The 60,948-nt window shown below is 40.4% G+C and overlaps 1 protein-coding gene across 1 annotated transcript; it reads right to left on the minus strand.

Moving 5' to 3' along the window:
* Positions 1-14,904: 14,904 nt before the first annotated feature.
* selenof (selenoprotein F) lies at positions 14,905-60,646 on the minus strand. Its single transcript, XM_043698718.2, has 5 exons — positions 60,495-60,646; positions 45,550-45,717; positions 28,604-28,667; positions 22,964-23,013; positions 14,905-15,181 (listed from the first exon to the last, which is right to left on the minus strand). Exons 1-5 carry the CDS (start codon positions 60,540-60,542, stop codon positions 15,050-15,052), a joined length of 462 nt encoding a protein of 153 aa, XP_043554653.1. The 5' UTR covers positions 60,543-60,646; the 3' UTR covers positions 14,905-15,049.
* Positions 60,647-60,948: the final 302 nt, after the last annotated feature.

Genomic DNA, 60,948 nt, shown 5'->3' on the forward strand with positions numbered 1-60,948 from the left:
TTAAATGCCCATAAAGAGGGAGAGTCCACCACTGCTACTGGCAGGGCATTCCATGAACTTACGACTCGCTGAGTGAAGTACCTACCCCTAACTTCAGTCCTATATCTACCCCCCCTTAAACCTTTGTCCTTAACTTAAAAAAGGGTGATTACAGAGGTGTGAAAAAAAAAGAGTTGCCAATAGTGGGCTGGGGAAATAGATTGAAGAGAAAGGTGGTGGATGATCAGGGAGAATTTAGGCAGATATTTCGTAATGTTTAGCAAACATTTATTCCAGTCAGAAAAAAGGACTGAATGAGAAGGATGGTCAAGGAGAGAATCCAATCAAAAATGACAGTATGCACATTAGTGAAAACTTATGGTAGGCTAGAGGATTGGGAACATTTTCGGCAAGTAGTGGATGATTAAAAAGGTAAGAAAGAAGGAGAAAATGGATTAGCAAGAGATATTTGAACTTCTATGGGTAAATAATAATGGAGTAGCTAAAGTGTTTGTGGGATCATGGTGGGAATTAATAATGGGGATCAGGAAAGTGGCACAAAATTCGAGTAATTTGTCTCCACAATGGAGGACATGCTAAAACCCCCAAAGATAACAGATAAGTAAGGTGCTGAGGGAGGGAAGAAAAATATTGTAACAGTCCCTACCACATGGGACAAAGTATTTGACAAACTGATAGGACTAAAGCAGAGAAGTCACCAGGACCTCATAGCCCATGTCCATTGTTTTTAAAGGAAGAGGCTGTAGAGATAGTGGTGACATTGGTCAAAATATTCCAAAAATTCATCCCAGGAGAGTTCCAGTGGGTTAGAAATCCATTAACATGATACTCCTGTTCATGAAGAGAGGGAAACAGAAAGCAGGAAACTAGAGACCAATTAGCCAAACATTGATCATTGGGCAACACAGTGGCTCAGTGGTTCGCATTGCTGCCTCACAGTGGCAGGAACCCAGGTTCAATTCCAACCTCAGGCGACTGTCTGTATGGAGTTTGCACATTCTCCCCGTGTCTGCGTGGGTTTGCTCCGGTTTCCTCTCACAATCCAAAGATGGGCAGATTGGGTGAACTGGCCATGCTAAATTGCCCATAGTATTCAGGGATGTATAGGTTAGGGGCATTAGTAAGGGGTAAATGTAGAGGAATGGGTCTAAGTGGGTTACTCTTCGGAGGGTCAGTGTGGATTTGTTGGGCCAAAGGGCCTGTTTCCACACTGTAGGGAATCTAATCTAATCAAAATGCTGGAGTCCCTTATTAAGGATGAAACAGCAGGATATTTAAATAAAAACATTTAAACAGAATCAACACAGTTTTTTTTGTTTGTCAAATTTGCTAGAGTTCTTTGAGGTTATGGCAAACAGGGTTTATAAAAGAAAACTGCTGGATTAGTGTATTTGGGTTTTTAGGTGGCACTTGATAAGATGCCACATAAAAGTCATGGCAGAGGGAATTGAGGGTCACATATTAACATGAATTGAGGATCGATTGATTAACACTCAGAAGACAGAGTTGGGATTAATGAGTTTTTTCAGGTTGGAAAAATATAACTAGTGGAGTGCCACAAGGATCAAGCTTAGGGTCTCAATTATTTACTATCTATATTAATGACTTGGAGGAGGGGGAAGAGTATAATGTATTCTAATTTGATGACAGTACAACAATAGGTGGGAGGCCATATTGTGATGAGGATATAAGGAATCTGTAAGGGGATATAGCTGGGTTTGAGTGAAGAGGCAAAAGCCTGGCAGATGGAGTTTAGAGTAGGAAAATATACAGACTCATAAACAAAGAGAGAGAGACTCCAAAGCATGCAGCATGGAAGAAATTAGTGCATGAAGTGTATAATTAATAAAGCAAATGGAATCTTGGCCTTTATTGCTGAGAGAAAGTGAGGACTGCAGATGCTGGGGATCAGAGCTTAAAATGTGTTGCTGGAAAAGCTCAGCAGGTCAGGCAGCATCAAAGGAGAAGGAGAATCATTTTATGCCCGAAACGTCAATTCTCCTTCTCCTTTGATGCTGCCTGACCTGCTGCACTTTTCCAGCAACACATTTTTAAGCTTTATTGCTGAGAGTTGGAAGTTTAAAAATCAGGAAGTCTTGTTACAACTCTGTGGAGTGTTGGTGAGGTCAAACCTGGAGTACTGTGTATCATTTTGGTCCCTGTATTTTGCATAAGGAGATGTAGGAATTGGAGATTCTCAAAAAAAAGATTCACTCAGTTGATTCTTGAGATCTCGGTGTTGGCTGACCAAATAGAACTGAAGGTTAGGCGTTTATTCAATGAGAATTTTGAAGAATTCTCTATCCCAGAGGGTTGTGGAGGTTAGATTACTGTAAGTATTGGAGACCATTGAGGGTCATGAGGAGCTGGCTTGAAAGAGGAGTTAAGACCAAGAGCAGATCAGACATTGTCTTATTAAGTGGCCTAAATTTGCACCAATTTCTTTTTAATTCATTTTTGCGATTTGGGTGTCACTGGCTGGCTGAGCATTTATTGCCTTTTCCGAGTTGCCCTTGAGAAGGTGATGGTGAGCTGTAGTCCACCTGCTGTGGGTTGTTGTGGCCATCAGGGAGGGAATTCCAGAATTTTGACCCAGTGACAGCGAATATATTTCAAAGTCAGGATGCTGATTGGCTTGGAGGGGAACTTGTCCTTTTAGATGGAAATGGTTGTGGGTTTGGAAGGTGCTGTCTGAGGATCTTTGGTGAACTTCTGCAGTGCATCTTGTAGATGGTGCACACTGTTGCTGAATGTCAATGGTGAAGGGAGTAGATGTTCCCTCAACCATCGATGCTCAGGAGCAGGAGTGTGTACAATCTACAAGATGCACTGAAGAAATTGTGTTCTTAAAAAAAGTGCAACATGGCCAAAGTTGTCAATGAGAGGATGAGGAAAGGAGGTAGATACTTCTTTCATTTTCTTACTTTGTCAGTCTTCAGGAGAGCATGACTTGAAAACCTGCATGAAAAGAAGTGGGGAAACAGCAGGAGTTCAACTTATGAAACCTCACTCCCAAACTGTAAACAAATAAAAATCGAGGCAACATCACAGGGACACGGAACTGATCAATTGGTTATTACCCTGCTCGCCTTAATTTTTTTAAAGCTCAGGAAATGTATTGATAGTAGAGGCATTAGAACATATTGGGAATACTAAGGCTGATTAAATCTAATTTATTAATAAAAATATATTAATTAATACACAATAAAGAGGACAGAGCAGGTAATATGTTGCTATTGTGGGAGATGGGAGCTCCTGCATGCCAGTATGGTCCATGATAAATATGCCTGTGTCATGAGAAACTTTGGCTCAGAGTTTATGAGCTGGGTGCTCAGCTGTGCACAGTGAGATGGCTTAAGGGGAGTTCAAGCTACATGAATGCTATGTTCCAGGAGGTGGTCACATCTCTTGGGATAGGACACAGTCTTCTGATTTTGCCTATGGTAAGGGTCAGGAGGGTGTACTTGTGAGTGAGGCAGGTGTAGGTGACCCAGGAGAAAGAGAAACAACAGCATTCAGGATTGTCCAATAGACACTTCCAGCTTGACTGGCTGAGAGTGGATTAGCAAACTGATCAAGGCACCCAGGTACCCTGTCAATCAAGTGAGGAGAGCAAAAGGGAATGTGGTGGTGAGAGGGACAAGATAATGAAGGGAATTGACACTGCTCCCTGCAGCAAAGAGGAAGAGAAGGCTGTGTTGCCTGCTTGATGCCAAGAATGTACTTTGCTGTACTCTCACAACTGTCACTTCTCACTGTGATATCGTGCTAAAAATCAAGCCATAAAAATCATCACGTATGTTAAAAATGTTACAGACATATGTAAAACTCCCCAATTTATCTGTGAATTTTTTTAAGACTCAGTTGACAAGATACACAGTCAAGGTTTCTGTACTTAAATAGATTCAAGCTATAGATAAACAGTTATAAATAGTTGACAAATAACTTTTACTAGTTTAAATACCAACTCCCTTTTAAAACTTCCCCTTACACACACAGACAGACAGAAGAAAAAAGAAACATCGGTGTTATGGGTGAAGGGATAAACTGGAAAGCTGTTCAATGGTCCCTGTGCACAGGGTCCACTGAGTTGATTCTTTTGGATTGCCAGGATTTGCTGTTCAACACTCTCACTTCTCCAGGTATTTTCATTTGCCTGCAGGAGGCACAGAGCAACTAGCTCACAATTGAAAGTTTCTGTTTTTACCAATAAGTCAATAGCTTACAGCAACTCGTGATGGGAAATAAACAGGCATTTTTCAGGCTTTACTACACATTCAAAGACAGCACCTTTCTTTCCAAAGGTGGAAAACGTCTGGGTAGTATTTATTTACACCCACGAGCTGTTCAGCTATATAGAAGCCAATTACATTGCTGTTGTCAGGCAGAAAGCCTGGTCATTGATAACTAGTCACAACTTCACAGACTAATCAGCTACTTGTTGCCTGCTAAATCACATTTTGTGAACACTCCTTGGCTCCAGCTCATCTGCAACTGAACTTTTCCCACTAGTGAACAAACAACAGGGTCAACAGCACTTATAGTAAGTGTTGGGAGCTTGCCTTTAAAAGGTGCAGTAATCCTGGATTTTTAAAACAGTCCTTCCCCACATTCAAATATACTGAACAAATAAAAAGATAAAGTCATTACACAATATAGCTGGAAAAGTAATTTTGTTTTACTTTGATGACCAATTAAGTTATCCAGATCATGTTTTGTAAACAGAAACATGTACTAATTAGTTTTCTTCTAAACAGAATTATTGATTTGTCAATACTTGTTCAAAATGGAAACAATTTCAGATAACAAATACGGTCAGTTAATATACAAGTACTAACACTTATCCAACTAATACCATTTTGTGTGGCTGTTCTGGAAGATAAGCGAAAAAAATTCTCTATACAAAATAACTTTCTTAAAAACACTGTCCAATGAGGTTATTCCTGAAGGCAAAAGGTCAAAGTGAAGGATTTTCTGGAGTGTGTCTACAGCAAAGCAAGCAGTCATCAACAGTCATGTGATTTCTAATAAATCTTGTTTAAAAAGAATCACCAAACAATTGCAAGGACGGACTCATCACTGGTGGTTAACTAAAAAAGTTGAAGACCATGTATAACTTAAGGAAAAAGTATATAATTGAACAAAGATGAGTGGCAAGTTAGAAGATTAAGCAGAATTTAGACAAAAGTAGAGTGACTAAAATAGTAATAGGGCGGGGAAAAGTATAATCTGAAAGAAAACTACCTAGAAATACAAATGATTTGGAGAAGCCGGTGTTGGACTGGGATGTAGAAGTTAAAAATCCTGGTGTTGTGTGATTTTTGACTTAGAAATACAAAGATAGCTTTTCTATACATATTTCAAAAAACAACAAAGTGAATGTTGATTCCATAGAAACTGACAGTGGGGAATAAATAATAGAAAATAAGGAGCTGGCTGATGTACAGTATTTTGTATCAGACTTCACTGTAGAGTGTAATAGTAATAAATCAGGAATTAGAAAGGAGGAACTCAGGAAAGTTAGTCACCAGGATATATCACCAAGCAATTTGTTACAGCCCCAAGCGGACAAGTCTATGGGAACTTCATCTGAGGGTCTTAAATGCAGTGGCTAGTGAGATAGTCAATACATTGCTTGTACTCTTTCCAAATGCCCTAGTTTCAGTAAAGGATGCATTAGACTGGAAAATAGTGACATACTTCCTTTATTCACCAAGGGGTGGAGAAAGAACTTACAGACCAGTTTGCTGTCATGGGAAAGATGTAAAAAGCAATAAATAGTTGTTATAGTAGGGCATCTAAAATTCAAGGTAATTAGGCATTGTCAACAAGGTTTTGTGAAAAGAAGTAATGTTTGACTATTTGTTAGGATTCTTTGAGGACATAACATAGAACATAGAAAAACACAGCGCAGTACAGGCTCTTTGGCCCTCGATGTTGCGCCGATCCAAGCCCACCTAAACTACACTAGCCCACTATCCTCCATATGCCTATCCAATGCCCGTTTAAATGCCCATAAAGAAGGAGAGTCCACCACTGCTACTGGCAGGGCATTCCATGAACTCACGACTCGCTGAGTAAAGAATCTACCCCTAACATCTGTCCTATACCTACCACCCCTTAATTTAAAACTATGCCCCCTCGTAATAGCGGACTCCATACGTGGAAAAAGGTTCTCATGGTCAACCCTATCTAAACCCCTAATCATCTTGTACACCTCTATCAAGTCACCCCTAAACCTTCTTTTCTCCAATGAAAACAGCCCCAAGTGCCTCAGCCTTTCCTCATACGATCTTCCTACCATACCAGGCAACATTCTGGTAAACCTCCTCTGCACCCATTCCAGTGCCTCCACATCCTTCCTATAGTATGGCGACCAAAACTGCACACAATACTCCAGATGTGGCCGCACCAGAGTCTTATACAACTGCAACATGACCTCAGGGCTCCGGAACTCAATTCCTCTACCAATAAAAGCCAGTACCCCATATGCCTTCATTACCGCACTATTTACCTGGGTGGCAACTTTCAGATATCTGTGTACATGGACACCAAGTTCCCTCTGCTCATCCACACTACCAAGTATCCGACCATTAGCCCAGTACCCCATCTTTTTGTTACTCTTACCAAAGTGAATCACCTCACATTTACCTACATTGAACTCCATTTGCCACCTTTCTGCCCAGCTCTGCAACTTATCTATATCCCGCTGTAACCTGACACATCTTTCCTCACTGTCAACAACTCCACCGACTTTCGTATCATCCGCAAACTTGCTCACCCAACCTTCTAGCCCCTCCTCCAGGTCATTTATAAAAATGACAAACAGCAATGGTCCCAAAACAGATCCTTGCGAAACACCGCTAGTAACGGCACTCCAAGATGAACCTTTACCATCAACTACTACCCTCTGTCTTCTTCCAGCCAGCCAATTCCTAATCCAAACCTCTAACTCACCCTCAATGCCACACCTCCGTATTTTTTGCAGTAGCCTACCATGGGGAACCTTATCAAACGCCTTACTAAAATCCATATACACCACATCTACCGCTTTACCCTCGTCTACCTCCTTAGTCACCTTCTCAAAGAATTCAATAAGGTTTGTGAGGCACGACCTGCCCTTCGCAAAACCATGCTGACTATCCTTGATCACATTATTCCTATCCAGATGTTCATAAATCCTATCCCTTACAATTCTCTCTAAGACTTTGCCCACAACAGAAGTGAGACTCACTGGCCTATAGTTACTAGAGTTATCCCTACTCCCCTTCTTGAACAGGGGAACCACATTTGCTATCCTCCAGTCTTCTGGCACTATTCCTGTAGACAACGAGGACATAAAAATCAAGGCCAATGGCTCTGCAATCTCCTGCCTTGCTTCCCAGAGAATCCTAGGATAAATGCTATTCCTGAAGAAGGGCCTGTGCCCGAAACGTCGAATCTCCTGTTCCCTGGATGCTGCCTGACCTGCTGTGCTGTTCCAGCAATAAAGTTTCAACCTAAATGCTATCAGGCCCAGGGGACTTATCTATTTTCACCCTTTCCGGAATTTCCAACACCTTTTCCCTACATACCTCAAAGCCGTCCATTCTAATTAATTGTGACTCAATATTCACATCGGCAACAATGTCCTGTTCCTGAGTGAATACTGACGAAAAGTATTCATTCAGTGTCTCCCCATGTGCTATGAATAAAGGGGGATTCATCGATGTACTATATTTGGAGTTCCAGAAGGCATTTGTTAAAATGCCACATCAAAGGTTATTGTGGAAATTAAAAGCTCATGGCTTAGGGGGTAACATGTCAACATGGTTGAAAGATTGTCTATCCAAAAGGAAATATTATATAGCTCATTTTCTGGTTAGCAAAATGTAATGAAAGGTGTATCACAGGGATCAGTGCTGGGTCCTCAAGTTCTTTTTTATAGTTTATCTAAATGATTTAGATGAAAAACCAAAAATATGATTGTTGATGACATGAGAAATGAAGAGGGATCTGGGTGCCATACCGCATGATTCACAAAAAGTTCATTTGTAGATATAATAAGTAATTAGAAAAGCTAATAAAATGTAATTGTTTATTGTGAAAGGAATTGAATACAAAAGCTGGAGATTACGCTTCAGTTACAAAGGACATTGATCAGATTACATCTGGACTACTATACACAGTATTGATCTCCTTATTTAAGGAAGGATATAAACACACTGGAAGTAGTTCAGAGGAGGTTTACTAGACAAATTCCATGTAAGGTTGTTAAGTTCGATATGTAGCCACTGGAACTTTGGTGTGACTTGATTGAATCATCAAGATCTGAAACAGGAGTCACTGTTTCACCCATTTAAGATGAAGAAAATGTGTTTCCCATAGAGGGTCATAAATATTTGTTACTTTCATCCTGAGAAGGTGGTGAAAACAAAGTCTTTGAATATATTTTGAAGTGTCATGATTAAATAACTGACTGCAATCTCTCACACTCAAACTATAGTTGTCATGTGAGGTGGTTTGCAGTAATTGACATTAACTTATAAATTAGGAGCAGGAGTAGGTCATTCATGCCCATGAGCATGCTCTGCCATTCAATGCAGTCATGGCTGATCTAATTGTGACCACAACTCTACTTTTCTCCCCATGCCTAACAATCTTTGATTGCATTGTTAGTCCAGACCTCTGCCTTAAATGACCTTTTCCTCCAACTGTTTTTCAAATGAGAGTTTTTGTCCTTCTCCTGAACGTTCTAATCAATAATTTGTGATATCAGCAAGTAGATATCCTTTAAAAAGAAACACTTAAAAGATTGCCCTGTAGCAAATGATATTAATATTTCATTGCAAGAACTGCAACTGGAGATCAAAACTGTGCACAGCATTCCAGATGCAGTTTCCTATCCTCCCTGAAAGACAATAGCCTGAATTGGAAGCGGACTGATTAGTATTCTAAAGTTTTGTGTTTTCATGAATTTCTCCCTTGAAATAAAACTGTTGTTGGCAAAATTATACTGTGAGCCCATTTCACAAGTAGTCACAGCCTGGTTGAAACTACAGTTTTGCAATCATGAGCATCATTAATCAGGATTTCAAGTTGCAATATTATTGCTGTAACTCTCTTACCATTGAGATAATCTTGGAAACAATTTCACCTCAATTTCCACAAACATGGGAACTGGTGAGAAAGAGTGACGGTCTATATCACAGTTCAGTGCTGGTTGATAAAGTCCATTAAGGCCCACAACTAATCGCACTTGAACTGAAATTTTTGTTGGACCATTTCAGAAGACAGTTCAGAGTCAACGACATTGCTGTGGGTCTGGAGTGACGTATCGGACAGATCAGGTGAGAATACCAAATTTCCTTCCTAAAAGGACATGAGTGAACTAGATGAAATTTTGCAACAACTGAGTGGAGTTAGGATCACCACCACAGAGAATAATTGAATTGCTACTAACTGACATTTTAAAAAAATAATCACAGGATAACTGGCTAGGCTAGCATTCATTGTCCATCTCTAATTGCCAGTTAAGAGTTGAGTATATGGTGGTTCAGTGGTTAGCACTACTACCTTACAATGCCAGGGACCTGGGTTCAATTCCAGTCTTGGCAAGCTGCCTGTGTGGAGTTTGTATGTTCTCATCACGTCTGTATGGGTTCCTCCCACAGTCCAAGAATTTGCAGGTTAGATGGATTGGCCATGCTAAACTGCCTCAGTGTCTAGAGTTGTGCAGACTAGGTGGATTAGCTATGGGGAAAATACAGGGTAAGGATAGGAGGGTCAGTGCAGGCAAAGTAGGGATTCCATGATTGGACATAGACCAGGTAAGGATGGTAGATTTCCATCTCTGAAAGATAATACAGAATGAATTTATTTTTAACAACAATCAATAGTGGTTTATGGTCACCATTAGGCTAACTGTTTTTAAATTCCACATTTTTACTGAATTCAAATTTTACCAATGGCCATGGTGGGATTCAAACACAAAAGCATTAATGTGGGATGTGGGATTCTTAGTCTCAGTGATATCACCATTATGCCACTGCCTCCTCTATGGTGGAATTTGAATCCATCTATACAGAGCATTAACCTGGATCTCTGGACTACTAGTCCAATGACATTATCAGTTCACCACCATGGCATTTGAGTAAGATATCGATTAGTGCCAAAATATAGCTCACTGCATGAGTCAATTTCTTCAGGAGGACAGGCAGGAATTGTGAAAAGTGTAAAAACACTAGAATTGTGGTCCAACAACAGTCATTCTCTCCTGTTTCTAACAATTCCATTAGCAAACATCCATCCATGGGGCAAGGAATACTTCGTCCATCTGAACTAAAGAACAGGAATAATCCATTCCAGGCTGACCACGACCATGTGATTCATTAGCTCAAGTCACTATTTGCAAGCTATCACTGAGAAACCATGTGACTGAATTAGAAGTTATTCGAAGGACAAATTGCATCATCCTAAATGCAAAAGAAATCTAGGGAGCTATGTGTATCAGTTTAAATCCCAGACTGTTGAAGGAAAAAGCAAAATTCTTTGTGACACGCAAATAAGCAGTGGTACAGCAAGAAATTACTCCCTGACAAATTAGAAATCAGGATACTTCCACTGTGGGTTCATCGCTTGATGTTGCACGTTTAAGAAGCCCATTCAAACTCTAGATCCTCAATAATCAAACAATGGCCAAAGGACAGTGGGGTGAGGTGGCAGGGAAGAGAACAGCAAGGGGAGCAGAATGCAAGTAGGAGGAGAGGTGACAAAATGATTGAGACAGCCATGATTAAAAGTATTTCGCCCAATAAAGTATAACACATTAAAATGATGGTAGAAGAGAGAATTTGCAATGAGCAAGAACAAATGCAGAAATCAAAGAATAGCTAAACCAGTTACAATTAAGGGAAGTCCACAAATGAGATTAGATTCCCTGCACACCGGCCCTCCGGAGAGTAACCCAGCCAGACCCATTTTCCTCTGACTAATGCATCTAACACTATGGGCAATTTAGCAATTCACCTGACCTGCACATCTTTGGACTGTGGGAGGAAACCCACGCAGACATGGGGAGAACGTGCAAACTCTACACAGTCACCTGAGGCTGGAATTGAATCTGGGACCCTGGTGCTGTGAGGCTGCAGTGCTAACCACAGAGCCACCATGCTACCCAGTGTAGACTGTAGTTATATTTTCCAAACTACACATTACAAACAAGCAATTAGAGAATTCTGCTACGTCTATGCACTATAACAGATTGGACTATATAGAATCAATGTCAATAAGATTCTTTTTCAGCGATTTTATTACTGCTGAGTTTCAGTCTTACCACCCCAAACACTGATCAGATATTACCGATAGCTTGGTCAGCAAATTGTTTTATAAAAAAAAAATCAATATGCATGCGTAATGTTTGACACTAACATTTCAGAATTCCAGGTCGTTTTTAATTCACCTGTGGGAGTCACTGGCTGGCCAACATTTATTGGCTGTTGGCCTTGGGAAAGTGTTGGCAAGTTGCCTTCTATATACTGTAGGTTGACCAACAATGCACAAAGGGAGAAAATTCCAGGATTTTGACGCAGTGACACTGAAGGAATGGCGATATATTTCCAAATCAGGATGGCGAGTGGCTAGGAGAGGAATTTGCAGAGGGTGGTGTTCCCTTACATCCACTGCCCTTGTCCTTCTAGTCGGAAGTGGTCGTGAGTTTGGGAGATGCTGTCTTAGTACCTTTGGTGAATTTCTGCAGTGCATCTTGTAGATAGTACACACTGTTGCTACTGAGCATTGGTGCTGGAGGGAGTGGATACTTGTGGATATAGTACCAAGCAAGCAGGAAGCTTTATATCCAAGATGGTATCAAGCTTGAATGTTGTTGAACCTCTACTCATCCAGGCAAGTGGGGAGTATTCCATTACTGTCCTGACTTGTACCTTGTAGATGATAGACAGGCTTTGGAAGTCAAGTGGTGAATTACTCACCACAGTATTCCTAGCCTCTGACCTGCTCTTGTAGCCAGTATTCATACAGTGAGTCCAATTGAGTTTCTGCTGAATGGTAACACCCAAGGATATTGATACTGGGGGGAGTCAATGATGGTAACATCATTTAATGTCATGGGGCAGTGGTTAGATTGTCTCTTATTGGTCATTGGCTGGTGCAAATGTATGTTCCACTTGTCAGCCAAACTTGGATCTCGTTGCATTTGAACATGGATGACTTTAATATCGGAGCTGCCACAAAATGGTACAATCTGAAAACATGTCCACGTGTAGCTTTATAATGGATGAAATGTCATTGTTGAAGCAGCTGAAGAAAGTTGTGCATAGGCCAATATCCTCAGGAACTCCTGCACAAATGTTCTGGTTTTGAGATTACTGACCTCTAACAAACAACCATTTGACTCCTGATATCAATGGATTCCAGTTTTGCTCGGGCTCCTTGATGCCACATTCAGTTGAATTTGGTCTTACTGTCGAGGGCTATCACTTTAATCTTAACTCTAGAATGTCCATGATTGAACAGATACTGTAATGAGATCAGGAGCTGAATAGCCCGAGTGGAAGCCAAACTGGGTGTCAGTGAGCAGGTTGAGCAAGTGCTGTTTGATACCACTTTCAATGACACCTTCCATCACTTTACAGATGATTGAGTAGACTGAGGGGGCAGTAATTGGCAGGGTTGGATTTGTCTTGCTGCATTTTGTGTATAGGTCATACCTGAGCAATTTTCCACATTGTCATGTCGAGTCTAATGTTCTAACTGTACAGAAACAGCTTGGCTGGGGAGCAGCAATTTGTGGAGCAGAAATCTTCAATACCGATGTTGAAATATTTCAGGTCCCATAGCTTAGCAATACCCAATGTTTCCAACAATTTCTTAATATCACATTGAGTGAATTAAATCAGCTGAAGACTGGTACCTGAGATTTACGGGACCACTAGAAAAGTCTGAGTTCAATCATCAACTTGGCAATTCTGACTGATGACTGTTGCAAATGCTTCTGCTTTAACTTTTGCACTTGCGCTATGTGCTGGGCTCTTCCATCATTGAGGATGGGGATATTTGTGGAGCCTCCTCCTCGAGTGAATTGTTTAATTGGCCACCACCATTCATGATTGCAGACAGTAGATTGGATTCATTGGTTGGAGAAATCACTTAGCGCTGTCTCACTTGCTGCTTATGCATTTTGGTATGCAAATATTCCTGTTCGGTAGTTTCACCAGGTTGATGCATTTTTAGATATGCCTGACTGGAGCTGCTCCTGGCATTCCCTCCGACACTTTCCATTGAACCAGGGTTGATCCCCTGGCTAGATGGTAATGGTTGAGTTTGGGATATGCCAGGCTAATAGATTACAAATTGTGCTGGACTTGAAGACCACAATGCCTCATAGATGCCTAGGTTTGAGTTGTTAGATCTATTCAAAGTCTGTCCCATTTAGCACAGTGATAGTGCCACATAAAACAATGGAGGGTATTCTCAATGTGAAGGCAAGACTTAAGTCTCCACAAGGACTGTCTGGTGGTCACTCTTACCAATCTAATCACAGACCAATGTATCTACAGCCAGTGGATTGCTAAGAATGAGGTCAAGTAGGTTTCCTACCCTCTTGTTGGTTCCCTCACCACATAGCTGCTAATATGGGTTTGCAGTATCTTCTTGAAGACTTGACCAGCTCAGTTGGTAGTGCTGCTGAACTACTCTTGGTGGTGGATATTGAAATCCCCACCCAGAGTATATCTTGTCCCCTTGACTCCCTCAGTGCTTCCTCCAAGTGTTGTTCAACATGGAGGGGTACTGATTCAATAGGAGGTCCCCCACCTATATTCAACCTGAAGTTTTGGGGTCCAGAGTCAATGTGGAGGACAACTCCTCCCAGAGTGCTGTGCTAGGTCTATCCTACTGTTGGAACAGGACATATACAGGATGATGATAGTCATGCCTGGGACTTACATTCACAACAGGACAGATAGTGTCAGGTTATTGTTTGACTAGTCTGAGAAAACTCTCCTAATTTTGGCACTAGTCTCCAACTGTTAGTAAGGAAGACTTTGTAGGATCATCAGAGGCATTCTAGTGCCTTGGTCAATGCCAAATGGTCTGTTGAGACGTCATAGTGGCTTGCTGGACCTTTGAGCCAACCACCTGAAGGACATTAATGAACCAGATGGGTTTTATTCCCCTGACAGTTAAGAATCTACTGATAAACCATGAATCATTCTTAATTTCATATTTTGTTTTTAAACTGGCATGGTAGGATTTGAACTCTTGTTCAGTCATTAGCTGAGTTTCTGAATTAATAGTCTAGTGAAAATACCACTAAGATACTCCCTCCCCTATTAGCAGGTTTTCAAACAATGCTGCAAAATCATATGAATTTTGGTCTATAAATAAAGCACATGTAGGAATCTTGAGTTCAGTATACAATAGTTTTGTAGGTATTTCACTTAAGTCTATACAGCACTGTAATGGGCAGAAAAAAAAACTGGCATTGGTAGTTTAACACCGATAGTCACTGATTCCATTAATAAAATTAAAGCAATGCTTCAGAAATAACTTTTTATTATTCCAAATGTAACAAGGTCATCTTTCCAACCCACTTGTATTACAGCAGAGCAGAAACATCAGTAAATGCACAAGACATCAGGCTATACATACCTTTAAAAAGGTTTCCTGTACAGCCTTCACAAAAGAGCAAATACTTATTGCATCAGATCCACTGCAGTAAATAGCAGGCACCATCTAATTACAGCCAACAATAACCATCCACATTTAATAGAAAATTTTAGAATGGACTTGAAGTGAAATTATACAGAACATCTGTTTCAAAGAAAAACAATACTTTCAAATATAAAATTTGTGATAGTGTGACTAAATGGACCAAATTCCAGATAATTTCAAATAACAGCTTGATTCATTCCAAAGTGTAACATGATCTATACTTATCAATTTGTGTTATCAATTTCACTGGCATGACACAGGTGGTTTCCAGATATTAGCACAGTCCTGTATATGAATGATAACTTAGCAAACTGCAAGAACAATCAAATTATGTAACTTATAAGCGTTCTAACTTTTCACCGAGAAATTCTTCCACACTATCAGTGTTCCATTTGAGAATGCTCAGCTCTTCTGCAACGTTCCCTTTGTCGTCCAAAAGCTTTAGCACAGGATCAGAGCCACGCACGTACTAGAAAAGGCAAAAATAAAATTAGGTATTTTAAATCAGTTATAAACTTGCCTTCGCAAGATGCCCCTTTTCTATTAGTCAATTATTTAAAGTTGAATAAAAGGAGTCTGTACAAAGACATAATTGTATTGATTTTTCTACTGATATTTTTGATGTGGACATAAATAAATGGTTTATAAACATTTTTTTCCCCCAGACTTTCTAGCATAACAAAATTGGTATTGGTTTCAAAATATGCTGGATGCTGAAATAGGATGTGAACATTTTAAATGAAGTAATTTTACATCTGCACTGCCATTCTACATCAATTTCTCCACGACAGTTCTGGCCAAGTGCTTTTTACTGCAATAATTAGCATTACCTGGTTGCACCAGTTCCCTGAATTCACTCCCAAGGCAATTTATGTACATTCCATTCCCCCTTCCTTTCCCTGACAAACTGTAGCAGCTACACCTATTGTTAGAATTCATTCAATTGAATGACTGATATTAGACTCTGGGTCCAGGTGCCAGGATTTTAACTTCCCACCAGCACCATCTCAAACTCACTGAACTGGTTCATCAAGTTCACATGATCTGAACTTTGTGGACATAAAAGAGGCCTTGTATCACTTCGAATTTGCTCAATAGATTGGATTTATTTTTAAAATTTCATCTATTTACACTTCTTGTTGCTGTGAAAAGGCTGCCAAGATCATTAAAGACCCTTTCCATCGTGACAATGCTCTCCGACAGCCTCCGTCAGCAGAAGGTACAGAAGCTTGAACACATGCACCAACAAGTTCAAGAGCAGCTTCTTCCTGGTCATTATTAGACTTCTGAATAGACCTCTAACTTCAAATAATGCTAATCTTGGTTTGTGCTCCTTCTGTGCAGCTGTAACCTTGCATGCCTCGATCTAAGCACCCTTTGATCTGTATGGCTTTGCTGGCTATGATCTGCCTGTACTGCTTGCAAAACAAAGCTTTTCACTGTACTTAAGTACATTTGACTACACTAAATAAAATTTTAAAAATTAGCTCACTCCTCAGGACCTCTGTTCTCCTGTAGGCCAATAGAACAATGGATACATTTGCCTACTGGAATAGTTGCTTTATGGCATGACAGTCCAATAATTTTACTGAAATGTAGCTGTTTTTGTCTGTAATTTTACAAATGCCTTTGGTTTAAAAAAAATGCAAACATTACTGTGCATTATAAAAATTAAAACACATTTATGCAATTTAAGTATTTTCAGACAAAGTTTTGCAAATTATGTCACAAGAGAGGGAAAACATACATATACATTCCATTGAGATGACGATTACCATCTATCTACCTGGAGTAGAAATTGTACAAACAAATAAGACAGGTTTGTATTTCGGCTGCACTCCACAACACAGTAGTACTTCAAGGTCCAATCGGAGTCCAGAACAGTAAATCTCTGATCAGAGGATTCCAGAAGTGAACCCAAGATGAACAAACACTACTACACTGGCATCCCACCTCCCAGCCAACTCCTCCTGCCATCTATACCCCAGTAAAAGGCTATAAGGCTAAGCTTGCCTGTTCCAATTAGAAGGTGCAAAGAAGGTTTACCAGGATGCTGCCTGGACTGAAGGGCTTGTCTTATGACCAGAGGTTGACTAAGCTCTGACTTTTCTCACTGGAGAGAAGGTGGAAGAGAGGTGACCTGATCGAGGTATACAAGGTAATGAGAGGCATGGATAGAGTCAATCGCCAGAGACTTTTCCCCAGGGCAGGATTGACTGGCACGAGGGGTCATAGTTTTAAAATATTAGCAGGAAGGTATAGAGGAGGCGTCAGAGGTAGGCTCTTTACGCAGAGAGTTGTGAATGCATGGAATGCGCTGCCAGCGGTGGTGGTGGAAGTAGAGTCATTAGGGACATTTAAGGGACTGCTGGACATGCATGTTAGGTTATTTTATTGTAGATTAGGAATAATCCTCGGCACAACATCATTGTGTGCTATGTTTTTCTATGTTCTATGTACAGAATTTATCATCTTGTGATTGAAATTCATATGCAGGGAACATCCTCAGTTGATGTTACTACCATACAAGCAAAATATTCTGGACAAGTACTGAAAATGGGATTAGAATAATTAGGCGCTTGTTTTGACCTGTACAGATTTGATGGCCAAAGGGCCTCTTTCTATGCTATAGACCTTTAAGACTAAGTCAGATTCCGAAGAGGAACCTGCTTGGACAGATCATTTATAAAAACAATTGTTTTACTGAAGAGATCTTTTCCTAAAGCATAAGCACCCAATCCTGCAGACATTGCTTTAAGTTTAAGGTAAACAAAAGGAAAAAAAATTAGAACACAGATTCAAACATTTTTTAAACACATAGTACAGATACAGCTTCCAACCATTGCTACAATTCCAAGAACATCTAATCATGCATTGCTTGCAAGACCTAGCCAAGCTTACTTCTGACAGAGTGTGTGCAAGTGAGTTTTGTTTAATACTTTGATGGAGTCTAAGTGATTAAAATTCCAACTCATCTGCTGGAACTGTGGACAGTGCTCAGAGATGGGTGAGCCAATGGGTGTGCCGTTGATTTGTTCATATATTTGGTTGTTGAATATGAAGTGTGTTGTGAGGCACAGGTCCAGTAGTTTGAGTATGCAGTCTTTGTTGATAGGTTCCCCGTCTTGTTGTCTGTTCTGTACGTCCAGCAGGTTGGCTATTGTTTCTCTGGCTAGAGTTTTGTCGATAGAGGTGAACAGTGCTGTTACATCGAATGAGACCATAGTTTCTTCCTTGTCTATGTGTATATTTCTGATGATGTCCAAGAATTCCTGTGTTGACTGTATAGAGTGTTTGGATCCGCTGATCAGGTGATTCAGTTTCTGTAGTTCTTTAGCCAGTTTGAGAGATGGTGTCCCTGGTAGTGATACTATGGGTCTGAGTGGGATGTCTGGTTTGTGCACTTTAGTTGGTCCATAGAATCTGGGGGTGTTGTTGCTTTCAGGTTTCATTCTTTGTAGGTCGAACCTGGTTATCTGTCCGTTTTTTTGTAGGTTCCTCAGTGTGTTGTTTATCCTATTGGTGAGCTGTGGGGTGGGGTCAAACTCCCTCTTTTGGTAGGTGTTGGTATCTGCAAGTAGTTGCTGTGCTTTTTAGATGTAGTCTGTTTTGTCCAGAATAACTGTCATTCTGCCTTTGTCTGCTGGTAGTATAATTACATCCTTATCGTTTCTTAGTGATTTTAGTGCTTCCCTCTCCTTGGTGTTGAGGTTATGTGTTTGTCTTTTCCTTGTTATCAGGGGTACAATACTTTGTCTCACTGTTTGTTGTGTCTCTTCTGTCAGTCCATTGTTCCCGAGTGTGCATTCTAGTGCTGCTAGGAAGTCTGCTGTCTTGGCGTCCCTATGGTTGTAGTTGAGTCCCTTGGCCAGTATTGTTCTTTCAGTGTCTGTGAGCTGTCTGTGGGAGAGGTTTCTAACCCAGGAGTGTGTTGTGGTGTCCTCTCTGTTGTGTTAGTTTGGCCATTTTTTCTTTTAGTGCCATATTTTTGCGGTGTGTGGTCCTGTTCTGTCCTATGGTGACAGCCTGTTCTATGGTCCGGGTCCATTCCCGATTGGTGGTTTTTGAAATTAACGATTTTTGGAGCGCAATTTCTTGTCTATATTTGTGAAGTCTGTTGTGAGCGTCTGTAATCATTACCTGGATCATCCTGAATCCTTTCTGTCTGGCTGTGTCCCTGGCTTGTGGGTTGTTGACTGGTGGTCTGTATCTGACACATGGTGGAAGGATTCGATTCTTTCGGCATTCATGCAGAAACCGGAGTTGTTCGTATGTGGCGCTTAGGCAGTTGGCACAGGATTCCCATTTCCTGGCATGTCTTAGCGTCTCTCGCTCGTAGGCGTTCAAAGTTTGTGAGAAGATTTGTAGCTCGGGTGCTCGTTGTTGTGGTTCTGTTCGCCGAGCTGGGAATTTGTGTTGCAGACGTTTCGCCCCCTGTCTAGGTGACATCCTCAGTGCTTACCATACATCAAGAGCATTTCCGAACTGACAGCCAGACTACTGCGGCCACTAGGACTCATAACAGCACACAAACCAACAGCCACTCTCAGACAACAACTCACCAGGACGAAGGACCCGATACCCAGGATGAGCAAAACCAATGTAGTGTACAAAATCCCATTCAAGGACTGCACAAAACACTACATAAGACAAACAGGAAGACAGCTAATGATCCCTATCCATGAACACCAACTAGCCACGAAACGATGTGACCAGCTATCCTTAGTAGCCACACACTCAGATGACAAGCAACATGAGTTCGACTGGGACAACATTACTATTATAGGACAAGCCAAACAGGGAACAGCCAGGGAATTCCTAGAGGCATGGCACTCATCCACAGTTTCAAATCAATAAGCACATCGACCTGGACCCGATATACCGGCCACTGCAGCAGACAGCTGGAACGGACACAAGGAAGCGGCAGATACAAAATCACTATAAATGCCAGAGGAAACATCACAGAAGCACTTCAGAGGAGGCTCCCAAGCACTGGAGGATGTCTCCTAGACAGGGGACGAAACGTCTGCAACACAAATTCCCAGCTTGGCGAACAGAACCACAACAAGAAATTAACCCAAAGGCTGTGTTCCCTCAAGTTGGTACAAAAAGATCCCACTGAACTATTTGAAGAAGAAAGCGGTCCAAGGCAATATTTATCCCTCCGCTAACAGTATCATAGATTGTCTGGTTACTTTTCTCAGTGCATACACTGGGGCAGTGTTTCCTTAGTTAACAGGTGTACGAAATACATTTTAAACTGAAAGAATCTTTGGAACATCAGAAGTTGCAAAAGATGCTTTGCAATTGCAAGACTGGTCTTTCATTAATGAACCAGCAATGGAGACCATTGAAATTTGCAAGATATCACATTTCATGTAAAAACTTGAGCCCCAGAGGCATAAATCTAAATATGGAATGTTACTTCAGATGAGATTTTTGAGATCTTTCACTAATTTTGGAACAAGGGCAAGTTTAAAAATGAAGCTTTGTAATCTGATTCAAAGCAGCTGTGCCATTTGGACTGACTTCAACAACTCAATCTTACTGCCTGTTCTATAAATTACTAAAATCAACTTAGCTAGTTATAGAAAGCTCTTATGTGACCGGTATGAATAGTGTTCTTAGTTGGTGTAGGAACATAGACAGGCCAGTGTACAATCTGAGACAATTAGTTATTTTATCACTCAATTTGGGTAAGCCAGTTCTGATTTAGTAATTAAAACTTCAACTTATGCAGCTCACAGAAGTGTAATTCTTGCAAACTGACTTAACTGAGAAAATCCATGAAGACTTTTTGAAGAAATCTCATTGCTATCACAAATTCAGTGAAGCAAACCTAATGAAAATTCTCAGTATTGATAACCACACACAAAAAACAGCCCCTTTTTGAAAGCTTCCACATTCCTCTTAGGAAGGATCTTGGAAATTAGTGTTCCTTTATTAGAGCTTCTCATAAGCAGCAAGGAATTTGGAACAGGTGCAGAAAAAACTGTTGTCAATAAGACATTTGTCTTAATGTGGCAAAAATCTCAGAATCAGGCTAATCTCAGAATAAAGGAGTGTCAGTTAAAGATTGAGATGTGGAGGAGCTTTTTCCTGTCAGAAGGTTGGGGTCTTTGGAACTCCTTCCTAAAAACAGCTGTAGGAAGAGTCCTTATGCAAATTTAAGGCTGATATAGATAGATTCTTGATTAGTAGGGGAAATCAAGAATTATGGGGAGAGGGCAGGAAAGTGGATGTGAGAAATGTTGGATCAGCGTTGATTGTATTGAATGGCAGAGCAAGCTCAAGGGACTGAATGGCCCAGCTGGTTCCTATTTCTTGTGGTCTCAAAAGAATCCATATTGGATTCTTGTCACAAACTGTTTAATTCTCATGTTACAGGCAGTGGGAAGAGATTTGACCATCATGAGGCTGAATCCTTTATCTTAAAGCTATTTCTTTACCTATCTTTACCTTAAAGCTATTTCACACACTTGCTCAGGAAAACTTTAAAGTTACAGGTTTGGCAATTTCAGAATCAGTGAAGCTTCTCTCTCACACAGCCATTTCAAGTCTATGCTGGCCTCATATGATAACCATTTCATCCAACCCCAGCCTCTGCATTTTTCACTTCACTGGATTTCTTCAAATACTTATCTTGCATGATCTTTGACTGATTCAGCTTACATAGCTGGCTGCAGTTATACAATATGCATATTTTAATAACCCTTTGCACAAAAATGTTTCCCAATTTTCATTGGTGTTAAATTTTAAACTTCATTCAAGTGGATAGCTAAAACTCTTAAGATCACTCATATCTATATACCTTCAATAGAGTTATTTAGTATATTTACATAGAAAAGTGTCAACAACTCCACTATCCTTTCTTGAAAGCAGTGTTTAATCTACATTTGTTAAAATTTCATCTAGTTATTTCTTTTAACAAAAAGAATAACTCCACATGTTGTTGTCATAGCTTTTCTTGCCTGTAAGCCCTCTTTTGAAGAGCTGTAAATATACCCTTTAACTTGCAAGTGTTCCAAGTGTGGACTGTGCGCTTTTGGTTCCACACACCTTCTGCAGTTACACAATAAGACGTCTGTCTTAAATGTGGCAAAAATCTAAGAAACCCAGATTAAACATCAGCCTTGTGTATTTCACTTGACTTTTTTGTATTCATTCTTGGGGTGTGGACATCACTGGCAAGGTTTTCATTCTGAACTATCTTCAAGATGGAGCAAGCTGCTTTATTAGAACTGCTGCCCAGACTACTTTTAGTGGGTACCAGTGCAATGAGTGATGAGATGTAGTTGCAACCCAGAATATTGATTGCCCTAGTTAAAGCCAGCGCCTCATGGCCTTATTAGCACAATTTAATTGGCTCATAGTTTAAAGTTCTTTACCATGTCAAGATTCTGCATAGAAGGGAGAATTGTGGAATATAAAGCTGTATTTTGGACATAATCCTATCTGACCTCTGTGTGGTTAGAAAATTAAGTATCCCTTCGGTGGAGGTGCTTATTAATGTCTCTTTCTAAAATCTTACATTTGCAACCATTAAGTGAAGATTTAGCAAAGAAAATTCATTGCAAGAAACCAAGAAATATTCACAGTATATTGAGTTGCAAAAGATTTCAAATGATACTCAATTCTCCTTTAAAATACCAAAAGAGAAACTGCTGGAAAATCTCAGCAGGTCTGGCAGTAAGGAGAGAAAAGAGCTGATGTTGAGTCTAAATGACCCTTTGTCAGTTCTCCTTTGTTGACCATATTTACCTAGGCCAGTTCCCATTTTTTAACATGATATTGTCATGAAGTTAATACCAGTCATGTGAAAATAAACAGGTGCCAAACTGTGCCCTAAGAAACAAAGATGAAGGTCGTTCATTTTATGTTAAGTCTCTTTCATGCCTGCCCTTCATCAATAGACAAGTATCAATTGGAGTACTTTGTTGTGGCATCCTATGATAATTATAGCAAGCTCTGAAATACAAAAAAATACTGGAGACACACTGTAGATCAAACAGTATCTGTGGAGGGAGAAAAACAAAGAGCCAGAGTTAAAATTTTGAGTCTGATTGAATTGAATCTGCCTTGAAGAGGAGTTATAACCAGACTTGAAACTTTAACTCTGTTACTGACAGACTTGCTAAGTTTCTCCAGCATTTTCTACTTTATTCCAGATTTCCAAAATACACTATTTTGGTAAGCCCTTGAAATATACACTGTCAGTTCTATGTAGTTTTCAATTTTAGAATTTGGTTACCTTGATCTGAAGACCTTTGAACATCTTGGGCTTATCACTTCTGACAAAAGCTGGAGAGGAATTTTAAAAAAATGTTAAAATGTAGTGTTTGTAGTATTTTGTATACATAAAGGCTTTCTAAAACAAAAAAATTAGTTCACCGCATCATGTAAAAAGTTAAATCACATACTGCAAGTTAATAATTTACTGCTTCCAATGTCAGCTGTAAAATATAAACAGTAAGTGCACAATACAATACAATCTATATTAAATATTATGGCCCATTTCCTTCCTCTACAGCATGGTTCAGAATTGCAATATATTTCAATTGTAGCAACCTGATTAATATGTGAATGGTTTAGGTTGCTTGCAGAATACAAAATACCAGACTTCACACGGGTACTCACAAATCACATGCAAATTTAGAAACATTTGTCATTTTAGATGGTATTCACAGTCAAGAGCATAATGCTCCTGGCATTGCAGTGACAAACAGTACTGAGCCACAACACAAAAGGTAAGTTTTAAAAGGAAGTAACATTCCAAGTGGAGTTGAGGTAATGCTAATATTCACTGGAAACTGAATTTAGCAGCACACATTGGCCCATTTGACACTAATTAAACTCAACTGAAGCCCAATTGTTGGGTTTACCCTGACAATTTGGAAGGATGACTAAACTTCATGGGAGAATTTTAGGGAAGATAGGGTCGGTCATAAGGTGGCAGGAGGTGAACTGTCCATTACAAAGACTTCAGTTATAAATTTTTCCTGAAAGGATCAAATGGACTTCCTTATTCAGCTCTCTCGTGATAAATATATTGCAAGATAAGGTGGTTAATTCCAGGAAGAATGCAAATTAAGGGCTCCAAATGAAAAGCAATGTTAATTAATTCAAGCCAGCATAACTTCATGAAAACCAAAGGGAGTTGCTAACAGATTAATTGTGCATTTTGGTTAGTTCATGTTGCTTGTTGTCTGCGTGTGTGGCTACTAAGGATAGCTGGTCGGGTCGTTTCGTGGCTAGTTGATGTTCATGTATGCGGATTGTTAGCTGTCTTCCTGTTTGTCCTATATAGTGTTTTGTGTAGTTTTGCGTAGTACACTATAGTGTACAAAATACCATGCAAGGACTGCACAAAACACTATATAGGACAAACAGGAAGACAGCTAACAATCCGCATACATGAACATCAACTAGCCACGAAACGACACGACCAGCTATCCTTAGTAGCCACACACGCAGACAACAAGCAACATGAATTCGACTGGGACAACACTACTATCATAGGGCAAGCCAGACAGAGAACAGCCAGGGAATTCCTCGAGGCATGGCATTCATCCACAAACTCAATCAACAAACACGTCGACCTGGACCCAATATACCAACCACTACAGCGGACAGCTGAAACTGACAACCGGAAGCGGCAGGGACAGACCACTACAAACACCGGAGGAAACATCAAATAAGCGCTTCGCAGGAGGCTCCCAAGCACTGATGATGTCGCCTAGCCAGGGGACGAAACCGTTTCCAACAAAAACTTCCAGCTTGGCGAACAGAACCACAACAACGAGCACCCAAGCTACAAATCTTCGCACAAACTTTGAATGCACATTAAACCAGAGTACAATGAAACTGAAAATGCAACAGACAAGTTTGTGTCTGAAAGCAATACATATTAGGCCATTCAAACCTTCAAGCTTGATCTGTTGTTGAATAATAACATGGTTGATCCATAGCTCAACTTCATTTACCCACCTGATCACCAAATTCTTTAAAACTCTCACTTATCAAACATTGGTCAACCTCAGATTTCAATTTATTAATTAAACCAGCATTAGAGCTCATTATGGGTGAGAGTTCCAAACAAATGAAACTGCAATTTTGCCAATTGCAGTAAATGTTGCAATTTCTTTAAATTATTATTAATGGAATAAACTGGTCTTTATTCAAATACTAAATGTCTTCACTCAAAATCAATGCCATTTTGGATACTGTTACTGCATCAATACTTGGATTTCCATTTTGTTTAAACAGCGAAGAATCTGAGAGTGTGCCAAATGGAGATTGGGGTTGTATCAATACTCTGGCAGTTTAAGAGTGCAGATTAATCCAACAATAAACTTTAAATTCAGTTAAAGTTGAAGGATTGGATCTATTGGTAGTCCAGCTGTTTACCTTTACAGTTTCTCACGGGAAATATTCGTGTGCCTGTGACTACCCTGCACAATTTAATCTGCCTTTAAAATTAATTGGTTTAATTGGTTGGATCAAATGGCCTTAAAAATAAGCCTGCAGCAAACAATGAGATAAGCATGGGCAAAGCATGCTGCAAATTGAAGGAGTGGATTTTCAAAAATTAAATAGATTATTTTAATGCTACTTTCATGATTGATATATTTACATGACATGAAGTGACTAAAAATAATTAAAAATAACCATAAAGACACACCATAAACATAGAAGAACCATTTACCCAATAAGTCTGCTTTCTGATTCGAAACAGGTTCAGTAAAGAACAAAAACAAATTCTCAAAAGAAAGAAAATGAGCAGACATTAAAGTTAATATGCACCATGTTCTCCAATTACAATACTATTATTATTGTATGCATAAAGAAGATTTATTAAAATATTCCTATCATGGTGTAAAAGATTGCTTTAATGAAAATAACAAATCCATCTGATTTCTGTTTGACAGGAAAAGAAATGCACATGGAACTATTTGCTGTCTTGGTTGGATGAAGAAAGTTAACTGATCTTTGTCATGAAATCCAACTCAAATATAGTGAAGAATTAAAAGAATCACAATATCAGTAAAGAGTTGAAGTCAGGGATCATCGACAATGAATTAAGATACTTAGCCCCACAGGGGAAGTGCTTCCATCAAAGAATCGTCTCTAGCTGAGGGAGCGTATAACCACTGCTTGCATGGTGCCCATGTTACCAGCTTGATGCTCCTTCAGTAATGGAGGAACAAGAGAGATCAACAGAAGGCCTACATGGACCGGCAAAGGGGTTCAATAATGGCAATCCTAGGGAGATTTACAAGAGTGGATGTCGAGTATCCAACTTTTGCACAAGCTTTTCTGTCTATTCAGAGGGGAAAAAGTCTCACAGAGCCACCACAAGTTGGCTCAGACATCAGACAGACAGGAAATTTTGCTGCCCATAATTAGTCAATTCTGAAACAGCTTCATAATGTGCAGCAAAGTACATGCTTCCTTGTTTTGAATGGCCTGAAATAGCGATGTGTGCTGGGGGTGTCTTGTATTCACAATTTCAGGTAGGAGTTGAGATACAAAATGAAAATCAGTCGAGACACTGAGCATCAACTATAATCTCTAAGCAAGTTTATGGTAATGCTGTCTGTATATTTTTGACTGTGCCTTTGTGGTAAATTTGAAGATGACTTTCAGTGAATATCGGATCCATTTTCAGCTTCTACTGACATGGGCTTACTATTAGTGCTAGGAAGATAGCTCCTGAAATGCCACTTTAGACCATTGATCACAATTGGTAAATTCAAACCTAATTGGCTGTGATTAGTTTGCAAGAATCAATTATGGCTTTCAGATAGTAGGAGCAGTCTTTGGTTAACTATCCCCGAATGCTTGGTACCAACCCAATATCAATGCGGCTGCCAAATCGAAGGTAAATGTGAAACATGCACTCTACAGAAGCCACGTGGCAGTTGAAAGCTTTCAATAACGACAGTTTGTACCTTACTTTATATTTTGTGACAGGGCAGGATCATTAATATCAAAAAGTAGTGGAATATACTAACTGCATCAACATTAAGAATATAATAATCAATGCTCAACTCCATTGTCTGGAATTATGAAGATGGAAGTAGTGTGATATTAGGAATACATGCACTGCATTCAAAGACAGAAAAAGGTTACAACAATACTTTGCAACTTAAAAAAGGGACTCTCAATCCAGAAATAATTTAAAAGAGATTTTTGATTAGGAATTGCTTTTGTTAAAAGACGAAGATTAGATATTAATTCTTAAAATCCAACCGGCCCAAATTTGCTCTGTACTTCACCCCCACTCCCCAACTTTAAATGAAACAACTCAATCCTGGTACCACTGCATGGACACAATTCAAAAACTCAAGTTTCCTTTTATTGCAACAGAAGCATAAAAAAAATTGATCAACACAGTGTATTAGGAAAACAGAGCCTTCAAGGTCAGTTACAAAAGTTAGTGTAATCCCCATGCTTCGAACAACCTCACACCACTTAGACACCAATGTTCTGATTCTGTATGCATGTTACAGGAAACAATAACCTAGCAAGTCATAAGATACCGAAATCAAATCACAGTCAAGATTATGCAGAAAGAACCACACAGTTACATTGTTCAATACAATCTAAAAATACCACTTCAAAAGCAGTGGTGTTGTGTGTTTGACCTTCATATAGTCTAATTTTCTCAATACAAACAAGCCTGGTCCAAGTAAAATGAAGTAGTTTTATCCAGGAACATTTGCATTATACCTCAAACACAAGATAGACTGATACAAAAATTTTCCTGCATTGTGTCTCCTATAATCCATTTTATATCCATGCCTACTCATTTCAAACTCCTTGTTCATTTGTGTGCAGCTGCCTTGCCCTAACCTGGAACTCTAAAAATCTGTTCTTTCACATTACCCAGCTATTCACTCCAACCATACTTGTCCTTAATAAGGAAAACAATACATGTCACCTCCACTGACACCAAATTCCACCTCCCACTTTAGTTATCCATTGCAACATCACTTCAATATCTTTTCTCAATTTCCTTTGGTCCTTGAATTTATTTACTATGGTTTCTATCTTAGATTAATCCAAAAATCCCTCTAACCTAAAATCCAAATCACCGATGAACCAAAGTACAAAAATAATATGAGAATAGAACCACGTAGGATAGATATTCCCTTCTAATCACTCAGGTAGCACTCAACGTCTGCACGTTTTTTCCCAGCAAGTTTTTAATTTCATGTTGCTACCCTCTAAGCCCACACTCCCAAATCTTCACAGGCTCTTTCAATGAGATGGCAACAGAGCCAGACAACAGGAGGAAACTGCAGTGCTCAAATAAAAAAATGGAGTACAAAATCCTATTGTGCAAGTGTGTCAGATTTCCTTTTCTGAAGGGCATTAGTGAACCAGATGGGTTTTCATAATGAACAACGGGTCAGCACTACGACTGAAAATAAATTACAGATTCAATCAAATTAATTTTCATCCCCTCCACTTATCTGAAAGTGTAATGCAACTAGTGAATCATTTTTGAAGTACAGTCATTTTGCTTTCTATAAATAATAAACAGCACAGTTACTGAAAAACAGGAGTGGAATAACCAGCACGGATGGTGTTGACGGATCGATGAATGTTGTTTTGGAGGCTTGAAGAATGCCAACCTAGATAACTGAGCTCAAATCCGGACATGGGACAATACAGTCTTCTAAATCAGTCACTGCACCAAAATAGCACAAAAAACAAATTCATGAGTGCCTCCATAGCTTTATGAGCCAATTAAATTTGTCTAATGTTGGAAGTTTTACATTTTTTCCCTTTTAGTTGTAAAGATCCAATGTTGCTTTCCTGAACAGACATGCCAAAATTAAAATAATTGTTCATTACCAACATGCATACAAATGTATTCACTTACCCTGGACTTGGGGGAACCTTCCCAATTTTCATCCACACACTTCAAGGACAGCTCCAGCATAAAGCTGATGGGAAGATAAAACAGTAGCCATAAAAAACACAAATTAATTACATAAAGGCAACAAGCCTCTATTAATCACTATGATAAACAGATTTTGTAAATATTTTCAATCGTTATGTTGTATATTATCCATTTACAAGTTCATCCTTTACGTATGCAATTATAGTATGAGTTAAGAGAGCTGTATTTCATACTGCAAAGCCAGGCTCCCTTGTCAAATTGTTGTCCCATTTCCCCCCTCAGTCGAAGCAAAACGCTCAGAGACATAGTATAGTTCTACCTCCATCTTCATTCCAGGCCCTGGAGGGGGAGCGAATGATTGCCCACGTGCACAGAAACACGAGTTCTCAGTCTTCTCTCTGGAACAGCACTTTCTTAATGAACTATATAGTCATATAAGGCAACATACATATTGACTGGGTGACCATTTGCAATTGACACTCGCCAATTGTAAGATTAAGCAATCTGCTGTTACACAATGAATAAGTGGCTTTACACAATGAATAAGTGGCTTCACAAAATGAATACTTTTCACCTTATTAACTGACTTTACAATATTGTTCAATGGCTCTACATGACGACTGCTTTTCCACCTTGTTAACCCATTACCCTTGCAGTTAACAATGGGGTGCTAGAGGCAAGTTCTTATCTGATTTGAGTCATGCTCAGCGGAACCTCTTGTTTTACAAAACTCAGAACTTAACTCTTTCCCTATATACTGCTCATACGCTATATACACACACACAAAATGGTATTTTAGATTTATGACTTTGCTATTGGAATAACAAAGTCTAGTTTAGTAATGCTGAGTAACAGAACTCTTCCAGCACTTTTCTCTGATGGACTGCAGAATATGAAATCCTAGTTGTCCTTTGGGTAACCAACTAAATGAAGAATGCTTAAAACTGAGCAAAATACTTGCAAGTATGATGGCCTTTCACAGACATTTCTCTCTCCAAAAAAGGCATGTTACTTTGACACAACGTAAGAAATGTCAAGAAGTGATCAGAGGCATAATCGGAACAGTAAAACTTGAAAGCCCAGGACTAAGCTTTTCTTCCAAATTTTCTCCTAGATAGCGTTTGCTATCTGCCACCATGTAAAGAAATGGAAAAACAAAATTTCATGACAGGAAGTGGGTGGGAGGAATTAAAGTTAACAAATATTTTTCTGTTGATTGTTCAAATTGTGGGAATCAGGATTGTTTACACTTTGGCCTGTGGGCTTTAACCAGCCCATAAGTTTTAAACTTTATTTGCTAGTTTGTCACATTTGAGTTTTGTGTCAGAGAGCTTCTGAAAGGCTATTTATAGCTATTGCCTTACTGGTGTATCTTCAAATCAGATGGCAGAACAAAGTAACAATAGCTTGAGAAATAAATAAATTTCCATGACCATTGATATTGATGTTTAGATACACAAAAGATATAGTTATGTTTCAGTTTAGTAAGCCAGACAGATTCGTAATCATGGTCTGCAAATCTTATTTGATGGAATGCTAAAATTGCAGATGAGGGTCTTCTTCAAAAGTCTATATGGCATAACCTGTGACAAGGCAACATGAATATGAAAGACTTTTCATATCTGAAAAAGAAAACTATATCACACTGAAGCATTTCAATGCTGAAGATCATAGCACCAAGAGGCACGAGTTAAGGGATTTATTGTCTAGCATAAATTATACTGCAATATAGTTTACGACTTGACCAATGGGTGCTGACTAGTAATTTCTTGGCTGCAACTGAAAGCAATTACATAACACAGGTAATGTGCAACAGCATGCATTTTGCCAATTTATTTTTGCTTATGCTGATTTCTTCATATTCCAGTGACATTTCCTACACTCGATGACTATGCTTTACTATGGATGTCTCCCAAGCCACGAAGTAGGCAAACTTCCAACTGCACTAGTCAAAAGAAAATTGATCTAGAATGTTTTTCCTAACAGACTTAATACAAAAGCAGCACGGGAAAAAAAGAATTAGAATTACTATAAAATTACTGTCAATTCAATTTCAACAATAAAAAGATTGGTATTATCCATTATCTATGGTTATCTAAAAACTCATGTGCTGGCTACAAAACATGTAACAGTGTTGTTCAAGTCAACACTTTGCTCAGGTGAAAAAAAATCAATGTACTAATAATGAAACTCTGAAAATAAAGTACAACAACTTGCATTCACTGGATAGTTATGGGACAAAGTTTAACACCGAGCAATATAAAGAGAGATTGACAGCCTGAGACATTTTGATACAAAAAACTTTTCAGGCCTAGCAATTGACAGCATGACCAATGAAGAATTGCATGAGGGAGGTGCAAGGCAATGGAAGAAATTGAAAATCAGAGTGAAAGTTTAACAGGTTTTGTTCAACCAGGAGCCAATATACATCAGCGAGAACATGACTTTGTGAATTAATACACAGGCAGAATTTTGAATTACCCCAAGCGTATGGAAAGTAGAAGGTAGGAAGCTGGTCAGGAGCATGCTGGAATAATCAAATTTGGAGGTAACAAAATGGAAAGTTGGAAATAAGCAGACTTGTGATAGTGTGGATATCGGTCAGGAGGTTTCTCTAGGGGACAATAATGATTTCAATTCAGCAATGCATGAAGTTAACTCCTAGTCAGGAGAAATGCTGGCTACTTAAACTACAAAAGCGCAGGTCAGGCAGCATCCAGGGAACAGGAGAATCGACGTTTCGAGCATAAGCCCTTCTTCAGGATTCCTGAAGAAGGGCTTATGCCCGAAACGTCGATTCTCCTGTTCCCTGGATGCTGCCTGACCTGCTGTGCTTTTCCAGCAACACATTTTCAGCTCTGATCTCCAGCATCTGCAGACCTCACTTTCTACTTAAACTACAAAAACATTGACAAAGATTGTAAGGTATTCTGCTATATTAATTGCGATATTAAAATAGATATTTTGCTGTATTTACACATTAGCATATGCTGGAAATGACAATTAAATCAGTGCTTGATGGCCTTTCACAGTCACAGAAAATGTATAGTAGCATTTTAAAAAGATGTTAGAAATCCAGGGTGCAATTTGTCACTTCCCAAAATTCTATACCAGCTTTGAGCAAGTGCTCAACTTACTTCCCAACACACAAGTATGAATTGTTACTCAAAGCTCCCAATTAAAGTCTAAATGTGTTAAAACAGAAACGTTGATCTCATGCTGCGATGACACAGCTCAATGGTCTTCTTATATTTGGAATACAAATAACTAATTTATTCAGATGCATTTCTTACTGCGTACAAGAGTGCATTTGTAAAGCTCACTGGCTATTGAGAGTATTCAGGAACAATGTATCAGTTGTGAATCACTTTTAAATGCACTTTGGGGAATAATCATAATACAACAGTGGCAGTACAAGGCAGCCAGCTGTTCAAATTTAAACCCCAATAAATGAAATACGTTTTGGAAAACTCTGAATCTACAATGAACTTCTGAAGACATTGATGCACTTTTCTCCAAAATTGCAGCAATACACATTGATATCCATACAAGACTGTTGCAGCTTACAACAAATAAATTCAATTACTACAGAATCAAATAACTGGAAGATGCAAATGCTGAGGCTTTGAGCACCATTGACTATTACTGTGCAATTAAAACAGATTGTTGAAGGGGACTAGTGGATACTAAGGGAAGCTAAACACTGCATATGTAAAGTCAAAATCTCTGTCCTACTCTTCAGCCTTGACCTAGCCAATTCCAAATGGTGGGGCAACTTGTTGGCAATAAATCTTGTGAAGGTTGCCCACTGCCCATTCATTTAGCTACCATTTTTGATTCCAACTCATTGAATTTAGCCCTCCAAGGTATTTTCACACTTTATTTTATTTTGTCCTTTATTAAATATTCTCATTCACAAGAGCTGGGTGTTACTGATGAGGCCATCTTTTAAAGGTTACCCTTAATTGGCCTTGAAGATTATACTCAGCTATTCTATTTGAACTACTTAGTCAGAGTTATATAGTACCTTCTGTCCAACCCGTCCATACCGACCCATAATCCCAAACTAAATTAGCCCCACTTACCTGTGCATGGCCAATATCCCTCCAAACCTTTCCTATTCATGCACAGATCTAAACGTCTTGTAAAATGTTGCAACTGTACATGCATCCAGCACTTCCTCTGGCAGTTCATTCCTCACATGAACCACTTAAAAATTGCCACTCATGTCCTTTTTAAATCTCTCATTTTATGTTAAAAATATGCCCCCTAGTCTTGAAATCCCCCATGTTAAGAAAAAGACATCTATCATTCAGCTTATCTATGCCCCTCATTATTTTATAAGCCTCGATAAGGTCACCTCTGAACTACCTACGTTCCTGTGAAAAAAAGTCAAAATATTAAATGATACTATGATCACCATTTTGCATAGTTTTCCATTTTATTTCCTGGAACCCAATTCAGTCCTCGTTGGGCTAGAAACACTGATTACGAAAATTCTCCGTGCAGGTTGTCCTGCTACAATGTGCGTTTCGTTAATGTGAATTCGCTATGATTGACAAAACGGATATTGTTTCCATAGCGTGAATTTTTAAAGTATATATTAGCTATAACGCAATTTCAGCCCCATTAGTTTAAACAGTGCTGCTATTGCACGATTTTCTTACAACATGGAGTTGCACAAGAACAGAACTACTGCATTATAGCAGAAGTGAGTGTATACATATCAGGAATTTCTCCTTTGCACTTCAGTGTTTATTCCTCAAGTGTATTATGATAAAACAATTACACTTAGCATACCCAATCAGCAGTTTACCCCACAATTTATTTCTCCATCTCGTTCTGACTATTTGGTGCACTACAGCTTGCATCCCCTGGAATACTACCTCTGGTCTTCTGATTTTAGTCCCCTTAATGCAGTCCATTCCAGTTTCTTTGAAAAATATTCAATGTTTTCCTTCTCCATACTTTTTGTTTTCCTGGCTGCAAGGTATTCAATGTTTCCAACCTTCCGCATCAGAGAGGTCACTGCCACTATCAAAATCCCATATAGTCTCAGCTCACCAATTTTATTTAATTAGATTCTGTATAGATGTACATGCACTCCAAATCTTCAGCTTCTGATCATTCCACCTCTAAACTATTCTATACAACATTGCTTTTTGTCTCTCTTTGTACTGTGCGCCTTGTTTTACTTATTTCATACTCCATCCTGATACTCAACAAATGAGATAAAAACAATTATTTCTCACTTTGGTCTCAGCTCTTTTGAGGTGCAGCCCAGGCATATTGAATATGTCCCTTATGATCTGGAATTGTTCATGGCAATTGGAATATGGCTTCTCTCCTGTACCACTCCCCCAGCTTTTTGTTAAATCAGTTTAAAATGATGACCCCAGTACTCAATCATCAGCTGTTTTTTTAAAGTTTCTTCCCCAGCTCCTGAAATATACAGACCACTCAGCAAATCTAACCTACACTGGTATTTAAACTCCACTCAATATATTTATAGCACCCCCTGCTATTCTCTGGGCAGCTCCTCCCCAGCCACCAAGTCGCTGCACCAGATACCACTGCGTGTAAATAGAAACTATATTCCAAGCTCCATCAGGAACAGGTATCCTTTCATATATAAATTTAAACTTGCTGACTGTCTAGTTGTAACAAGCATCAATAATAACATTCATATTTAGCCAGCTTCCCTCATTTATTGCTTATTACCACTGACTTGCCACTTTAAAGCAATAAAAAGCACATTAATTTTCAGCATTATAAAAGCACACTATTTATTCACTGCTTCCCACTCAAAAATTAGAGCTGCTATTCTGTCCATAATATTACTGCATGATTTTTGTCATTTTTATTGAAAACTGGAACATAAAATGGCAGTAAGTATAACTAGGTGCAGAGAAGAGCATAAAGATTTAAACATGAATTCTTGTAATAGATATGTTATGTAAACAAGGGCAACTAAGGATGGGCAATAAATACAGGCCTAATCAGAGATGCCCTTACTCTGCAAAGTGAATAAAAATATTCAGAGTACACACTGCCCATGAGAAGTACTTTTATATACTGAACAGTTAAAGAAAAAATAAAAGAACCGGTATTGGTCAAATAGCCAATATTATCACGAGAGTGCATCAGCCACTATTACAAACACACTACTTCATTGTGCACACCCCATGCAAGTGAAGAGTTCACATTTCCACAAAGTGATATGAACATCAGCTGTTTAGTTAGTGCTCTCTCATTTCAACAAACTCTGTTGTTGGACTACAAACTGGGAGGCTGTTGTTGAGCTAAGAAAGGGATGAAGCTAGTAAAGTGCTGTGGAATCTAGTAGTATGATTTTAATCCAGAAAGTACAAAGTACAATTGTCTTAATAGTCAAGGTAATTTCCTTAGATAGCAATTGTTCTAAAACATACAATGATAAATGTGATGGGTATGCACAAAATGCAGTAGATATCTTCAGTAACTGCAAGTATCTGGGCAATTTCTTTTGTAATTTCATGGATAGTTAGGCTTACTCCCAGCTTATCCCTCTTTGTTACACTGATTGGAAAATGCAACTTTTGGCAGACTTCGATTCCAAAAATTTGTTCCAGCAAATATTGTGTATCCAGATTTGATGGGGCATAATATCTGAGAAAAGTTCACTGATGAGAATTTAAACATTGACTTTCAATGTTTTGCTTAGAATCCTATACACAACTATACTCAAAAGCCAGATTTCAAATAAAAAGTGCATGTCTGTATTTTCTTGAATTATTTAAATTGATTAATTCCACAAAGCCAAGATATGCTTTATATTTATTACTGTTGACTAGCGAGTTTAAAAATAGCTGAATGCTGAATCATCTTTAATTCATTTGTGGCAAGCAGTTTGAGATGCAAGGAGTGGTAACTTGAAACATAAATCCATGTACATCTCTTCCATGTAATAGTATAACATTCTACAACATGGCTGAATAAAGGAGCCATTTTTTCACTAAATTTCAACCAACTTAAAATTCAAGACAAAATAAATTGTTTGAAGTAGCAGAGAACCAGAGTGCAGAAAGTATTTGGATCTTGAAAAGATCACGTTCAGAAAACAATGTACTGTCACCAGGTTTACAGAGGACAAAATTACATAGCGAGTCTAGAGAGGGAATACAGACAGGTTAAATGAGTAGGCTAAAAAAAATCGGCAGATGGAGAAAGACTACACTGAGGTTCCTTGTGTATGAATTGCAAAAAAAGCCACCATGCGAGCTCAGGAGATAATACAGGTGGCAAATTGAATGTTGGCCTTTACTCCTAAGGGTATGGAGTATAAAAGTAGGGAGGTCTTCCTAAAATTATACAAAGAGGTCAGAACCAAACTGGGAATACTGCAAACAGTTTTAGTTCCCTTATTGAACTAAAGATATACTGGCATGAGGCGCAGTGCAGAGAAGGTTCACTGTCAATTATGAGTCTGGAGGGATTTCATTATAAGTAGTTTAGTTTTTTTTTCCATTCATTTCTGATGTAGGCACTGGCTGGCCAGCATTTGTTGCCCACAGTTGTAGATTGGCCTACAATGATTTGAGGTTAGATGAACCAGAGGAGACTGGATTTGATTTATTATCACCATCTGTCTAGAGATAGAGAGAAGGATCGTTTTACATGCTACATAGATAAATTATACCTTAGATAAGCACATCATGGTAATAGAACAGAACGCAAATTATAGTGTTACAGCTGCAGAGAAAGATCAACTTTAATACAGGAGAGTATTAAAGTTTAAAAGTTTAATAACAATGGGGAACCGCTTTTTAAATTTCTGTATCTTCTGCCTGACAGAAGAGGGTGGAACAGAGTATAACTGGTGTGGGAGCATTCTTGGATTATGTTGGCTGCTTTCCCAAGGCAGTGTGAAGAATAAACCTTGATTTATCAAGATTTTTAAAAAGGCTTGACAGGGTAGATACAGAGAGATTCTTTCTCCTCACCAGAGTCGAGGACGAGTTGGTACAATCAAAATAAGTGGTCACCCATTTCAGACAAGTGAGGAGGTAGTAAGTCTGTGGAATGCTTCACCAGAGAGTGAGGAAGACTGGGGTATGAATTTTCAAGGCTGAGATAGACAGATTTTTAAATCAGTGAGGGAATCATGGATTAAGAAGAAAAAGGCATGACAGAGAAACTGATTATTCTCAGATCAGCCACAAACTCATCATATGGCAAAGCAGATTCTATGGACCAAATGGCTTACTTATGCTCAAACGCCTTATATCCAGTTTTCATTAAGATCTTAAACATCTTACTGCATTGGGGGAAACTTTACTTAGGTGACCAGGCAACGTATCCAGCAATAATCTTAACAATGCATTCAAACAACTTCGTTAAAAGACTTGCAGTTTGCTGTTTTGTTCCTCCCCCTTTTCCAGAATAATGTTGATACAATAGCTATTTTCCAATCCACGGGATCCTCTCAGAATCCAAGAACTTTTGGAAGTTTATAACCAATGCCTCTATTATCTCCACAGTCACTTCTTTTAAAGATGCTAGGGTGGATCACATTTATGAGCACAGTTGGAGGGCAAATGGGAGATGCTGCAAGTTAGGTGATGACAGCAAGGTTTTAATGACAAGTTTACAAACTGTAGAAACAGTCAGCTAGGAGCACAAGAATCAACTTAAAAGTCATATGAGAGGTTTCAACAACAGAGGAGCAAAAAGAGGGGAAACTCTGCACAGCCTGCATCATTGTAACTTGGAGTTCACAACTGCCACTCTACTGTTGCTGGGTCAAAATACTGAAACTCACTTCCGAACAGCATTGAGAGTGTAGATATGGTCACCCTTCACATGGTTATGATTACTAGCCCAGTGACATTATCACCAAGTACATAACATCAATAACTTCTATATTTAATTGATCTAGCATTTCTATCAAGCTGGCAGAGCAAAACAATAATAACAGGTAAATGGGAATCATACATTCTTATTAATTCGCCAGAAATACTGCTCATCTGCCTGTGGGACGGCTTACAAAATTGACTTGAGTGAAGGAGGAAAAATTCCTGGCTTCGTTGACAAACTGTTTATCGTGCATACAAGTACAATGGACCATTGGGCATCAGAATATCGGATCTGTTGCGAAGTTGATACAATTCTAAGGTAATAGTAAATATGACCAAAAAGACTTTTCGGCACATAAAAGAACTGTAGTCACTAGGTGACAATCGAACATGGAATAAGCATTACATTGAGATTTCAGTAGATTAATGACAGGTACAAGGAGCTCCTCAGAAACACTACAATGAGCAGTAAATGCAATTAGAGGTAAAAATTAATTCAGAACACCCTCAAAAGCATAGGTACAGAATTTAACCCAATCATTTCTGGTTCCACTGGGTAATGTTTCCAGCAGTAGCTGCTCCACACAGTATTATTATTTTTCTCTCTCCCCGCTCATTTGTGGGATGTGGGTAAGCTGCCTAATTACACAGAAAATGGAGAACAGATAGGGAGATGAATATTTCATGCTATGAAGTGTTGCCCTCTGGAGATGCAAAGTTGGAGTTAGGTCGAATGAAACCTGAAAACAAAAATTGCGTTATACACCCGAGAGGTAACACCTCAAATTACAGAATTCGCATCCTGTTGTCAACACGAGATTATCCCATTCTATTTTTTGACCTCCTACCGACACACCATCCACAAAGTTTTTACATTCTTCTGATTCTAGTCTCTTTTGCACATCCCAGAGTTTATTAAATCATTCCATGATTGGCATGCTTTCAGGTATCCAGACCTTAACCTTGAGAATTCTCCCCAACTTCTCCAGTCTCTTTAAGACAAGCTTCAATGTCTACATGGAGCAGGATTTTAGTTACTTGTCCTAATCTCTCTCATGGTTCAGAGTCAAATTTTATTGACAAAGTTCACGCGAAGTACTTTGGAGTGCTTATCCAAATTGGAAAAAAAAAGATACATGAATGCAAAAAGGTTGCTACTGTCAAAATGAATGATTGATGTTACTAAAACGGAATATTCAATTAATGGATGTAAAGACTGGGGACATCATAACTACCCTTCTTTCTCATGAATGCAATGGGATCTTTTCTGTCCAAGAGGACAGACGACACCTCACCCTAATTTCATCAAAAGACGTCACACCTCTTATTGGCATAAAACCTCTACAATAATGTGTGGGAATGCTAACCCATGTGAGATGCTCAAATCTCTGGAGAAAGGCAAGGATGCAATTAATGAGCCAAGGCTAACTGCTTGGAAAATGGAATATTCTCAATATCCCATCCAATTACATCATTTAAGAGTGACCCGCAGCAACATTTTCTCCTGGAAAGTGAAACGACAGTATAAGATTCAAGAAACACTCAGGTCAGCATTGAATTGAGGAACACAAAACCAGGAGTAGGCCATTTGGCCCCCTCATTCAATAAGATCATGGCTATCTGTTGCCAAGGCAACATCTGTTGCATGCTTTGGGCTCATCTCGATACCCTTAGTAAACAAAAGTTTCTCTCTCAGATTTCCATTAAACAATTGAATTAGCATTGACTGCCAATTGAGGATGAGTTTCAAAGCTCCACTACTCTTTCCCCATGAAAGCGTTTTCTAACAATGCTTGTGAATGGCCTGGCCTTACTTCTTAGTGGAAATAGTTTCTTTATCTATTCTGTCTTTCCCTGTTAATAACCTGAAGACCTCAATTAGATCACTTCTTAACTTTCTATATTCTAGAGAATAAAGACCCAATTTGTCTAATCTCTCCTTGGAACTGAACCCCTGAAATCCAAGTATCATCCTTGTAAAATTGTAAACATACATTGAATTCCCTCCTGGGCCAAAACATCCTTCCCTAAGGATCCTCACAAGTAGCCTGACAAACAAACAAACAAACAGTCATTCCCATTTATTTAAATACTGCTAAAAATATTCAACATTTACAAGACTAATTTCATTTTATAGTTGTCAATATCTAGATTATTTTTAAAAGTACTAAAAGAAAATTTGGTGATAATGTGTCTGAATGTTCCCAATCCCAAACTCCTTAAACAGTGCAAGAGTACAGCAGGTACAGTAAGTTACTCAGCATTGTACAAAATTAAAATCAGATTATTGATGAGAATGAGACAGGAAAGATTCGAAGTTGCACTCAGAGAGAGTGTCAGGTATACAGCATGGAAACAGATAATTTGGTCCAACTCATCCATGCCAATCAGGTATTTTATGTAAATCTAGTCACATTTGCGAGCATTTGGTCCATATTCCTGTAAACCCTTCCTCTTAATATACCCATCCGAATGCCTTTTAAATGTTGTAATTGTACCAGCCTCCACCACTTCCTCTGGCAGCACATTCCATACATGGATCCACTCTGTGTGAAAACGTTGCCCCAAGGTCCCTTTTAGATCTTTCCCCTCTCACTTTAAACCTATGCCCTCTATTCCCCCTTCCCCCCCCCCCCCCCCCCCCCTTATTTCAAGGGGGTTGGAGTTGAAGGGTAGAGAAGCCTTATGGCATCTATACTAGGTGCTGCCGAGACCATATCTGGAATGCAATGAACAGTTTTAGTCCTCTTGACAATTGGTATCATTGTATTTGTGGCAATTCAGAGAAGACTCACAAGGGTTATCCCTAGTATGTGAGGAATAGTCTTTGCTCGTAAGGCAAAACAGGTTGGGATTCTACTCACTGGAATTTAGATTGAGAGATGATCTCATTTAAATATACAGAATTCTTAAGGGGCTTGATATTTTCATTTCAAGTAAGTTTAAGTGGCAATACAAACTGCCATTGTACAGAATCTCCCTTATGGTAGAAACTTGTTAAAAGAAGAAATGAAACAAGCGACAATAATTGGTTTGATATGCATCTTTACAAAGATCTCAACCGTGCAATTCCACAACACACCAGTCGTCAGTTTACTATCCTTCCTTTCTTCATATAAAACATTTTATTTATTGACTTTTAAGAAAGGAAATTTCTATTACTGTTATTACATAAATGTTTAAAATGAGAGCCAAAGCAAATATTACCCAGAGCAATGATTATCATTAAGAGATGATAATGCTACACAGCAGGAGTGCAATATTGTCAGAGGTTCCAATTAAGTCTCATTGCAAGAGGTCAACTCTGGACAGAAGAAAGTAACCTCTCAGTGGCAGAACAGAAAAAGGAGAAACCAAACTTGTGCTTCTGTTAAAAGTATTCATACAAAGCTATGTGGAAACTCAAGACAGCCAAATATGCAAAACCTTGCATTTGATCTTTTGATTGGCCTCCATGCTGGAGGAGGTCTTTTGGAAGTAAATATGAAAAATTATACCCAGGTTTGTGTTTCAAATCAGATTTCAAGAGGCCTACACACAGCAAATGAGGATAATTGGATACATGAGTAGCAACGGTTTAGAGGGACAAACGTCAAGTGCAGGCGAATGGGACTAGATTAATTTAGGATATCTGGTCTGGATTAGTGATGCTGGAAGAGCACAGCAGTTCAGGCAGCATCGACACAGATGAGTTGGACTAAAGGGAATGTGTTTCCATGGTGTACTTCTATGACTCTACATATACAACTAAATCCATAAATAACATTAATGAGCAAGAGGGTGTGAAAGCATTGGTGTACCACACACACACACACACACACACACACAAATGTTTTGAGGAATGAGAACAGTAGATTTACAGTCAACAAGGTGGTGGATGAATGAATGAAGAAGGTGGCAGAAAGGATGATTTTCTGGCAGATGGACAAAAGAGTGAGACCGATAATGTTTGTTCCTCTCGTTTCCTCTTCAATTATGCAAACTTTGCAGCCTCAACAAAAGCAGAAGTGATCTTTTCTGATAATTTTTGTCCTCCTTTCCATCAAGAGCATGGAATAATATAATATTAACACAGTTAAATGCCCATGATGCTTCAAAGGAATCTGATTGAACAAACAAACAAGTGCCTGAGGCAAAGATAAAAAAAGGAGGAAAGGAGGAAAGCAAGGAAACGTTAGGAATCTGGACAAGAGAATGGGAAAAGTCAGTCGGAGGTATGAAAACCCATGAATAATCTCAGGTGATCAAAGAAACAAGTTTTAAGATGCACTTGGAGAAGAGGTGGAAAAGGAAGGAGTTGGGAAACAAATTCCTCAAGTTAGAATCGTGGCAGCTGAAGGCACAAATATCATTGGTAGGGCAAAGAAAATGGGAGATGCACATAGGATCAGGTTCAAAAAAGGATTGAAGAGAATTAAAAAAGCAGCAATGGTTGATCAGGAACCAACACAGGTCAGTGAACAAAGGTGAATGGTCTCGATGCCAGTAAGAATACAAGCAGCAAATGTTTGTATGAGCTGAAATTTAGCATGGATGAAGATAGGAGACAGCCTTGAAAGGGAATTAGAATTAGAAAGCAACAAAAGCACACAAGTGATCTTCAGTAGTAGATGGGTGGAGATGAAAATTGTTAGCCTTGTGATTGAAAAATAAAAATCAATGGGCTAGAAAATCATTGGTGTAAAGTTTTAATATTTTTGTCCAGCCAGAGGCACTGGTCAGCAGAGGTGAATGGAATCAATGGCTCAGGAATGGAGACTGTGTAGTCCCTATGATCTTGAAAAGTTGGAAAAATCAATCAAGTGAAATTTAAGTTCATTTACAGTTGGATAATAGACAAGCTGTCTAACACCACAGAGAACTCTGAAGAATAGAGTGTAGCCAGTGAGTTTGTTAGGTGTTGCCAAGGTACATGTGGATATCATATCCAATATCATTGCCATGGGTCAGTACACAGATGAAAAACAAGAGGGGTAAAATGACCCTTGAGAGACTGTAGAACTAACTACAGTTTTGTAAAGACAAGGTTACTATTGAGATAAGAATGGAACCTGCAACAGCTGTTCCCTTCAGCTAGACAATGCAAAGGATGTTATAGTCATGAGTGAGATATTGGAAAAAGAACTGCAGGTCAGGCAACATCTGAGGAGCATTATCCCTTCATCAGAAATGACATGTTATAGCCATAAGGACATTACAGCAAGCCATTCCAAAGGCTGCAGCTAAATTAAGGGAATCACCCACAACAATAGCATGTGGGCCTGGGAGCTGTGGTTCAGTAGTCAAGTTTAATAGGGTTAGAAGCAAGAGAAGAGTCTCAAGACAAAATGAGCTTCAGGAAGACAGCAGGAAAGAGCAGGGAAACAGGAGAAAGGTAAAAGTTTCAATTTATGGCATGGTATAAACTTGGGATGGGTAGGTGTGAAAAAAAATAGCAGAGACAACTTACTCTCAGTCTTAATCCAAGTGATAAAGACAAAATCCTCAGACTTGTTTCTACAAATGATTACGAAGAGAGAAGGGTTCAAACCAGATTGTTGATAGTACATGAAAGTAACTAGCAGTTACCATTCCCTCCAGCATCCCAGATTTCATCCATAATTTAGATGCAACTATGATTAAAAACGTAGAACCTGCAACACCATCATTTAGACAAAACAAAAATCACCAGATTAAAATCAAACTCCTTAAAAATACTTGTTTCAATTCACAAATTCTGCAAAATTCTAATTCTTATAGAAGATAGAAAAGTACAGCGCAGAACAGGCCCTTTGGCCCACAATGTTGAGCCGAGGTTTAAACCTAATGTAAAATATAACAACTTAACCTATGCACCCCTCAACTCACTGCTATTCATGTGCATGTCCAGCATCCACCACCACAGTTGGTAATGCATTCCATGCATTCACAACTGTCTGCGTAAAGAACCTACCTCTGACGTGTCCTCTATATCTTTCTCCTAATATCTTAAAACTTTGACTCCTCGTACGAGTCAATCCTGCCCTGAGGAAAAGTCTCTGTCTATTGACCCTATCTATTCCACTCATTATTTTGTAGACCTCGATCAGGTCTCCTCTCTTCCTCCTTTTCTCTCTGGAGAGAAAATTCCGAGCTTATTCAACCTTTCTTCATAAGGCAAGCCCTCCAGTCCAGGCAGCTTCCTGGTAAACCTTCTTTGCACCCTCTCCAAAGCCTCTATCTTTCCTATTGTAGGGCGACCAGAACTGGACACAATATTCCAAGTGTGGTCTCACCAGGGACTTGTAGAGCAGTAGCAAAACCTCACGACTTAAACTCAATCCCCCATTAATAAAAGCCAAACCACCATATGCTTTCTTAAGAACCCTATCCACTTGGGTGGCAACTTTAAGGGATCTATGTACTTGCACACCAAGATCCCTCTGTTCCTCCACACTGCCAAGAATCTTGCCTTTAATCCTATATTCAGCATTCGAGTTCGACCTTCCAAAATGCATCACATTGCATTTATCCAGGTTGAAGTCCACCTGCCATTTCTCAACCCACCTCTGCATCCTGTTTATGTCGTGCTGCAGTCTGCAGTAGCCCTTGATGCTATCAACAGCACCACCAAACTTTGTGTCATCTGCAAATTTACTAACCCAAACCTCAACCTCCTCATCCAAGTCAAAAACTTGAAAGAGCAGAGGCCCAAGAATACAGCCCTGCGGGACCCCACTCAACACTGACCTCCAAGCAGAATACTTTCCATCTACAACCACTCTCTGCCTTCTGTCAGCCAACCAATTCTGAATCCAGATAGCCAAATCTCTGTATCCCATACTTCCTGACTTTATGAATGAGCCTACCACGGGGAACCTTATCAAATGCCTTATGTAGGGTTCAAACCCAATTATGTCAAGGTAGTGGACTTGTCTCAGGTTTCATAGTAAAAGTTAATTCATCAGTGGCTTACATTAACCCTGATATCCAAGATATATACTTATTGTTTTTAAGTAGGGATCATCTGTGTAAATGAAGTATTTGACAATACTGTTGATTCATAAACCAGAAGCTTCTTTAAGTGAAGAGGATAACAGCGTAAAACTACAAAATGATGCATCAATACCAAACAGCATATCCTGCCGATGTATCCTTCAAATAGTTCTTGGTGTCACAGAATACATAGGATATTGAGGTGCCAGCTTTGGACTAGGGTGGACTAAGTTAAATTGCACAACACCGGGCTATAGTCTAAACAGGATTATTTGGAAGTACTAGCTTTCAGAGCGATGCTAGTACTTACAAATAAACTCATTGGACTATAACCTGGTGTTATGAGATTTTTAACATTGAATATATGGAGTAATATGTTTAGTAAACTTCCAAATCTAAACAAAGCATATTAATTCATTAGCGGTGAACTTTACCAACTATTACAATAGTAGTGTGCCTTTGAGTGATTTGTTCTGCTGTTTTATGGCACAGAGGTATTGCACAGTGATGTCAGTATGTCGACTTCAGAAGCAGTTGGCAAATGCCTCTGAACTTCTGGCATGTTTTTTCTTAAATTAGACAAAGGAAGATTGAGCAGGTGGAGTCAGACTCACACAGCTGATACATACAGCTCTATCTGCTGTAGCAAAAAGCTACTCTGCTGTTAGATTTTTTTGTGTGCTCCTTTCTCCTAGACTAGAAAGGAGATTGCACTTGAGAAAAGTTTGTTTTGCTGAATTTGCTTTTGCCAAGAGTATGTTTATGGGATGCTGCTATATTGGAATAGTTGAATAATATTATAGAGTATTTCAAGAGAGTTAAAGTTATGCCAAATCTTCTTTGTTTATGTTTTAGCTGTATTGTAAGAATAAAGTGAATTTTGTTTAAAGCCTAGTAATGGACCAAATGAATCATCTGGAACACAGCACCTTACACTTGCCTTTAAATAAGATAAAACGTTGGTATCCTTGATATATTATGAGCTGGTTTGTTTCATAACATTGCTCGTTTGCAAAAGACAATCATTTCCAAATTTAGTGTCGGCAAATATTTTAAGTAATTAAAACTTACTACATGCATCTGACAATTAAATAATCTGGATTAAATTTATTAGGCAATTTATAATAAAAGCAATACCTTTTTTGTTTCTAACTGGGCTTCCTCTTGGCAACATCGTCTGCAGTTTGGGTCCAACTGATTGAGACTGAATTGGCCAAGGAGGTCACATGAGCTGCAGAGCAAATTACTGGAGAAACCAAGCTCTCGGCAGGCTTCAGATGATAGCTCTGCACCACACATATATATCTGCAAACAGAAAACAGGATGTATAAATATCAAATCAATTGGAAATGGAAAGGTACATACTAGCAATGTAAAAACATGCTAAATTACAGACCAGAGTCAGAGTCAAAATGATAAAACTAAGGAACCATACAGAGGAGAAAGAGCAGTAAACTGAAGCAAACCACAACACAGAGGCTTGGGATGACAAAAGCCAAATAATTACAACACCAAATAAGACAGGGGCACCATGCTTGTTTGATGTTATCATTGACAAATATCTCCTCCATTACATTCACTGGGTCATCATCAAGAGAAATTAAACTGGACAAACAACACAATACCATGGTTATTAGAGCAAGTCAGAGGATGGATATTATGATGAGTTGCTCATTGTTTAACTCCCTAAAGGTTCTCCACTACAAGAAAGTCACAAATCCAGACAGTGGTGAAATGCTCATGTTAGGTTGCATGCAGCTGCAATGCTCGATGTGCCACACCATCCAGGACAATAGTGCTCATTAGCACTCCATTTATCAATCTAAACATCCATGTTGAAAATGACCATTTTCGTTCAAAATCATTTTTTTTTTTGCTTTGAAAGGAAGGTGCACATCTCGGATGTATGCCAGCTTGTTTATGCACAGAATAAATGTGCAATACTTCAAATAAAAAGTAGAGAGTTAAATAAAAAGCTACTCCTTGTAGATTAGGATTAAGCTCTGTTATGACAGAGTATAGATGAAGGAGTTACATCCAAACCCCAATCTAAGAACACTGTATGCATGCTCAGAACCCCAATATGTTCATATAGTGGCAGTCACTGGACTAGGAATCCAGAGGTCCAGGTTAATGTCTTGGGGTGCAGGTTTAAAGACCAAGATGCCAGCTGCTAAATTTAAATTCAACTTAAAACATCTGGAATATTTTGATCATGGCAACAACCATATAAACCAATCTGGCTCACTAACGTCCATTAAGGAAGGAAATCAGCCTTACACGGTTTGGACGATGTGACTCCAGAACCACAACAATATGATTGACATGTAACTGCCCTCAATTCAGGGGCTATTAGGGAGAGGCCAGCAGCACTCACAAAAAAAAAATTGACCACCAAAGTGCAGTTTAGGAGAGAAGTTCACTCCCACTCTTCTCAATTAATCCAGCACGTCTTAAAAAGAAGACAGCTGGCATTTTAGAAAATTCTTATTCTTTTCTTCAGAACTATGGCTTGTCATTCCAAATTTATATTGTGCTGTGTTTCTCCTGCAGAGAATTAGCTGACAGGGTACGCAAAAGAAAATCTGTAAGAATTACAACTAGATAGCTTATCCAATATTTATATTGCAAACATGTTAAAGTCAGCCATACAATATGTACATTTATATTGTGCAATAAGAAGTGAGGAACAGCCAGACTCTTTGCTTGCATGCCCAGCTACACTTCAGCTTTTAACAACTGACACCTCTGTGACAAGTCCAATTAGAAGTGACTATACCAGCAGGTAACAAGTACAATTCCAGAACTGTCATTATCAGAGAAAGCAGAGATTTATGACCAACAGCTACAATGATTAGAAAATGGCTGAACTATAAATGATTTTGAGACACTTTATGGAAAAATTCAAAATAAAAATGTTCCCAAGCAATGACAGTTGGCAGCTGCGTGATATAATGGCTGGGACAGGAGTTCCTGATGTTATATTTCTCATTGACATAACTTACTACTAAAAGGCCTCAAAAGGATTAAGTCACACCAACAACAGGATTTTACAATTAGGATACTGAAGTAATTATTTATAGAAATCACATGAAGCTTTATTAGCTGTTTATTGTCCACAAAGCAATTTGGGAGGCTTTAAAGTCTAAAACTTGTTCCAAAAATGCAATCTTTAAAATTTTGCTTGGGTAAATCTCAAATGGTAGCTGCAGACCAGGTGATAGCCAATTTAGATGACAGCACAGGACAGTATTTAAAAGTCAGAATTCTGACAGTCCCATGCTTATACAAGCCCACAGGTTTCAGAAAAATTGAAGTAGTAAGAGATTGAAATTGAAACTATATTTAAATAGGGTTAAGTCACTAACCTTACTGTGCATTGGCACAAGTTCAACTCATTTCCAGTTCCTTCCTCATTTGAAAAACTACCCTGCACATCCTTTATTCAATTATAGAGTCATAGAGAGGTACAGCATGAAAACAGTCCCTTCGGTCCAACCTGTCCATGCCGACCAGATATCCCAATGTCATGGGAATAGAAGCTAAATGTTCAGTACTCTCTTGAAATGGAAATTTCCTCAATATTAAAAGATGTAATTACTGCCAATATAATTCAGTTAATTCCAAATTAAGCTTTGGAGAAAACAACATGCAGATTGAGATAGAATACTTAGCATCAACTGCTGGGGCAAACGTCCAAACTTATTGTATCTACCTCAATATCCCTTTCCACCTTGTACTTGTCCATTTGCTTCATTTTATTTTAAAGAAATAATTCCTTTACCCCAATATTCTCTGAAGACACTTCAGTTCTATTGCCACCAGCACAAAACTAACAGATTTTGTTTGAGTGATTTCAGAAATTCATGCCAAATGTCTCAGTTTAATCAAAACTGAAGAGCATTTACCTCACACACTCCATTCACATGTGCAAATGTTCTAAATGATTTAGTGGACAGTTACCAAGCTATCTTGGAATATCCAAAGATGTTTGGCTGTGTCTCGTATATTTCGTTGCCAGTGATGCTAAGAGTTGAAAGTAGAAGACTGTGGCTCATTAGCACTGGCCAAGAACTGAGGTTCAGATGCTGTGGTTTATATTTTTTTTTCTGAACCCCTCCACGGCCCACTGCCTGGACCTGGTTATGGCCAGTTTGGCCAGGCCATCCCTGTTTATCTTTTTTTTAAATTTAACCCCACACTACCACCTAAGTGCGGTAGTGCTTATTTTTTCCCCAGCACCCATGGTGTGTGTGTGCAGGTGTGAGACACAGTGAAAGACACAAAGTGCACCAATCTTTATTCAAATTCCACCACCAGGAAGATAGGAAAACACCCGGGTGGCCAGTGACAAACACTGCCCTTCACATCAAAGGGCAGTGCTGTGTGATCAAAACAGTGAAGGGGAGGGTAGGGACTAAATCAAAATAGAGTTGGAGGGAGAAATGATGCACTCCACTCCCTGCGGTGCCCACCTCTCCCTGAACAACTCCAGGGTGTGGGTGGACACAGCGTGCTCCTTCTCCAAGGACACCCGGGCTCTAACGTAACCGCGGAAGAGGGGCAGGCAGTCGGCCCTAACGACCCCCTCCACGGCCCGCTGCCTGGACCTGTTAATGGCCAGTTTGGCCAGGCCCAGGAGCAGACCCACGAGGAGGTCTTCAGACTTGCCCTCCTTCCTCCGTACCGGGTGCCCAAAGATCAGGAGCGTGGGACTGAAGTGCAACCAAAAGCAGAGGAGGAGGTTTTTCAGGAAATCAAAAAGGGAGTGCAAACACCCACACCCAATATATGCTGTGGTTTATATGCTGTTGGTGCAAAGTGGTCCTGTCAACAAACAATAAAACCAATTAGGATTCCCTGAAAGTGCTTTAGGAAATGCTTACACCAACACATCCAGTGTACACTTGAAACATGGCACTGGAGTAAAGCAGCTTCAAATCTGTACCAGTATGAAACTTGTGGACCATTAATGCAATCAAACTTAGTCCTTGAACTAACATACAACTGGAGGACAGTCTTCTTAAAAGGCATTCAATCACATTTATCATTCCCTGCACAACCCGGCAGGCAATTAGTTCTTAAATAATCAATGATAACAGAAGTTTACCATGCCCTCAGGATATCTCAAAGAGCTGCTTAAACATTCACATTTATATCGCACCTTTAAGATATTAAATTGTCCCATGAGAGTATTTGTTAAACAGCAAGTTAATTACTTGTGAAATTACTTGTGAACTGGTTAACAAACACATCGATTTGTATACCATGTATCATCCTGAGGAAAAGAACAGGAAATGGCATCAACACAGGAAATGACATCACCAGCCCAAGGAAACAAACACAAATAGAAAGTGAGCCATAACACAAGTGCTTCACTGGAGGCTCACTGATGGAATTACCTACTATGGTGACAAAACGTCTGAAAATGAACCTTCCAGCTCAGCAAGCAAACTTACACCCAGCAGAGAAATTATTTGGGTTGATTGAAGAATCTCAGTCAATCCACATTTCGAATAAATGAACACTTCTGGCTTATTAATTATCAAAAAGATGGGGCAATGGAGAAGATGAATACCAGAACTGGGAGAACATACTTAGCAGGAAAGATCAAACAGAATGAGATTCTTCTCTCTGGAAAGGTCTATGATAATCTTAAAAGGATTTGAAGCATTAAACCATGACAATGTGCTTCATTCAGCAGGAGAGTCCAGAACTAGGGATCCTAGGTACAATATGGTCACCAATAAATTTAACTGGAATTTAGCAGAAACTGGTTTTCAAAATAGAAAATGATTAGAATGTGGAACTTAATGCAACATTGAGGTAAAGAGAATTTTCTACATTTGGTTACATAACATGGATGTTGTTGGCTCGGCCAACCTACCTTTCCCCTAGGAAACTGGCAGTGAACTATCTCTTGAACTGCTACAGTAAAAGGGAGAAGGGGTTAGGTTTCCCCAATGTGCAGTTCCAGAATTCCAACCCACTGAGAACGAAAAATGGTGCTACAGTTCCATGTCAGGACAGTACGTGGCTTGGAAAGGAACTTGCAGGGAGCAGTACTCTCAGGCAATTCTTTTGTCCCACTGAATGGCAGAGGTCACAGGTTTGGAAAATATTGCCAAAGGAATCGTGGAGGATCAGGGCAGTGCATCTTGTTGATGGTACTCACTCCTGTCTCACCTCCAAGGTGGTGGAGGCTGTAAATATTGAAGATGGGGTATGCGAGTGGAAAGTTTTGTCACAAAATTATTGCAGCGCAGGAAGTGGCCATTTGGATCATTGTCTCCATTCCAGCCCATCAACTGGGCATCTCTCCTTGTTCCAATCCCTTGCTTTCTCCCCATAACATTTGATCCCCTTGCCTATCAAGAACCTAGCTATCTCAGTCTTAAATACGCTCAATAATTTGGCCTCCTCAGCCTTCTGCAGCAATGAGTTCTAGAGACATCACCCTCTGGCTGAAGAAACTTCTCATCTCAGTTTTAAAAGGCTGTGCCTTCACCCCAGGCTGTGGCCCCAGATCATAGTTTCTCCTAATGGTGGAAACATCTGCCCTACGACCACACAATCCAAACCTCCCAGTATTCTGAAAGTTTCAATCCCCCTGCGATCCTTCTAAACTCAATCAAGTGCAGACCCAGAGTTCTCAACTGCTCCTCATTTGACAAGCTCCTTATAGAACATAGAACATAGAACATAGAAGAATACAGCGCAGTACAGGCCCTTGGGCCCTCGATGTTGCGCCGATCCAAGCCCACCTAAACTACACTAACCCACTATCCTCCATATACCTATCCAATGCCCTCTTAAATGCCCATAAAGAGGGAGAGTCCACCACTGTTACTGGCAGGGCATTCCATGAACTAACGACTCGCTGAGTGAAGAACCTACCCCTAACATCAGTCCTATATCTACCCCCCCTTAATTTAAAGCTATGCCCCCTTGTAATACCCGACTCAATACGCGGGAAAAGGTTCATACTGTCGACCCTATCTAACCCCCTAATCATCTTGTACACCTCAATCAAGTCACCCCTAAACCTTCTTTTCTCTAGTGAAAACAGCCCCAAGTGCCTCAGTCTTTCCTCATACGATTTTCCTTCCATACCAGGCAACATCCTGGTAAACCTCCTCTGCACCCGTTCCAATGCCTCCACATCCTTCCTATAGTATGGCGACCAAAACTGCACACAATATTCCAGATGCGGCCGTACCAGAGTCTTATACAACTGCATCATGACCTCAGGACTCCGGAACTCAATTCCTCTACCAATAAAAGCCAGTACGCCATATGCCTTCCTCACCGCACTATTTACCTGGGTGGCAACTTTCAGAGATCTGTGTACATGGACACCAAGATCCCTCTGCTCATCCACACTACCAAGTATCCGACCATTAGCCCAGTACCCCATCTTTTTGTTATTCTTCCCAAAGTGAATCACCTCGCACTTAGCTACATTGAATTCCATCTGCCACCTTTCTGCCCAGCTCTGCAGCTTCTCTATATCCTGCTGTAACCTGCCACATGCTTCCTCACTGTCAACAACTCCTCCGACTTTCGTGTCATCCGCAAACTTGCTCACCCAACCTTCTAACCCCTCTTCCAGGTCATTTATAAAAATGACAAACAGCAATGGTCCCAAAACAGATCCTTGCGGAACACCGCTAGTGACGGCACTCCATGAAGAAACTTTGCCATCAACTACTACCCTCTGTCTTCTTCCATCCAGCCAATTCCTAATCCAAACCTCCAACTCACCCTCAATGCCATATCTCCGTATTTTCTGCAGTAGCCTACCATGGGGAACCTTATCAAACGCCTTACTAAAATCCATATATACCACATCTACCGCTTTCCCCTCATCAACCTCCTTCGTCACCTTTTCAAAGAATTCAATAAGGTTTGTGAGGCACGACTTGCCCTTCACAAAACCATGCTGACTATCCTTGATCACATTATTCCTATCTAGATGTGCATAAATCCTATCCCTTACAATTCTCTCTAAGACTTTGCCCACAACAGAAGTGAGACTCACCGGCCTATAGTTACTAGGGCTATCCCTACTCCCCTTTTTGAACAAGGGAACCACATTTGCTATCCTCCAGTCTTCTGGGACTACTCCTGTAGACAAAGAGGACATAAAAATCAAGGCCAATGGCTCTGCAATCTCCTCCCTTGCTTCCCAGAGAATCCTAGGATAAATGCCATCAGGCCCAGGGGACTTATCTATTTTCACCTTTTCCAGGATTTCCAACACCTCTTCTCTACATACCTCAAAGCCATCCATTCTACTTATTTGTGCCTCGGTATTCTCATCGACAACAATGCCCTGTTCCTGAGTGAATACTGAAGAAAAGTATTCATTCATTGTCTCCCCAATCTCTTCCGCCTCAACACGCAACTTCCCCCTACTATCCTTGACTGGACCTATTCCTACCCTAGTCATTCTTTTATTCCTAACATACCTATAGAAAGCCTTAGGATTTTCCCTAATCCTATCTACTAAGGACCTTTCATGTCCCCTCCTTGCTGCTTTTAGCTCTCTCTTCAGGTCCTTCCTGGCTACCCTATAACTCTCAATCGCCCCAATTGAACCTTCACGTCTCATCTTGAGATAGGCCGCCCTCTTCCATTTAACAAGGGATTCCAATTCCTTATTAAACCACGGCTCCCTCGCACGACCCTTTCCTACCTGCCTGACAGGTACATAATTATCAAGGACACTCAATAGTTGCCCCTTGAACAAGTTCCACATATCATTTACACTCTTGCCTTGGAGTCTACTTTTCCAAGCCACACATCCTAAGTCATGCCTCACCGCATCATAATTTCCCTTACCCCAGCTATAATTCTTGCCCTGTAGTACACACTTATCCCTCTCCATCACGAGTGTAAAAATCACCGAATTATGGTCACTATCCCCAAAGTGCTCACCTACCTCTAATTCTAACACCTGGCCTGGTTCGTTACCCAGAACCAAATCCAGTATGGCCTCACCTCTTGTTGGCCTGTCTACATATTGTGTCAGGAAACTCTCCTGCACACATTGAACAAACACTGACCCATCTAACGAACTTGAGCTATAGCTTTCCCAATCAATATCAGGAAAGTTAAAGTCCCCCATAACAACCACCCTATTACTGTCACTCATCTCCTGAATCACCTTCCCTATCCTTTCTTCAATGATTCTAGGACTATTAGGAGGCCTGTAAAAGACTCCTAACAGGGTGACCTCACCTTTCCTATTCCTAACCTCAGCCCAAACTACCTCAGATGGCAAGTCCTCATCCATCGTCCTTTCCACCGCTGTAATACTATCTTTGACAAGCAATGCCACACCTCCCCCTCTTTTACCCCCACCTCTAAACCTACTAAAACATTTAAATCCCGGAACCTGCAACAGCCAATCCTGTCCCTGTTCTAGCCATGTCTCCGTAATAGCCACAACATCGAAGTCCCAGGTACCAACCAACGCTGCAAGTTCACCTACCTTATTTCGTATACTTCTTGCATTGAAGTATACACACTTCAAGCCACTTCCCTGTTTACAGGCACCCTCCTTGGAAATTGATGCCATGTTCCTCACCTCCCTACACTCCAGGCCCTGCACCCTGAAGCTACAATCTGGGTTCCCATGCCCCTGCCGAGTTAGTTTAAACCCCCCCCAAGAGCACTAGCAAACCTCCCCCCAAGGATACTGGTTCCCCTCAGGTTCAGGTGTAGACCATCCTGTTTATAGAGGTCCCACCGTCCCCAGAAAGAACCCCAGTTATCCAAAAACTGGAACCCCTCCCTCCTGCACCATCCCTGAAGCCACGCATTTAATTGTTCTCTCTCCCTATTCCTCGAATCTCTATCACGTGGCACGGGTAACAAACCAGAGACAACAACTCTGTTAGTTCTAACTCCAAGCTTCCAACCTAGCTCCCTGAAAGCCTGTCTAACATCCTCAGCACTCCTACCTATGTCGTTGGTGCCAATGTGGACCACGACTTCGGGTTGCTCCCCCTCCCCCTCCAGGACCCGGAAAACACGATCAGAGACATCACGTACCCTTGCACCTGGGAGGCAACATACCAAACGTGAGTCTCTCTCGTTCCCACAAAACCGCCTATCTGTGCCACGAACTATCGAGTCCCCAATTACTACTGCTCTGCTCTTCTTCACCCTTCCCTTCTGAGTAACGGGGACAGGCTCCGTGCCAGAGACCTGAGCCCCGTTACTTACCCCTGGTAAGTCATCCCCCCCACAAGTATCCAAAACGGTATACTTGTTCTTGAGGGGAATGGCCGCAGGAGGTCCCTGCACTGGCTGCTTCCTCCCAGTCCCCCTCACTGTCACCCATCTATCTGCCATCTTTGGAGTGACTACTTCCCTATAACTCTGATCTATGACCCCCTCTGCCTCCCGAATGATCCGAAGTTCATCCAACTCCAGCTCCAGTTCCCTAACACGGTCTTGGAGGAGCTGGAGATGGGTGCACTTCCTGCAAGTGTAATCGGCAGGGACGTCGATGGCATCCCTCACCTCATACATGTTGCAGGAGGAACATTGCACTGCCTTCACTGCCATCCCTCTAAAGCTAACTGTTTAAACAAAAACTGTGTCTAAATAATACAAGCAAAATTCAGCACTTACCTGCTTGCCACAACAGATGTTATTATTAGGTTAGAGGAGGAGGGCGGGTGGGAGGCACTACCTGTGTAGTGCCTCGGGTTCCTCTCCTTCACGCTTTTATCCCGAGGATCAGTATTGGAAACCTTCTCTGGACCTCCTCCAATGACAGCTTCCCTTTCCTTGGATTAGGCACCCAAAACCAGTCACTATTCCAGTGACCAGAGCTTTACATAACCTGAATAGTACACCTTTGCTCCTCTATTGAGCCGTCTTGAAATGAATGCTAACATTACATTTGCCTTCTTAACTGCCAACTGAACCTTATGAGAATCCTGAGCCATGACTCCAAAGTCCCTTTGAACTTGAGATTTCGGAAGCATTTCCTTGGTCAGAAAATAGTCCATGGTTTCTATTCTTCCTACCAAAGTGCATAACCTCACATTTTCCTGCAATTGGCAAAGAAATGGCAGATGAATACAATCTTGTAGCCTGTCCAAGTCTTTCTGCATCCTCCCTGCTTCCTCAACACTATCTGTCCCTCCATTTGTCTTTGTGTCAGCTGCACAGGGAGGCAATAACCTCATGATATTATCATTCGAGTGTTAATCCAGAGACCCAAGCATTGGTCCACAGTAATATTCTACAACAGATGGTGGAATTTGAATTCAATGAAGAATTAAGGGTCTAATGATGATCATCAAACAATTATCCCTTGGCCAGAAAAACCCATCTGGGTCACTGAGGTTTTTTGGGACAGCAACTGCCATTCTTACCTGGTCTGGCCTACTCATGACTCCAAACCCACAGCAATGTTGTTGACTCTTAACTGCCCTCTGGGTAATTAGCAATGGGGAATAAACACTGCCAAGCCAGTGATGCCCACATTCCATAAGTGAATAAGAAAAATGCTCAGTTCCTTTCTCCAGATCATTGAGTGTATAATGTGAACAGTTGTGGTCCCAAACTGATCCCTGCAGAACTCCACTAGTCACGGCTGCCGTCCTCAAAAAGACCCATTTACTCTCATCTTCTGCCTGCCAGTCAGATAATCCTCTATCTATGCCAGTCACTTGCCCCCAACACCATGGATTCTGATCTTATTTAGCAGCCTTCTGTGCAGCACCTGGTCAAAGGCTTTCTGGAATTCCAAATAGATCACAGCCACTGTCTCTCCTTTGTCTAACTTGCTTGTTACCTTCTCGAAGAATTTCAACAGATTTGTCAGGCATGATTTCTCCTTGATGAAGCCATGCTGATGTCGCCCTGTTTGACAATGTACTTTCAAGTACTCCACAATCTCAACGTTAATAATGGACTAAAACTTTTACCAATGACTAAGCTCAGGCTAAGTAGTCTATAATTACCTGCTTTCTGCCTCCCTCGTTTCTGAAGAGTCAAAAGTATGGTGCTGGAAAAACACAGCCAGCCAGGCAGTATCCAAGGAGCAAGAAAGTTGATGTTTAACCCATAAGCTCTATATCAGAAATGTGGGGCGGGGGGGCCCAGGGGGACAGAGCTAAATGGGAGGGGGAGGAGGAGCTAGGAATGAGATAGGTAGATGAAGCTGGGGGGGGGGGGGTGATGGTGACAGGTCAGAGTGCAGGGTGGAGCACATAGTGGGAAGGAAAATGGACAGGTAGGACTGTTCAAGAGGGTGGTGCGGAGGTGGAGGGTTGGATCTGGGATAAGGTGCAGGAAGGGGAGATGAGGAAATTGGTGAAATCCACAGCGATCCCAAGTGGTTGGAGAAGCCCAAGGCAGAAGATGAGTTGTTCTTCCTCCAGGCATCGGGCGAAGAGAGCTTATGCTCGAAATGTTGACTCTCCTGCTCCGCAAATGCTACCTGACCAGCTGCGCTTTTCCAGTGCCACACTTTTTGACTCTGATCTCAAACATCTGTGGTCTTCACTTTCTCCAAGGGGTTTATGAAGAAGGAATGCCACCTTCAACAAACTATGTACACATCTAGTTTCTCAACTCCTGAACCCCCTCACAGTTGAAGTGGATGTCTCTCTTTCAGTTACTGAAGTTTTGGACTGGATTGAAAAGACTTACTCCGAATATTTTCTTTATTTTTTCTAATTTATTCTTATGATCTATAATATTGGTTTTTTAAATTTCTTCACTTTTCTAATTGTTTTTCCAGAGTCAAGAGTGTGGTGAGCCGGTCAGGCAGCATGCGAGAAGCAGGAGAGTCAACGTTTCGAGCATAAGCTCTTCAGCAGGAATGAGGCTTATGGGTCGGGATGAGAGATAAATGGGAGGGGGTGACGTAGCCAGGAACACAATAGCAGGATAAAGGCGAGGGAGAAGGTGATAGGTCAGAGGGGGTAGCAATGGACAGGTCCAGAGGGTGGTGCCGAGTTGGAGGCTCAGGACTGGAATAACATGGGGGTAGGGGACAAATGAAGAAGCTGTTGAAATTACATTTATCCCATGTGGTTGCAGGGGCCCAAGGCGGAATATGACACGTTCCTTCTTCAGGCATCGTGTGGTAACTCTGTCAAGGAAAAACACTTCAACTCTGTTTCCCCCCCCTCCACAACTCCATCAAGGAAAATAACTACAGAAATAAGCCCACCGACTCCGACAGCTACCTGGATTATACCTCCTCCCACCCTACTCCTTATTCCCAATTCCTCCATCTCATCTGTTCCCAGGATGACCAATTTCACCTCAAAGTCCCAGATGGCCTCCTCCTTCCATATTGCAACTTCCCTTCCCACATGGTTGATGATGTCCTCCAGTGCATCTCCTCCACTTCAAGCACCACCGCGCTTTAACCACACCTCTCCCAACGCAACAAGGACAGAAACCCCCCCCCTGCCCCTCCCAGTCATCACTTTCCACCCGACCAACCTCTGCATCATCCTCCGCCACTTCTACCACCTTCAAATGGACCCCACCACCAGAGATACATTTCCCTCCCCATCTCTATCAGAGTTCTGAAAGGACTATTCCCTCCCCGACTCCCTCATCAGGTCCACACCCCCCACCAGCCCACACCCCACTCCTGGCACCTTTTGCTGCCTTTGCAAGAAATACAAAACCTGCACCGACATCACTACCCTCACCTCCGTCCAAGGCCCCAATGGATCCTTCCACATCCATCAGAAATTCACCTGCACCTCTCCTAATGTCATCTACTACATCCATTGCACCGGTGTGGTCTCTTCTACATTAGGGAGACAGGGCGCCTTCTTGAGGATTGTTTCAGAGAACATCTCTGGGACACTGCACCCAATAACCCCACCACCCAGTGGCTGAACACTTCAACTCCCCCTCAGTCAAGAAAAATCTGCAGTCCTCACTTTTTCCTAATTGTTTTTCACCCAAGAATTTGTTCTTAAATTTTGGCTCTAAATACCTTTGTACACAAGATGTCACTCTAACGGAAGCTTTTCCCTGTACGTCTTTGAGTACATGACAAAAAAGCTAATTCAATTCAATCCTTTAAATTTGCATTGTCTCTCAATTTCCTTCCTACCAAAGTGTAATTTCACTTCTTTGTACTGAACTGCATGTGTTACCTACCCAATCACTGCACAAATCTACCCACACTATATGATATAGACATCTACATTATTCCCCTCACAGTTTACAAAGGCTAAGTTTCTTTTTTGGAAGAGCAAGGGCTTCAGCACTGATCCTTTGCAGAACTTAACCAAAAACCAGAAAAATACATTAACTAATTATCCTGTTTATGGTCCATCAGCTAATCTTGTATTCATGTTGTCCTAGTACCTATTATTGCATGAGCTCTAAATTTACTTGTAGAATTGCCATACAGTAGTTCTGGAAATCTATGTAAAGTTAAAGTCAAAGTCTTAACAGGCCACATGGCTGATCTCTCATCACAGATGATTGATGGTGGTTTAACCTGAGATGTCACCACATATCAGGCAAGGGGAAGAGGGGTTGAGAATGTGAGAAACAAAGCTCACTATTCAATAATTTCAGTCCGAGTCAAATTCTGAAGCAGTCTTTATTCATTCGGTTAGTTATTTCTTGGTATACACCCTCGTGGTCTCCTCTACATTGGGGAGACAGGGCGCCTACTTGCGGAACGTTTCAGGGAACACCTCTGGGACACCTGCACCAACCAACCCAACAGCCCCGTGACTTAACACTTTAACTCCCTCTCTGCCAAGGACATGCAGGTCCTTGGCCTCCTCCATCGCCAGACCCTAGCCACACGATGTCTGGAGGAAGAGCGCCTCATCTTTCGCCTAGGAACCCTCCAACCCCACAGGATGAGTGTAGATTTCTCCAGCTTCCTCACTTTCCCTCCTCCCACCTTATCTCAGTCCCAATCCCCTGATTCAGCACCACCCTCTTGACCTGCAATCTTCTTCCCGACCTCTCCGCCCCCACCCCCTCTCCGGCCTATCACCCTCACCTCCTTCCACCTATCGTACTCCCAGCGCCCTTCCCCCCTATCTTTTATCTCAGCCCGCTTGGCACACCAGCCTCATTCCTGAAGAAGGGCTTATGCCCGAAACGTCGATTCGCCTGCTCCTTGGATGCTGCCTGGCCTGCTGTGTTTTTCCAGCACCACACTTTTCAACTCAGGTCTCCAGCATCTGCAATCCTCACTTTCTCCTACTTTACCCTCATGATTCCACCTTGCGATTTCTGCAGAAGATACAGCTACTTGTTTGTGCAAGCATATCTAGCCTAACATACACCCCTCCATGATTCAGCCTTGTGATTTTTGCAGAAACAACATTTGCAAGCACCACTCACAAGAAGGACAGAAATCAAACCATTTTGTCAACAGTGCTCCAGCAGTCCAGCCAACTGAGCCAACCAACACCCTCAATTTTACACCTTTTTTCAATTGCACACGGAAAATTCCTGTAAAGGGGCAAAGTTGTTTTCATACTCACTACATTCAGTGTTAAATACAAGTATTAATTACTATCATCTCCAAATGTAACATGCTGTCAAGACAATTAAACTGATGATATTTTCACTTCTCACGTTCACAAATTTAAAGCTTTCAAAACTCAACATCAACACAATCATTACAGCTTGGATTGATTTTTCTGCTTTACTGACCTGGTGCAGCGTATCCTGGCACTTCACGGAGCAACTCAACAAAACAGCCAAAAATGTAACTCAGTCACTTTGGAAACTATAGGAACACTTCGGGGCCGATCAAAAAACCTTTTAAACTGGAATTGCATACCTTCAACGAGCGTCTGAAATAAATCCATTATTTTACAGGAGGAAGTGGAACATTAGAACCGACCAGTTATTCTTCCATTAACTGGTTTCAGCCCACGTCACCCAACAATAACCGGTTGGAACACATCCTGCAGTTCAGGCCCAGCTCAATACAACATCGAGAAACAATGCCCAAAAGCCGATTAACCTTCATTCTATAAATGAATACATTCGCAACGAAAGAAGAAACAAAGGCAGAACCCATAAATATAAAAGCATTCAATAATTACCGCATTTAATAAAGGGAACAGCCAGAATAAGTAAACCTCAGCAGCCATCTTGAATCACCCAAAGACCCCTCCTGCCTCACCACAGGAAATTATAAAGTTCACCCCATCTGAAAATGATCACGCCGCACATTATATTTTTTTTAACAAAGCACTTATTTTCCGGACTCATCACCAATAGAATTTTTTGTCACGTTAAAGGCGTACTCAACATCACCTTCAAACAGGCAATTGACATTGACGGCTAAAATTTGACGGTTGGGGGTGGGGTGAAATGTGATTGATGTTGCAATACCCCAACTAGCTTAGCGAATGGCGGAAAGATTGGATGGAATGCAAGTCTTTGGGGGGCTGTCGGAGGGTTGGCGGGTACGTGTGATTGATTTGAGAATAGGCCAATCGGCTTTGAAAATAGTCCGGGTGGTGCGGTGGAGCGTGATTGATGTACACTATGACC

This window comes from Chiloscyllium plagiosum, unplaced genomic scaffold (assembly GCF_037043375.1).
Source record: "Chiloscyllium plagiosum isolate Xiang-an unplaced genomic scaffold, Cpla_swu_hap1 HiC_scaffold_9, whole genome shotgun sequence".
Classification (NCBI taxonomy): Eukaryota; Metazoa; Chordata; class Chondrichthyes; order Orectolobiformes; family Hemiscylliidae; genus Chiloscyllium; species Chiloscyllium plagiosum.